Consider the following 72089-nt stretch of genomic DNA (forward strand, 5'->3'; position numbering starts at 1 on the left):
AGAACGTTCTGTATCTATATTCCGCAGTCGAGTGAAGAAACTAATATTTTCCTTTCATTATTCCCGAGAAAAAGGGAAAGGTATTGTTCATTCTACGGGAAGAGAAATATCAAGCTAAAGCATGAAAAATAATTATAACTTTCTCTGTTCTTAAGGCTATGTCGATGGACTCAAATCGTCTGCAAGTGAGTGAGACAATCCTGAAGGCATCAAACCCTTTTAGTCCGTGTTCATTAGAGGCATGTTATTTTTTTGATACTTTACGCCTGAAATGCTCGCTCGGGAGTATTTTATGAAATGCGAAATTTGATAGAAGTTTGAATGAGGGATTAAGTAACTTCTTTTTTAATTGGTTGGTTAAATTAGTATTGCATAGCATGCCAGTAATTATTGATTGACTATAAATCTAATTGCATTCGCTCTCATTCGAATATCTTCATATGACTACCGAAGCATGAAATATTTCAATCCATAGAGGGGATTAATTGTAATATTTTCTCTTCCCCGTACAGATGATATTGTTTAGGAGTACTTCAGACTTCTCAGTGAAATAGTTAGTGATAATAGTGTTTTTATTTAAGCGAACCCTGTTTCATACGTTTGTGACAAGAAAATCAACAAATTTCCACGCTAACCCTAATTTTTTCATTTTGGTTAATTTTAAGAAAAGGTTCGCTCCACTTGAATTTTTTTATTTTCACTGTGCGTAGGATTGCCAATTCTTAGACATTACGTTATATATTATGTCTTTTTAATTGAAACCATAAATTTCTTTCTCATTGGGATAGAATATAAGGGGTCTCTGTAAAATATGCCATATTCATCAAAGACGAAAGGTTTCTAAAATTGTAATAATTCCGAGATTAAAATTAGTATTATTCCATCTATTTTTAAGTTGAATTGTTATTAATGTGCTAGCGTTTTACATGCAGATAAATGTTTTGCATTCCAATCATCTAAAAGTTTGAACAAAATATTTTACTTTGCCTTCTGTATTACTCATGTTTTATTCTGAAAGTGCGTACATTTCTCTGCTACTCAAATTATTTTAAGGTACAGCATTTACCTGATCTGTTAGGAAATGTAACTACTGATCGTAAACGTAAAGTCATGCAGTAAAACTGAAACTCCCACGCAAACAGCACTCCGAAGTATGCAACCTGTCATATCCCTTTTGGTCTCTTCCGTGAATATATGTGGTCCACATATTCTGACCCTTAACTCTAACCCCTTCTAACTTCTACGCACTGCTATACCTTTAATATTACCAACCCCCTTCTCTCCGTTTTCCTCAACCATTTCCCTCTTTTCATCTCTTCCTGCTGAGTGTTGTTCATCTGCATCCCAGCTTCCACCCTTTCCTTCAACTCTGGAGCCCATTCTACTTCCCTCTATTACTAATAACACGTTTAACCGCCTTTCGCAGCCGGTGGAGAATTTAACGGAAGAGGTGAGAAATAGGCACATGATTAAAAATGGTCGGACGGGTACAGAAGAGAGAGTGGGAGAGAAGACGAGGTGTGGGATTAGTAGGCTCGGGAGAATGGCGAGTGGGACAATGGGGTGAAGGGCCCTCAAAATGCTTTCGGCATTGTGAGCATCTTCATCGCTAATTCGTTGCTCCGGCCGAGGCATGACATAGGTTAAGTTTCTCTCATTTGATTCTATGCCCATGGGTTAGGGTGTTCGTGGAGTGTAATTAAATTTATTTCACTCTCGAAATTCCTCTGGTTGAAAAAAATCACAATCTCAATTTAACGCTCTCGCCTTTGGTTGCATTTTTGTCATGATTTTTGATTTTTTGGTTAGCTTTAATTTAACCTTTTAAATGGAAATTCCTGAAAGTCATTAAAAGGCGTTCGCCACCAAATTATTTTAGCTGGGCTTAGTCCAACACATCTACATAAGCGTAAAAATTAATTATATCGTTTTGGGAAGGATTTAATGTTCCGTAAAATAATTTGGCACTTTCGCGGAAACTTGAGACGCAAACACCCCAACTAGATTCAATCCCCTTGGTCAATTCTCTCTCCCTTAAAGCGCTTTATTGTCATAATAAAACCCTCCTCCTCCCTCGCAGAGTGTTTTCCATTTTGCTCGTGGATGAGCACAGTGGACCAGGGGTAATGATGTGAAGGAAATGGCATAGGTTGCGAAAGAATAGTACCGGAAAGCATATTATCAGGCCATAGGCTAGGGATAGTTGTTAGCTTAAATTATTTAGAATCAAAGACGAAGCAAATATGTAACGAGGAAAATTAGAATGTTAAATTGAAAAAAGGGCAAACTATGTTGGGGACAAGTTAAGTATTTTGGAGTGTAATTGCAATAAATTGCTCATATATTTCACAGAGTACCCCGTACGATACATTTGCGCCTTACCTTTGTATTTATTAATGTAATTAATATGTACCCAACAGACGCATTTCATAATGCAAGAAAATACTCAAGGTCATTGATTAGACGTGTAAGCAGTTGCATAGCAGCCGTTCTTGTGATTTCATGTCTACTAAAAACTATTAACAATACCCACTCTTTCCAATACAGAGTGGCCACTGGTTAACAATTATTAATTTACGCAAATTATTTGTAAATCCTGACCCATTTTCATATATAATTAATGCTTTTCATTAAATTCGGTTGATAGGGTTCGGTTAGATAATACGAGTGTGTCCGAGATAATAATACAGAGCAACATGATTAAAAGGGTATTCTGCCATTTAAGTTCATTTCCTCCACGTTTACTGATTAAACTGGAGGAGTGACCTTCACATTAAAAAAGAATGCTTGCAATTTTGAAGCCATTTTGGAACCTACAAACGTTGAAACAGGCGGAGTACCCTTTGTGACACCTAAATAACGGTGAGGGAGCTGAAATATTAGATATGTGACCTAAACGGACTGGAGTTTCAACGTAGTTCAGTTTGTGTATTTTGTATCATCATTGAACAATGGCCCACATAAGGTTCGATAACATGGGACCTGCTGTCGCACCATAGACTGTTAGGAAATTGTCATCATGCACATTATTAGAGAACAAATCATTATATCTTATGCTCTTGCACTGCCGTGATCATTTGTTGCGGCGAATGGAAACGGAAAGATTCCCGCAGAGCACCATTTTACGCGAAGCATTTAAGGGCGCTCATTTCACGAAGGAAACTCATTGGTGGAGGGGAAGGAGGAATAAAATTACGAACCCGAGTGCAGAAAGTGAAATGACCTTTAAGGAATGGGAGCGGATAATTTGAATTTCGTGGAGATGAGGCAGTGCAACCACGGGGAGGGAAGACGACAGAAGAGGAAACGGAATTTTTGTGTGCATGTGAGGCAAGGGAGGAGAGGGGGGTGGAGGTGCGTGGATGGAGCGGCTGGGGTGTCGGGGTTGGGAGTGAGGAGGGGTTTCTTTTTAATACGGCTCCATATCCACCGCCCCACATCACTTATTCCATCACTCTCCATTCCCGTGGCGCCACGCTCCCGCATCCCATCCACTCATTGTCGCTCTCCGCACCCATTACGCGTGTCTCCTTCCTTCCACCCACCCCTAACCGCACACGCCGCACCACCCCTGATGCCTCCACCTCGTGCCCTCTCTCATCCACCGCCCCCTTCCAATGCCCCATCCTCTCTCTCGCAGCCGCACACTCCATCGCTCTCTCTCTCGCATGCACAAAACTGCCCCCCTTCTCCCCTATCCGTACCCATCACTCCATATCCAAATTCTGATCGCACCAACCAGTAACCTTCTCCATACACACGAGATGATATACACAAACATCCACACATACACATATGTGTGTATGTATATGTGTGCATGTAGTATATATGTATGTACATATATATATATATATATATATATATATATATATATATATATATATATATAGTACTATTTGGCACTTCCGTGTTACGTATATATATATATATATATATATATATATATATATATATATATATATATATATATATATATACATATATATATATATATATATATATATATATATATATATATATATAAAGGTACAGGATGGCAAATATAAAAGATAGAACACATAAAAATAGAGACCCCAATGGGATCCATTATTTTCGGAGACACAGTCACCTTCTGCGGAAGGAGGGATAGGACTTATGTTCCCCCTTCTTTGTATGCATGCAAGTAAATATATATGAACACATGAACATGTATTCGTCATTTCATTTTAATCCCCATTCTCCCCTTTCGTTTAAACGAGCAGAGAAATTATTATTATTATAGAAATCTCGTTGCAATTAGGCGATTGTCCTGGTGGCAAAGGTCAAGTCTGGTCAATGGTCACTCTTACAATCCACATACATGCATGCACAAGAAGAAGAGATATGAGAAAAGATGCTCTTTTTCCAATTACACTTAAAGATTACCAACCGCAACTTTACCATCACACAAGGGCCAGGTTCACACCATACCTACAACGCACCGTCCAACGCCACACTCCATATACGAGGGTCATCCGGAAAGTAGTACCCGTTCGTGAAATAAAGACACAAAAGTAAATATTAACAAGCATAAAAAATTTTATTTGAAAGAGGATACTTTAAACTACTTCTCAACATAATCTCCAAGCAAATTAAGGCATTTGTCATAACGTGTGACAAGTTTCTGTATTCCTGCTGCATAGTCCTTCGCCGCCAGCTCATTGAGATACGCGAGGGACCCATCTTGCACAAATTTTTGCATAATGCAGATGGTATTTAACAATTTCATGAACAATTGTTCGAGAAACATTGGGAAAATGCTCACAGATGTCATCAATTGTGACGCGCCGATCGTTCCTCACGAATTCGTCAACTGAGCTCACCAGTTGGTCTGTAATGACAGACGGTCTCCCCGAACGCTCATCGTCGTGTGTGTTCCCCCTCCCCATGTTGAAGTTGCGACACCACCGCCGAACAGACGACTCGTCCATTACATTGTCTCCATACACCTCCTTTAATTGGCGATGAATATCACATGGGCGAACGTTTCTTGCATTGAGGAATTTAATCACTGCCCTCACTTCACAACTGGCGGCGTTCTCAATTTTTTTAAACATTGTAAACAATCACAGAAACAACACAGGCAATGCTAGCGTCACGCAACTTGGCTCAGAGAAGGCAGACAAGCCACTGAAGCTATCTGACCTCGTCCAGCGGCTACTCGCGTCGTCAGCACTTCATGCGGCACGAACGGGTACTACTTTCCGGATGACCCTCGTATAATCACGCACTGTTCAATTTCATATCCCGTTCAAAATCACGCACCGTTAACACTTAATTCATTTTTGCAGTACAACTTCTCACGCCGTCCATATCACATACAGAGCATTATTTCAATAAATGCAATAGTATAATAATCACTGATCAATGAAGTTTATCACCCAGTGACTGCTTTACACTTAGTCTTTAACTCATAAAATCGGATGTAAAGGGCTAAAACAAACCTCCTGGCAGCTGGTTCCATTCAACAAATAGTTCTGTTTAAAAATGAGTATTTTTTCTTATTTTTTGCGTACTTATGTTTATTTTACGTCTTGATTTAAGTTACGTCTTGTACGTATTGCATTAGCAGCTATGTTAACTCCTTCAGCTTAGAGTTGGATGAATGCCATATTCCGATGAGAGAGAGGGTATAAAGCGTCAATCGAAATTTTAAGGGTGAACTAAGAGTAACAACGATTGCATGACTGGGAAGCCAATTCATGCCATTTATGCATGTGTCTATATGCGTGTGATCGTGTGGAAGTATGTGTACTATTTTGCTTACCTCTTTTCATGAAAACCTTATAGCTAAGGTGTCAATTAACAGAATTTAGAATATTTGTTTTGGTGAATTAGATTAAACTGCTTGACTGATATTTTCAATCCGAACGTTTCTATTTGGACTCTATACTTCAGCTTATAGGCACACTTTCATGTTTTCAAAAATTTCAAAATTTTTGTTAACCTTATGAGTTAAACAAATACTTTGATCCAGGTGTGCGTATAAACATTCATTTTAGTGAAAGACCAAGTAACACAATATTTCGACATTTAAATGATGACAAAAGACATTAAAAAAATAAATGTGTGGATTTCATAGATGGTTAAAATTCCTTCCTAAAAATTGTGCCTTCAGCTATGGCTTCCACCCTGGCCAGCTTAATTAATAGGAAAATGAATTTTGGAAGATTTTTTGACAATGTGAACTCAAATCTGAATATCAATCAGACTCTTGGAAGATAAACTGTAAAAAACACTATGCACGTACAGTTATGAATGATGACAATGAAAAACAACGTTATTAAATCGGTCCCAGTTTTGATTACTGAGCAGAAAAGCTATTCTTAATGACGTATATATCCCTGTATTTTCCCCTACAACTTTAAGACGCTCTATTTTCTCTGTTTTTTGTCAATTATTTTTGTAAAATAAAGGTATAGTTTTCCGAGAACCTCATCATCATCATGTATTAGAAATTGAAAAGATCAGAGAATTTTTAATTCAATCGGAAAAGGGTTGAAGCAGAAAATTTCATAAATAGAGAAGAAAGCCATTTTTTATGAATATAACGTCAATACCATGTGAATAACCACCAGTCTTGAAACAGAAGTAGCTGTTATTGTGTTTTATGCGGATTGTCTTTGTTTAAAGTTCGATTTAATGGCCAAAAAGTGCTGTTTTCAGGTTAATGCCTAGTAAAAAAAGATCCGAGAAATCATGAATACCCTTTCGTCTATAGGAAAAGGAAAACGAATTTTTTACGATATATGATGAACAATGTAGATTAATCTGGGGATGTTACTGTGAGCAAGGGTATATAATAATAACTTTTCTATATAAGCACGATATAATATTATTCTTAAATACGCAGTCACAAATTCTGGCCTTTAAAGCTGTCATCGTGTTTCCAAACGAATCTTGAATATTTGTGAAACAATGTACGAGGGTAGATGTACGAATTTACTCGTATATAGAACATAAAAATATTCTCTAAATGATATCAAGGTTATTTGTTCGTAATTATCATCAATAAAGGTACATTTTATCTAATTAAATACTTTTTTATCAGAAAGAGTAGGAATAATATTCCTCAACAATTCAAAAACAAAAATCATAGGAACACGACAGCTAAATATTTTAATGGGATTCAGGGTATTTGTCTTTGATTTTCCCTTTGTTATTTCCTCTTCAACAAAGTCCACACACCAAATGAGCCACCCACTCTTGTGATGGTTTGCAGGGTGATATGTAGGCGTAGGCAGGAGCCCTCTCCATCACCTTCATCTACATCCCCTTAAGTTCCACTCTTCCCTAATGCTCCCCTCAGCTTTCTCCCTCACTTTCCATCCCCCACTCCCATCACATCCCTCCCCCCAACTTTCTCCTTCCGCTCCCTCATCGCCGTCGTCCCTCACTTCCCCTCTCTATCTGCATATCTCACCCGCTCGCTCCCAGGGCGCGGGAATAATTGAAAATCCTTCTGTAAGAGAGCATCGCGTGGGTGACAAGCAGCGGGAAGGCGTTTAATATTACCAAAAGAGGTGCCGTCTGGGAGGGGGCGGGGGATTGAGGGTGGGTAAGCGGGTGTATGTATGCGTTGGAACCAAGGAGCGGGAGACTTTGGGAAGGGACGAACGCAAGGGTATGGGAAGATTGAGGAAAGGAACCACCCAGGGGTATGGGGAGGAGTGGAGGGTGAGGGAGTAGGAGAGAGAGAAGCGAGTGAGGTTTCGGGGGTGGCTTGGAAGGCGGATAGGGGAGCGGGCACGCGTGGATGAGCTGAGTGGGCGGGAGAGGAAAGATCCGCGGCTGAACTGAAAGGGAGGTGGGAGGTTTGGGAGGAAGGAGTGGAAGAGGGGGTTAAAGGAGGGAATCCAAAATGAAGCGGAGTCGGCGGCTTGTGGCGCGGCGGGACGGGGGGTGGGGGGAGGGTCGTTAGGTTCGCGTGGTGTGAGAGCTACGAAGAAAAAAAATTGTGATGGAGGGAAGGATCTGGTGGGATTTTTTCCTTCTCTTTTTTTATATCTCGTGGGACTGAGAATAGGAGCGGGGGGAGAATCGGCGGTTGGAGAGGGTGGGTGTTGTGGACAGGGGCGAGAAGAGGAGGGGGTATTTCCATTACGTGCTTTGTGAGGTGGGGGGGTTGCGTGCCTTGAAAATGCTGGGGGTGTGTGAGGGGTGGCGTGCGGGTGTGGAAGGGAGCGAGAGAGGAGGTGGCAAAGTGGTGGTGGGTGAAGGGAGGAGTATGAGGCGCTTTTGTACCCGGGGTGCACGAGGTGGGGGTCAGTGGTAGGGGGTGGTGTGAAAGTGCGGATTGCATGAAATATGAGAGGGAATCAGGAATGGAAGAGAAGGGATGGACGGGAGGAGGAGTTGGAAGGCCGTGGTCGGGAGAGAGGTGATGGGATGGGAGGGAATGGGCAAATGAGGCCCTGCTACTCGGAGGAGGTGTGAGGAGCCGTACGTTGCTGGGCAACGGGGTGGGCGGGAGGAGGAAGTGGGTGGCAGGATGAGCCACGAGGGGAGCCATCCGGGAGGTTGGGTTGGGCGAGGGGGAAGAGGAGGAGAGGGCTGGGTAGTGGGGTGTGGAGGGCTATGGTCGCTTACATACTCAGTAAGGGGTGTATTTTTGAGTGATAGGTTACGGTAGGGTTGTTTTGGGCTGTACCTGTCGAGGGTGGTGTCAAAAGAAGGTTTTTGGAAACCGACCGAAGTGGCTACAAAGCGGTCGAACGCTGGAAAAGAGGGAAGTGGATAGATAAGTGAATGTATTTTGGAGCTTTGACGCGACGAAAGTCGCCTTATATTCGATAACACGCGGAAAAAGGCACCGAGGGCGTGACACTGGAGCACGTGAGGGAATTATTGATGAAATGGAGCTGTTGTTCAATCGAGAGGAGAAAGGTTGTTGGTAGCTAATTGAATAGTAATACATTTTTACGCGGCGAAACACCGCACCAATGTAATTGCCGCCGGGCTCTAGTCCTGTACGATAGAATTTTATTTTGTAAACTTTTCTCAAGGTAGGTTATAGTCAGTAGTTAAGGATGCAATGGACCTTTTTGTCAAACATTTAGCAAATATATCCCGTAAGCAAAGAAATTTTAGTCTCAAATACTGGATTAGCATAAATAAGTAAGATATCACAGGACTCCAATGTTACATTGGCTACATTATTATTAATGGTTATTTCCCAATTTAAATAAGACAATTTGTTTCTAAAAATGTTTTTATGAAACTTTCAAAATGTTGTCAAACGCTACCTTCAAAGCACTAGTTGTTTTTTCATTTGCTAATTACGAGTAATCTGTTCCAATTCTTAATTGTGATATTACCATTTGTAAAATTTAAATACATATAAATATACTCTTTTTTCATTAATGGCTACTATCTGCTAATAATTGTAGGTTTCAGGCGTAACTGAATGGCATCGATTCGTATTAGAAGACAAAACTATGACTTAATGATTCCACATATTTAAAATTAACCCGGGTTTTGACTTTTTACGTAATCTTCGCCTGGATCATAATTGAATAAAATACTGTGTATTTAAAAGTCATAAACTTTCATTCTAGTATGCAAATAAATAAACTGTGGAAATTATATTAAAGCTTGCTGTATTCCAGGGTTAGAGTGGTAGACTTTTTGACGGAGGTAACGGGTTCGATTCCCGGGAAAACCTCTCTGGGCACCTTCGTGATGTTTCGGGCACCAGATCTTCCTGGGAATCCATCACCGGCACTTGGAGAGGAACTGAGCCCCCTACCCTGATGTGTGAATTTCACACACCGTCGGGCTCAGTGCCACTTGAACTCCACCATCACCCTCCAAACCGACCTGTCTTTGGTCGGTTGTTCTTAAAGTATACATCTTTTCTGTGATTATCTGGATTACATTTTAAATGTACATTGATCTGCTAGTCCTAAATTAATGTACGAACGGATATTACATATGTATAGGTACGCCATTACTAGTTGCACATATGGCGCACCTATAATTCAGTTTTTTGTGTCATGTTTAAAATTCTTTCGAAAAATTCAGAATATACTATTAAAATTTTGTATTTAAAATATTGGGAAAGGAAATTGTCTTGAACACATTACATTTTAGCCTCCATTAATATTGTTTAAATGAGCAGTATTCCATCGAAATGAACAAATGCGTCATTTCTCCCATTTCAAATGCTTCCAGTCTTTAGAAAATAATTTGAAATGATTTTATAATCACGGTCGTCATGTTCCGTGAGAGAAGACCGCAAGAAAATAGTGATATATAGACATTGATATTCCATGCATTATACGGTGCACATGCTGTGTTTTTCATTTGTAATTCACTATATTAGAAAGCTTGCGTTTAATACGTCAGTCATATGAGATAACCTGGCAATCTATTCGTCGTTTGGTATACATCCTTAGTCAATGAAAACCCAGCTGTGAACCCAGATTTACTTTGCCTGTACTCTTTTCGCACAATCCTCATAAGGCTAACTTTCAATGCATGTAAACCTTCTCATCGTATTTAATATAAAACAATTAAAAGAACCGAAGATGCATAGTTTCCAGATGAAGGTTTGAACTGGTTGCGAGAGTAGATGAGAAACAGAAATGCCAAGAAAATTGAAAATATCGTATGACTCAAATGAAGGAGCCCCTCCAACAGGAAGTATGGCAGAAGAATGCGAGTAATCTTCTCGGAGCCAATGGGATAAAGCAGGCAGTAATGGTGGATATAGAAGGGCGCTAACAGCCACGTGGTATAATTCCTGCGTAAAATGCCGGCCTCTTTTTCACTTTTTAAAATGGAACGAGTCCAAAATTCCATGCCATTTAAGACCCGGTGATAAAGTTGATGGCCGAAATTGCACGGTCCATCAACCCTGTATGAAGTTCGGACGGTGCAAGGGGGAGAAAGAGGGTTGAGGAACGCAAAATTCACATCATTGGGGAGGGGGATTAAGAATTTGACGCGAGCGGAAGAGAGACGAATTTTGGAGTTAAAATGTGAGAATGAGGAATACAAAATGAAATACGCTACAGGAAGCAGACAATGATAAACTGAAAAAGATGAGAATGGAATGTTTTCAATGGGGAGACTTAAGAGGATATGAGAATGGGAGACTATGAGTGGAGATGTATAAAGAGGTAGGGGAAGGTTGGATGGAAAAGGGACAGGACGTGGGTTGATTGGGGCGTGGGTGAGAGGAGTGGATTGGTCGCAGGGTTGACTGAATGACGATAGCACTCGTGTAACGACCCATTACCAACTGTACATACACACCGATTGGATCACCTGTCTTCTCGCTAGCATGAACACCAAGTGATTCGCACTAAGGAAACCTCTATCTCTCAGGACAATGCTACGAAAATGTAGTGCCCAAAGCAACCCGTTAACATGCTGAACCGTCAAAATCAGAAAAGGCATCATTGGTAACTGTTCTGTTTCTATACTTGACCAATAAACACTTCCGCAAGTAAAAAATAAATATAATGAGCCAGTCTATGAGGAACATTCCTTTATGGTATTCCCTTAGCGAAATGGGAAAAAGCAAGACCGGCCATAAGTAGAACCTGACGATCGGACTTCACCCTGTGAAAATGAAGGATAAGGGATCATGTTGCTACCGCTGTATTATCCAGATTATGATCTAAACTCAAAAATATAAGTTTCACTAAGGACTGAATACGAGGTGGTAGAGCTAAGGGTGATGCACTTGTCCCTGTGCACCAGACAAGGTAATGGTAGTGGACTAGATAGGATAGCTAAAAGAGTAACCTAGGATAAAGGAAAAGAAGAGGTGATGGGCTAGGACAGAGTGGAGAGTGGGATATTTTGAAGGAGACGGCTAAGGGACTGAGAAGGGGTGCGGAAGTGTACGCGGAAGGGGATTGCGAAGGGTATTATTCATGGATGGAGGGCGGAAAGGGAAAACGGGGGATGAATTCATCATCCCTATCCACTTGCACCCCCTTTTCAAACCCTCCCCCAACCCTTCGTCTTTCCTCCCGCCTCCACATCCCGACCGCGGCCTCAACACCATCACGGCCAACCCCTCGCCTCCACCCTCCATCCCGCCACCAATCTCTCTCTCCCCTTCTCCTGTCCCACGTGCAATCCTTTGAGCATTGCTCCCCTCCCCCACTAAAGCGAGAAAAATCGATCACTCCGAGAAACGCTTTAGTGATTGAAAGAAGAAACGCTTTATGGTTACATGCACCATGCTTCCTTGAGCAAGCTCGTTCCCTCGTTTAAAAAATGGATACCGTGAAAGAGCTGCACGACTTGAATTCATAGCTGATGTTTTACGCGTTAAAAAAAATTATGTGTTCAGCAGAAATTTTTTTCTCGGAGTTTAAATGGAAAATAGAGTAGTCTTCCTTCCACAGTATGTTTTTACTCAATGATTTTGAAAGTTCCTCTAGGTAGCGTTAATATACTCCGCTTGATTTCCCTCAGTTTGTTACCATTCACATTTCACAAATATAAAAACTTGAAATCGTAAAAAAAGTCTTTAGTTTTGAGTGCATGTAGTATTTATAATGGTATTACTTAAATCGGTCAAACAAAATTTTCACGGCTCATTTACGATACATTCCAAAGGAGGAGGTGGTATCAGTTTCCTATATTGGAGTATAATATACCCCGTGTGGCCAAAAATATTTTTGTATGGATTTTATATTCAAAGTATTTTACGATTGCTTATCAATTCCCTGAAATAAAAATGTCGTATTAATTTATAGTAGACGCCTCATTGTACGTATAAAACAAATTAATTCACATTGCTACATTTTAGATTTGATCTCGCTTTAAGCACATCTTTTTTAAAGAGCAAAATTTTTTGGAGTCTCTAAGCCGCAACGCACCTAAATATCTTAGTATCAAAAGCTTCGTTTGTAAATATCTACACTAAAAAATTGTATTATCTTCCAAGGGTTTGCAAAAATCCTTTCAAAGGAAGTCTGTGGAGTGGAGCGACAAAGAGTAAGAACATTGATTACCAAGATAAATAGTCATAATTTGTTTATACTTAATCCTATTTACCAAAGCCTTCAGTAAATCGCTTAAATATCAGGGTTACTAACACCACAGCTATCAACTCGATGATCGATCTGATAGGTGAGGATAGAGCGAGTTCTAATTCCAATGGTATGTGGAATTCATACATCATGGTAGTGGGACCCAGATCCTTTCTCTGTGCCGCCTAGGGTTTCCCAGGAAAATCTGGTACTCAAAATTTCCAACAGTTTGGGTGAAGCTGAAACCCAAATTCGTCATTTGGAATCCAAAAAGGGCCCCTAGACATGAATCTGAGAGTTCCATAAGACTTGCATGTCCCTTCAAGGTAAGGTTAGTCCTGTGGTTAAAACTTGTATAACGGATATTAATACAATTATTAGGGAAAAACTGAACTAAGAGAGTTTAAAATTTTAAATACGAGTGATACTGCTACAAAATAATACCTTTACGCATAAGATTAAGAATACTGTCGCAAGCAATTTGATGGATGCACTTACATTTTCAATTCAATGTGTGTAATCAAAATCGTAATGTACGCGTTTTGAACTTGGTGTCAGATTGATGCATTAAAAAAAGACAATTTAGAAATAAGTTCAAATAATATTGATACTTTTGGATGGCAACCCACTGAGTGTTTCTTTTTTGAGCTTGAAAAAATGACACTGAATATAACAGAATTAATGGATTAGAAGCGAGATAATGAAAAATCGCGAGTCTTGAATTTTCACGGCAAAACCATGCTCTTAGTTTTCACAATTTTTCAATAGTTTTACACCTATGTAATTTAATCTAAATTTATAAGATCTTCGGTTAGCACTTCATGAAAAATAAACTCTGAAGTAGAATGATGCTTCAATCATTCATTTAACAGCAAATAGTTCACTTTTTATTTTGCTAGTGGATTTTATTGAATGTATTGTGATCTAAATTAGTCCTGTAACTTCAATGCCATATGGCAACCAGTAAAACTACTCACTTATATTAGAGTCAGTATTTTTTATTTTTTGGCGTAGATACGACTAACTTTACGCTTGCTTTTAATGCTTACCTTTTCAACCGAAGAGGAATGGTAAATGTAGAACATATCAGTGGTCTCTATCTCTCAGCGAAGATGATTATCAAGCGTATGTTTACGATGGTATTTAACACTCCGCTTCAAAATTAATAATAATAGCCTCTCCACATTATGAAGGAATGATATTGAAACATGTGATTATCTACTGTCATGTAAATAAAAATGAACAGCCGTGCAGAGAAAGTGTTTCAATTTGTAATTGCCAAATTTAGCTTCAAGTCTTCAAATATTTATCAAAGGAAAAATAGAATTCATAAAATTGATCCTTTTTCTAATTATAGACAAACCTAGAGGTACATTTCACAGGTAAATATTCCCAAGCATTCTACCGTGGAATCATTGGCAGATAGCTAAAATGACCGTTGATCACTAGGTCTTCGGAGAGGATAAACATTGCATCTCATACTCGCTAATGGCCTCATTGGCCCTGAGAGGGAAGCGGAACGAGGAACCGATTGTGTGACTACTCCAGTATTTGTGCATGAATTTCCGTAATATGGTGCATGTGTGCCGATGCGACAGCCTGGGGCTCGGCGTGGGGATGGTGCGTAGGAAGACGATCACTAAGGGACGACCTGGTGGGAGGGAATGAGACGACGGCCAGGGAGTCAAAGCGTATCGGATTGGCAGTAGGTGGCAGTGGAAATGAGTTAGGGTGGGGGGGATTCGTTCAACTTTGAGGGAAGGGGAATGGACGATCTGCGCTTTATACCGTTGGGGTAATCAATGCTAATTACTCTTAACAATGTGTCTGGGTGCCACTACCATTCCAATTCCTTACCCAGGCTTGGGTGTCCTTTCGGGAAACATCATCTATTTATTCAAATCATATAAACTGTGAGAACGTAATTGCAGAAACAGGAAACGAAAATTTTGCTGAATTACAAAGGGAAATAAGAAAAATACAAATTAAGAAAGGTTTCGCCTTGAGAGAGCAGACGTCCTCGTCGAAGTAGTTTCTTGGTTTTATATTCAGTAACTATGAATTTAAATAAGGTGATTTGATATATACTACCTTGATCAAAAAGTTCCCGGAATAACCACCGTGTGGCGCTCCCATCGTTCCGATTTGAGTTCTGTTTTTTTTGTTAAATTGGTACATCTGTTGTTGATATTCCCTTTAAATCTTAGTGTCATAACTTGACATTTGCAAAAGTTACGTAGCCAAGAGTACATCTATCTCTGTGTGTGTTGGCGATTTTTTGCAATTTCAGAAATGGATTTAAATTTGCAACAACGAACTTGTATTAAATTTTGCGTAAAAAACGGATTTAGTGGCGCACGGACGTTGGAAATGTTGGAAAAGTGTTTCGGCAACGATTCTCTAAAAAAAACTGTCGTTTACCAGTGGCACGAGCGGTTCAGAAGTGGTCGTGAGTCAATCGAAGATGATGAACGCAGTGGCAGACCATCGACATCGAAAGTCGGTGAAAAAATTGATAAAGTAAAAGAAATGTTGGTCAATAACCGCAAATTAACCATCAGAGAAATAGCGGAGGACTTGAACATTGCCTATGGATCCGCCCAAGACATTGTGGTTAATGATTTGGGTTTCCGTCGTGTAGCAGCAAAAGACCTCAATTTCATGCAAAAAAGAGACCGTGTTGACGTCGCAAAAGACATGATTTGCGAGGCTGAATCCGATCCCACATTCATCAAAAGGATCATTACTGGAGACGAGACGTGGGTTTATGAGTACGACACGCAATCCAGACATCAGGCAAGTGAATGGCGTTCACCAAATGAGCCGAGACCAAAAAAACCACGTCGTTTTCAGTCAAAAAAGAAGGCAATGCTGACGGTTTTCATGGATTACAACGGTGTAGTGCATCATGAATTTTTGCCAGAAGGCCAGACAGTAAACAAAGAGTATTATTTGGGCGTTATGAGACGTTTGCGTGAAGCAATTCGCCGAAAGAGACCAGAAATGTGGGCAGAAAACTCGTGGATTTTGCACCATGATAACGCACCGTCGCACAGTGCTATCATTATTCGTAATTTTTTGACGAAAAATGCAACAAATACCATCCAACAGCCACCGAATTCACCTGATTTGGCTCCCTGTGACTTCTTTCTGTTCAATCGAGTTAAAAAACCATTACGGGGAACGCGTTTTAGCAGCCGAGAGGAAGTAATGGAAAAATCGCAGGAAGCACTGATGGACATACCGAAAACCGAATATAAAAAATGTTTCGAGGATTGGATCAAGCGCTGGCATAAGTGTGTTGCAGTCGATGGGGATTACTTTGAAGGGGACAATATAGATTTAGATGAATAAAATTGTATTTTTACTTTGATATAAAATTTTGTTCGAGTTGACCTTGAGCGTTAGAGAGGTCTGTTCAGAAAGGACATTAGTTTATATTTTCCTACTTTTAATAAACATTTTGCGATGTCTTTTAAAATCTTTTCGAGATTGGCGTTATTGTAAATTTATAGCATTACTTCGCATTACCGGTGGTTGTAATATAAAAAGATCCATTATCTCATGAGAGTATACGAATAATAATAATGAAATTTTCATATTCTACTGAATTCATCGACATGTGTCCCTGTAATATTTTTCTTGGTTATCGAACGCAGAAAAAATTTGTAATGTGTGATTTTTCCTCAAGAAAATTTCTCTCCGCAAATTTCAGGGGTTGTGTATATTTTTATCTCGCGCTGTACATGCATATACCTATATGAATCATAGACTGCGAGATCTTTGATAATTGTAAGTTTCATATGATGTCAGGTTATAATAAATGAAAAAGTAAGATTTTAATAAACGTAAGATAAGGCAGTTGTATCAGTATCCATTGTGGATTGATAATCGATAATGAAATAATAGAAAAGGGGAGAATTGGAAAATGAATGGGCGGGATGATACGCTGTCGGCGATGAATGAATCTGATTAACTAATACTCGTATTTATATTTTATATCTTTTGAGTGGAATAAAGTACTAAATGAAACGTTGTCTTTTTATTCCATAAAGACGGTAATGTTTTTAGCCAAGAAAGCCCTCAATTGGGTGACTTGAAGATATTAGTAATGCATTCCCCTTTACAAAAACTCTCCATAGTCTGATTATAATACCAAAATTTTATCTGAGGCTACCTCATGTATTCAAATACTTCTTTAGACAAATACAGTAGGACCAAATCATCCGCGAAGTATGCATCCACGTAATGAATTGGTACTCCGATGGGAAAGTAAAGGTAGACCACCATACTATGCCTGCGTCAAAATAAAGATTATGAAAAAGAGGGAAAAGGATGACTGTGGAAGGATATGAGTCAAGGTAAGGAATAGGTGGGGGTTCGGATGGAGTTTGGCAGTGAAATGATGGAGCGATGTGGGGAGGAAGGAAGAGAGAGAGGAAGCCCCGAAGCTGGGTAAGGGTGGCGGTAAGGAGGAGAATGGAGGATGAGAGAGGGGGTAGGAGACGGTGGGCGTCGGGAGGGGAAATCCGCAGGTCACCACCGTCCCTCTCAATCTGTCAAGCGGACGTCGGTCTGAAGGGCCGAGCGTCCTCATGCGTGGACCTCCGCATAATCCCTGCTCATCAGTTGATTGGGAATGGAAGGGGAGCAAGAGGACTGATGGATAAGGGGGTAAGGAGTATGCATCGTGGTAGGAACGGATAGGGGACGTAGGAGCTGGAGGGTTGGGTAGGGGATGAAGAGATGATGAGAGCAGGATTAGATTAGAACGCCACAAAAAAGGGGAGAGAAGTGAAATTGGAAGCGAGTAAGTAGACGTCAGGGAGATCATGCTGCAATACCGAGAAAAAAATATAATCATGAATGGAGTAGATAAAATTGGATTATGTATAGAGAGTGATGATTAAAGTAGGTGGATAAGGGCACCAAAATATATTTGGCACAATCAATACATTACATTGTCCGACAGTTCTTCATATTACAATTAGCCCATACGTGCCATCTTTTCTATCGAACAATTCGTTTCTGGTTTCATAGTGTCCATTGAGTTACCCAACCTAATGATGTTTTTATTTATGCTCATATAAATGATTTGTGAGGCGTAATTCACAGGTTTTGTAATAGAACATCTCAATTCATTGTTACATCTAATTCAAAAAGAATAAATGTGGATATGGTTGAATAGAAGTTACCTCAAGGAAAATTTCTGCATCGTGAGGAGTTCAGGGAATAAAAAATAAAGGGGTTTGTAAGGATGAAAGATATTGTTAAACAATTGGGGAATATGATCATGTAATCTTAAAATTATTGATGACATGGGAAAACATTATGGAAATAATTGAATGTGCATTCTAAATAATAGATGAGGCCGACATTAAAACGATTCATAAGTCAATGCTCTATTTCCGTCTATAAAACTGGCATGCGGAATATGATTGCATTATTATGCCTACTTTCACTTAAAGCTAAAGCCTGACAGTAAGCGATCACCAAAAAGACTAAATTTAAAACAAGACTAGTTCAATCCTAGTAAGCCAAATTATTGTAAATAAAAGGAGAAAGCAAGATTTATGTTGACAACCTATTAAAACCCGAAAACTACTTAATGTATGAAACGATTGAATTAGGCTATTCAAATTTCATATTCCTTCAGTCCCTCCCATGGACTACAATCTTGACGTGGTGGAAGGGCTTGTGCATTCCGATGACCCCCTAGAGCTGTACTGGCGGGAGTTATGATAATTGCTCCTGTTAGGGCCACCCATGCCAGATAGTTCGAAGGTTGGGAGCCAGACGAAAGTTAGTCTACACAGCGTCTGTTCCTCAGTGAGGCGGCGGCAAATGCGTCTGGCCCCAGTGGGGCGGCCATTGAGTGATGGTATCACGTTAAAAGCACTATTGAGGAAGGCAAAGGGAAACCACATCAATTATCATTCCTAAGAGTATAATGATGAGTACTATTGAGAATATGAGTCCTGGTAATGACGGGACTAGCCCCAATCAGCAATTTGTCGTGCCCGGCGGCGGGAGATGCAAGGCTTCCGCGATCGTTATCCCAGGAAACTCTTGCAAGAGAAAACCGGCAGCAGCAACAAAGAAGACGCAGGAGAAGAAGACCAATTTAGTTAAAATAGTAACTTGGAATGTTGGGACAATGTTGAGGACAGGAAAATCAGAGAATATTAATCGAGAGATGGAAAGAATAAATACAGATATTTTAGGTTTATGAGAGATGAGATGGAAAGATAGTGGGGTTTACTGAGGTGATAGGTACTGGATAATATACAGGGTTGCACCCAAAAGGGGTAGGACTGATTTTCTCTGGCACGAACGGAGCGGTGGAGGGGGGTCTGCCTGGCAGGATAAGGTGGAGGGGGCTCTTAGCAACAGAACAACACCAACCTCAGTCTCCGGCGGGCTGTCGTTGAGTGAGGACACCGTTTTTAGTGAAGCAAGTTTTTTGCCCGCGTCGAAAAACAAAATGAATCTGAATTTAGAGCAACGTTATTCCGTGAAGTTTTGTACGCAACTCGGGAAGACGGCAACTGAGACCCTCGATATGATCAAGCAGGCTTATGGGGACACTGCCTTAAGCCGTTCCACAGTATTTGAGTGGCACAAGTTCTTTAAAGAGGGTAGGGAGCTCGTTGAAGACGACCATCACTCCGGACGGCCGTCGACGGCAAGAACCGACACGAATGTGGACAGAGTGTGGACAGCAGGACACTGCTGAACACTGGCCGACGCTTAACCAGTGAAGAAATTGCAGACCATATGGGTCTGTCTGCATCCAACGTATTATTTCACAGGATTTGGCCATGCGCAAGGTGTGCGCCAAGATGGTGCCGAAAATTCTGAGTGTCGACCAACGTCGTCAGACAGCTCCTGGCCAAATACGGCGTTGCCACGTTGCCGCATCCGAGAAATGATAAAAGAGAAGAAGTCGATAGGATATACGATCAGTTAGATGGCATAATCGCGTGTGTTCCTGCAGGGAAATATTTGATAGTGATGGGTGATTGGTATTCGACGGTAGGCGAAAGAAGAGGTTGTGATGAGGCTGGGGTTTAAGTACGCGGTTATGACCGCAGGGAGAATACAATTGAGTTCTGTATGAGACAGGGATTAGTCATCATCAACACTTGCTTTAGACACCACAAAGGCCGTAGGTATACATAGCAAATTCCAGGTGACTCAGAAAGGAATCAGTTAGATTATATCATGGTTAGGCACAGATTCTGGAATAGTGTGATCAATTCGCATAGCTTCCCGGGAGCGGATCCGGACTCTTATAAAATTTGGTTTTTATGAAGTGTAGCGTCCGTTTCAAAAAAATAAGGCAGGGGTTACGGGTTAGGAAATAGAATGTAGAAGTATTAAATGGATTGACAAGGAAGGGGTATCAGCAGGCTATAGAGAAAACCATGGATGACGTTAAAGAGCTGAGTACTATCCACGAAAATGAGAATACTTCACAAAAAGGGATAACGAAAGCCGCGAATGAAACAATAGAAATCGTTTTTTTGGAAAAGGACAAGGAAACCATTGATCACGGATTAGATGATTAGAGAGATGGAAGAGAGAAGAAAATGGAAGAATGTAACCATAGAGCAATGATGAAAAAACTACTAAAAGTTAAATAATAAATTGAGACGTGCTATATGGACTGATTCGTAGCATTTATGAGGAAGGAATCTGGCTGGAAGACTTTGTGAGATCAGTGTTAGATCCTATTCCAAAAAAGATTAAGCTACATCATGTGAGGAATATAGAACAATATGTTTTATATCCCACACAGCTAAATTGGTGATTAGGATCATTAACAAAAGGATGGAGAGCAAGGCAAATGATTACTTAGGGGATGATCAGTTTGTGTTTAGGATGGCGAGAGGCACGCACGAGGCCATTGAAGTAATGATATTAATAATCGAGAGGAATAAAGAATACAATCAGGATGTATTTGCCCGTTTCGTAAATTTCGAAAAGGCGTTTAATATAGTGAACTGAGAAAAACTAATGAGTATATTGGAGAAAAAAGGAATAAATTGGAGGGGCAGGAGGCTTATCCACAACATGTGCATGTCTAAGACTGCTAAGGTGCGAGTGTGGAACGGATAGTACGGATGGGCAGTGTTAGGAAGACGTGTAAGGCAGGGATGTCTAATGTCACCGGTACTGTTCAAAGTATATATGTGGAGGAAAGGATTAAAGAGGCATGGGAAGAATTGGAGGTAGGAATGAAAGTGAGTGGGGAGTTCGTAAAATCAGTGAGGTTTGCTGATGACCAAGCTTTAGTTTGTCAGCCAGCCAAGGGGTTACAAGCATTGCTGAGTGAATTGGAAATTCAGTGCGACAGGTTTGGGATGAGAATCAATATTAATGAAACAAACGTTATGCGATTTTCTATAAAGAAAAAGGCTAAGCTAAACATTAAAATAGAAAAGCAAAAACTAGAGTAGGTAGAACAGTTTACGTTTCTCGGTTGTGTTTTGGACCAACACGGTCAAAGTAGTAGGGACGTAAGGAGAAGAATTGCGCTAGGCGAAGAGGCACAAGGAGGGAGGAGTAGATGACAGGGACGTTGAGTAAGGATGTTAAGAAAAGACTTGTCAAAACTTTGGCATGGAGCGTTGTTATGAACGGCGCGGAAACGTGGCCAATGAAGTAGTAGGATAGACATAGATCAAAGGCTTTTGAAATTTGGGTGTAAAGAAGAATGGAGAAGATGTAATGGGCCGAAAGGGCAAACGAGGAAAGGGCAGGAACAGAATAGGGATGTTGGAAGGGATGAAAGGAGGAAGAAAGAAAATTGAGATGAAGAAGGGCTTGATGTATAGTAGGTTCCTGGGTTGTGTTTTTTAGGAGAAACGAAATATTTAGTTATTAGTTGTTTCCATCCAAAACCTACCTTTACTGGTAGATTACTTAACAACAATAATTCCTTTATGTAAACCAGTGAAATCAAACATTGCGGTAAAGATTTGTCTTTTGTGTCGTACAGCAGTGATTATAAGAAGTAATGTGAATCGTAAATTTTACATTTTGATGAGTCTTTAAAGAGAAATAATAATGAAATTGAGGAATGGTAATTAGTAACGAAGAAATAATGAGCATAAACACCCATTAGGTGAATGAGGAGAAAACTTGGTTCAATAGCTGGTAAACGGTGGGAAAAGCGCAGTCTATCAATCTGAGAAACCGCAGGGGTAAAAATTATCCAACGGGAAGTGGCGAGAGGGTGAAATTTGAAGGTGGTTCAGCACTGGGGAGGGTGGTGGCGGTGGCGACAAGTCAGAAGAACAGCCCCCACCACTTCGAGGCCCCCTTCCGAGTCCTCCATATCGTCGCCCTATGAATGTGGAATGCGTTGTCGGAATGACATGTGGGAGGATCTCTGAGCGGACCCCATCGGCACGAGGCTTAAACGGGAGGCTCACGCGACGCCATCCCCCGTTTAATAATGCGTTATTTATGTGCCTCACCAAAGTGTACACGATGAAAGGAAGTCGTCCTTTTTGGCCATTAAAAAAAACGCCGGCGGGGGGGACGGCGCTAATCGTTTCTCCATCATGGAATATTGGAAGCGACTTAATGAAGTATACGGTTGATTACGTTTTTAGTCGTGATGCATGGGGACGTCGACGCACATGACTTCATTTAATTCGAATTAAATTTGGGATGTCGGAGGTGCAAAGTGAGCGGCTATATTAAACCTTTGGACGATAATATGAAATTGTGTGTTGGAGTAATGGCGACGTTACTCGAGTAAATGCCCACATATAAAGAGATGACCTGGTATCATCTCCCCCGCAAAGTTTTTCGAGGTTATTCGAGCGTAATTAACGTCTTGTGATAAGAATTAGTGTATGGAATTTTTTTTAGAATTTAATTGATTTTATCTTTGCCATTTGAAGTGTAATAGATTCTAAACATAAATCATTTATTCAAACAGATTTTTATAACAAAGTAATATCACGCGTAATGGGTCATCACAAGTAATGAGATCGCCTATTGAAAGGAACTTAGAGTACAATCAGGGTATATTTGTTTGTTCCGTAGGTTATGAGAAGGCGTTTGATGGAGAGAACTGGGTAGAGTTAATTAATGTATTATAGAATATAGGAGTAGATTGGAGAGATGGCGACTTATCCGTAACATGTACATGTCTCAGACTACTCTGGGATGATGTAGAATCGGGATGGGAAAGTATTGAGAAAAGAGGTATCCAGTATCACCCTTTTCAATGATTACATGGTGGAAATGGTAAGAGAGGCGTTGAAAAAAGTATAGATAGAAATTGAATTCGGCGGGGAATCGATAAAGTCAGTTAGACTAGCGGATAATCAAGACGATAGTTAGCCAGTTAGCCAAAGCGTAATCATTACTGAGTGGATTGAAAAATCGTTGAGATACAGGGACGCACCCAAAAGTGGTAGGACTGATTTTTTTACAAGAATTTTATTGACGATATACTTACATCGACTTAATAATCTTCAAAGTATGCTCCTTTAGCTGCTACACACTTAGTATAACGCTGCTCCCATTCCCAGTACGCCCGCTGGAAATTTTCTTTTGGGATACCGTTGATGACCCTCGTCGAAGCCTCTTGAACGGCATTTATCGAGTCAAAACGTCGTCCCGTGAGCTGTCTTTTCATCAGGGGGAATAAGAAGAAGTCCGGTGGTGCCAGATCGGGAGAATAGGGCGGGTGCGGCAACCTGGCAACGCCGTATTTGGCCAGGAGCTGTCTGACGACGTTGGTCGACACTCAGAATTTTCGGCACCATCTTGGCGCACACCTTGCGCATGGCCAAATCCTGTGAAATAATACGTTGGATGCAGACAGACCCATATGGTCTGCAATTTCTTCACTGGTTAAGCGTCGGCCAGTGTTCAGCAGTGTCCTGCTGTCCACACTCTGTCCACATTCGTGTCGGTTCTTGCCGTCGACGGCCGTCCGGAGTGATGGTCGTCTTCAACGAGCTCCCTACCCTCTTTAAAGAACTTGTGCCACTCAAATACTGTGGAACGGCTTAAGGCAGTGTCCCCATAAGCCTGCTTGATCATATCGAGGGTCTCAGTTGCCGTCTTCCCGAGTTGCGTACAAAACTTCACGGAATAACGTTGCTCTAAATTCAGATTCATTTTGTTTTTCGACGCGGACAAAAAACTTGCTTCACTAAAAACGGTGTCCTCACTCAACGACAGCCCGCCGGAGACTGAGGTTGGTGTTGTTCTGTTGCTAAGAGCCCCCTCCACCTTATCCTGCCAGGCAGACCCCCCTCCACCGCTCCGTTCGTGCCAGAGAAAATCAGTCCTACCACTTTTGGGTGCGACCCTGTAGATTTTGGATGAGAATCATTGAAGGCCGAATGAAGATTATGGGGTTTTCTAAAAAGGGAAAAACTAAGTTAAACCTTAATATAGTAGGGCCAATAACTAGAGCAGATGTAACAGTTTACGTATCTTGGGTGTATATTGGCTGAGATGGTCACAGTAACGGATGTCATCAATGCCCTCCAACGAAGGAGTTTATGGAAAGACTTGTGAAAGGCATCATTCTTAAAGATTGTGGTTTTTTACGACATGGAAAATTTGGTCAGTCAAGCAAGATGATGGGTGTTGATTCGAGGCTTTTGAGAAGTGGGTGGTAAGAAAAATCGAGAAAATAAGTTGGTTAAAGCAAGATATAGAATTGGCTGATGGGAAATCAAGCGAAAAACAACTGGACATGCTGAGGATTGAGGTAGCGTTTTTGGGATAAATCCAAGGAAGTTAGGAAAGACGGATGCTGAACATTTTGATTGACGATGGCATTCTGAAACCTGTGATAGATAGGGGACGTTAGACATGCGAAGTATGAGTTGGAAAAGTAAAGGTATCATGCACGGAAAGAAGGGAGATATACATATGTGAGGAAGGGGTAGAATGTATGAGGAATTAAAGATGAGATTACTGTAGTGTGGAGTGCCAGGTTTTGTCTTTTGAGGTGACACTAAAAAATGCAGGAGTGCACAGTTTGTGTCCGTCCAAAAGCTGCCATAAACTATAGACTACCAAACTATAATAATATCACACAATTACTATGCTGAGTAATATAAGATATTAGGTGAATTAGTTATTTGAATTAAAATTAAATTTTGAAATATTATTTTCATTTAAGTGTTTATAAAATTAGAATATATTAGAATAGTGTTATTTTCATGATTTTTTATGCAGCTATGAGATCATTGGGCCATATAATCTTTTCATTCGAAAACTATTCTAATTATATTTTATGGAACGAAAATACTGTCATGTCCCATGAAATTCTTCGAATTATTTTAATAAAAATTCTTCGAATTTTTGTTTTTTGGGTCCGGAGTTAGAGCGATGCCTTGGTACTTTACTTCATATTCGGTTTCTGTGTCTACTGCATGATTGAGTAAATTCGTTGTGGGATTTCTTTTTTTTAATAAAGATTGAAATTTCCCGCATTCCTTCCCGTATTTGCAGCTCCAATTATGATGATACTCAAACGTTTATAATTTGTACGAAGACACCTCTTTGTGCGACAAGAAAACGCATGTGAGGCATCATTACTGAGCATAGAAATTCCAATTTTTCGGCAAGTATAGAAAAGAGGAGTAAGGCAAATGGCCATGTTTGAACCACATGCATCCCTCCAAGAAACACTCTTTCACTTTGATTGGCATTTACCTACTCCATGTAACTTGTTAGTGTACCTCTTTTTGCCTTAAGTAGTCACACGGCGCGCCCTTAGTTTGAAATTCTTTTGCCAAACCTATGTAGCTTCCTCATGGTTTTTCTTCATTCCCTTTTTTTCATTATTGTCTTGTTTTTGAATTCTCAATTAAAACCGCTGTCTCTTGTTGAGTACTAACGTGATGCGTTAAGAATCAAAGGGGAAAGCCGCCCATTAATTTTTACCGGAAGTCCGAAAGATGAAAATGCCATCGCGCGAAGAATGTTGGTTGGTACTAATTATCCTCTTAGGTTCTAATTTTGCAATATGTGAGTTCATTTACCAAAGACACGGACACAAATATCGACAATGGAACTCCATAGACTACAGTATTTACAAGGCAATACCATTGAGAAGCTGATATGTTTGAAAGGGTATTCCTAAGAAAATTCGAGGTGCCATTATCGTGGCAATATCAGTAGCAAAATAATTTGATTTAGAAAACACTTCAAATATGGATTTTCTGAAAAGTCTGAAAATAATACGCGATTTTCAGTGGCCTATGACATGATAAAGAATCCCATAGAATGGAATTAATGGGATGCGTTTGAAGCAATAACAATGGAATTTCTCTTTGAATTTTCCACTCATTCATTCACCCATTTGCATATTCCTTGCATCTTCCTGGAGCATCCATCCTGTCGCGTGGCGACAAAGAGGCTGCATGACGATAAGTCGAAGAGGTTCACCTTGATATTTCTCAAAAAACGATCGGCCAATTTCCTGCAAATGCGACATTCGGTCGGTTGTTTTAAATTCTGAGTTCTAAAAACCATCTCTACAAGTATATCTTTCAACTCATGGAAATACGAATTGTATAAATGAATTCGAGAACTTGGAGCTCTCCAGCTTGGAGCTTTGAAGACTCCCCAAATCGGGCCAATCCGATTCTATCTTTCGCCTTAACCATTCCGCCGTAACAAGTATGAATCCGGTGAATAAACAGTGTGTACCTATTCCGAAATCCCCCTCGGGCGATTCTCAGGACGTGGAAAACGTAAATCCCGCACAGATTAGCGCCGGGGGTAAAAGACGCTCGCAGTTCTTTTCCTCTGAAAGAGTCACCTCCGGTGTGGAGAGGGAAGGCGGGCGTGTGGAGTGGCACTTGCGCCGCGCGGAATTGGAGGCATCTCGGGGGAGCCGGAGGGCGAGTGGTGCGGCAGAGAGGTATGAGGGACGGACAAAAGAAGGTAGACCAGAGAAACCCGGTCTCGCGCAAGAGAGAGTACTGGGGAGAGAGGAACGGTCCGAGTGGAATGGGGGAGGATCTGAGTTTACTCTAAAGAGATGCGGAAACTTCGGCATTGCTCTCAGGAAGCAGGCGAATAGGCGACGATAAGAAACGCCGTGGGGTCGAGTGTTGGGAGCGGGGCGGGGAGGGGACTAGAAAGGTCCCAAAGAGGGCTTAAAGGGTGGGAGGCGAGGGCTCTGGGGTGGTGATGAGGAGGGGGAAGGTAGGAAGCAGAAGAACCCTAATCCTCGGCAGATATAATCTCTCTCTCTCGGCAGTATCCCATTCTGGAAACCTTCCCCTCCTTGGAATCACCATTCTCAAATCCTCCTACTCGCTCCCTTCTACCGTCACCACCCCTTCCCCTCCCATTCCACGGCAGCACCTTAAAAACTTCCCATCCTCCACGAAGCCGTTTTCCCATTTGCTCTGGCGAGAACCACCCCCATCCCATTCCCCCCTACTTCCTCCTCTCGCCCACCTCACCTCTTACTATACTCATTGTCTTTTGCATTTAACAGCCATCGCTGCCAGTACCCCCCAACCCCTTTCCAGGATTGAGGCGAGGGGATAGGAGAGAAAAAAAACTTCATCACACTTTACGGCCTCCCTTCCCCAATCCCCATTCATTGCGGCTCTCCCGCCCTAGTGTTAACCCTCTTCCTTGTCCTCTCATCCTCCGTTCTTCATGCCCTCCACCTCCCTCGCTCCATTCGTCCTCACCTTGTGTACCTCCCTCCCCACCGTCACCTTCCTCGTCGATACCCTTCCACGCCCCCTTATTCCATTCTTAAAACCCTCCCAGCCACTGGGACTTAATTCCTCAAGCGATGCCAACTTTGCGGGCGGGTTTGGGGTGGTGGTGGCAGGGAGTTTGCCGCCAATGAAATCTCCCTCCCCGTCCGCCTGCGTCTCCCTCACCCCTACCCGTCTCCCTCTCCCCTACCCGTCTCCCTTCCTCCTCCCTCTTCCCCAGTGTCTTCTCGTTCGCGCCGTACAATCATTCCGATGCAAAATAAAGCGGTCCCACTGAATTGGCGTCTCGGGAAGAGGTAGCCCTGAGGCGTGGATGATGAGTGCCCGAACCTGGTAAGGTTTTTAGGAGATGAGTTGCGTGGGGCTTGGAGTTATTATGCATGTGTGCTCGTGTACGGAAAGCATTGCTTAGCAGGGATTGTGCAGTGAATGAGAGATATAGAGGATGAAATAGAGAAAAGAATTAAGATCGTGAGAGAACTACTGTCACGGAAAAGGGGGTTTTTAAATACACTCGGAGATCAGACGAAAACCGCACTCCATTTCACCTTGGTGATATCCATACTTTTTTCAGGTCACGAAGGACCTTTTAAAGCATTGCCCTTTCGTACGAATCCGCACTGAAACCGACGACGCAGGCAAGTATGCATAATACCCACGACTCGGCGGTATAGGGGCATGAGGGCTTTCATGCTCCGTGGAATGGTTAAGTCCTTCCTTGGAATTCCCTCTCATCAGGAGGCAGGAATTTTCCCTGAGTATGAGCATGCACTCACCTTCTCTTTAGTCATTATAGTCGAGGTTTAAAGAGAGATAATCTCCTCCACCCCTTCCGTCTTTTCATCACTCCCCCTCTGCCCCTGCCTTTTCTCCGTCCCTATCGTTCTGGTGAACGGGATACGGGTTCGATCCCATTTTTAACGATCCCGAGAGACCAATACGGAATGAGGGCATTTTCCAATTCTCACTCCCTTCATGGGCTCTCCTTTCCACGGTGGCTACACTTCCAGGAGTTACTGTTTCTTTCTTTCTTTCTCTCCCACTCTCCCCTCTAAACTCGCCTCTCTCACACACATGGTGCAAGAATATAGTTTAACTTCAGTTCTCATCGGCCACCTACTTTCGGGGATAACATCTCCCTCGCCCTACCTCACCTTCCCCCTTCCACTGGTACTCCCTTGCTCACGCCATGGTACTCACAACTTCTTTCATTTCGGTATAAACTGAAAGAACTGCTACAAAACCTCGTGTCGAAAGTACCTGCTGCTGCCTCTTGAAAGTGCGGCGAAGCTTGAAAGTATCTCGCTCCCGATTAAAAAAGTGCAGCTGGTGCGACTCCGTTAAATTTTATTTCTTGCGCAGTGCATAATGTGCGGTACCATATTATGGGAAACGATATTAAAATGGCGACCAGAATTTTGTCTTGATAACACTTTAAGCTCATTTAATTGTGTTTATACCACCTGATTTAGCTTCCAAACCATCCACATCATATTTTCAATAGCAAGCTCTTAAATCAGTGTGAAACTCCATCATAGGGGAAAGAAAAAAAGCTCATTTTATTGCTCACGTAAATCTTGAACCAAATCACGATATCTCAGCTGTAGTAAATAATCCGTTCTAATAACTTCTTCCTTGAGCGCAAACGCATGCTGCCTACTGTATTGAAGGATGATTCAACTACCTAGAAATACTAATTTTTCATTCATGCCTTTTTGCTGAATTTACTCTTTGGAAATTTCTTACTCCCACCCACGACCAACTCAAATGTGCTCATAAAATATAAATTAGTTCATGGTGCCTAGTGTGGTATTGTCGTGTCCCCTCGAGGGCAGCGCGACAAGGGACGTCTCAGAAAAGGATCTTGACTAACGCTGAGGAATTTCCGGACGACGAAGGTGGTCCAATTGGCGAGTTGGTACGGTGAAATAAAAGAGACGGGGTCTTTCGCTAGGAGTTTGTATTTAAACAAGAGCGACTCCGGCGCGAGTATCTCGTCCTGCGGCGAACCCCGGGTCAATCGACGAGTCTCCGCTTCCACGGCTCTCGGCTCCCCATCCCGACGGGCACGCGGCCCCTCGACGAAAGACCCGGAATGAAGGTTCCGCGGGGTTTTTATTTGATCGCGGCATCCGGTCGCGCCCCGGATTCATCATTTTACTGCGCTTTATTCCCATATTTAGTCATATTCGCGAGCTGCGTTCGCATGCTTGCCCCCTCCTCCCTCGAGGCGACGCAAGCACCCGAGTGACAGGTAAGCAGTGGAAAAATTCCAATATGCGAATTGCGTAGCACACGAATAGACCTCCTCGCGAAAGAGGAATGAGCCACGTCGGGGAAATTAACCCGGGACATAACAGTATAATGGAACAATTGTTTAAATAATTTTATTTGGTAATGTTAACCAAGTTATATAAATGGTCAAGTGGAATAACAAATGTCCATAACAAATATTTTATTAAAATTCTAAAAACGTTCCTTCGGTGAAAATCAATTGCCACGACAGCCAAAACCAGTCAATTTCAGGGATTGAAACCAGGAATGAGGTAAAAATATCTAGTCATAGCCGATTCTCACGCCTCTTCTCAAATTCATCGTGTTCTAACTGTGCAACGGATTGCTCTTGACTTTGGTTCTTCTATTTTCATCCTTTTAGTCCTTTAACTACTTTGCAGGCACTTATTAAATTAAAAGCGGTCTTCTCACTTATTTGCTTTCACCAAAAACCACGCACCTTCCTTGTCTGAGAATTAATCGAATGGGTAAAAGGGTGGGGATGAGGAGTCGGGAGGGATGAAGAAAGTTGGCGAACTTAGGAGAAAGGACGTCGTTTTCTTCTCTTGGGTTGTCAAGGATGAGGGCGCCTTGGGAAGTATTCCATTAAGAGTGGCGAAACATCAATCTCCCCTCAGCACAAAGGACGGTCGAGCTGGTAAGGGGTGTGACATTCCCGCGGTCTACGGAAGAGTGACTTTTTCCTCTCTCTCTATTTCAGACCTCTTTTTTATAGAAAATAACGAACACTGTGCGAGGAGCATAAGACCATCGCGTGTCGACCAACCCAACCCCCCACCCAAGAAGCGGCTTCCTTATCTTGTCTTGAGATCGTCTGTTCAGATGCCTAGGCGGAACTGTCTGCCCTCTGTACATTGACCAGATGGCCCGGAGGGAGTGACATTCTCGAAAAAGTCCCAATTTCCCGCTATCTGTTGGGTAATTTAAAAAATGCGATAATTTATTGAATAAAATGGTACATCTTGTTGAACATTTCGAAAAATCACTCTTTGGTTAAGGGTGTAAGCAAACGAGATCCTTGCGTAAGGTATTCTAAATCCAAGAAACATTTTATGTTCTGAATGTAATCTAATTTAAAGCACTTTCGTTTTATTTCCTTTTGAGAAATAAATTATCGCTATTCGATGTGCGATTCTCTTCTTTCATCACGCAGAATTCTATCTGGGTCCTTGACCACGATTTTTATTAACGCTATAGTTAGCTTCCTTTTCTAATCAATCTAGTTAAAGCTCAGCTTCATCACTGACGCGAAAGACACCACTCAAAGCAACTATAAAAAGAACATTTTTTTGCTTAAAGGTAATTTGTCATCCACAGCTCCGCACGTTTTCCATTACCAAAAACCAAATTACGGGGCCGACTATGAATAAAAAGCGCTGAACAATGTCGTAATGCATTACCGCGGCACACTGGAGGAGAGAGGTGTGTGACAAATAACAAACGAAGATGATAAACGCATTTCAGAAACCATGTTTTTCTACTTCCCGGCCTCGAATTTAATGGAAGAGACGGGACGAAGTGATGAAGCGAGCAGAGCCAAGACCATGAAGATATCAAGTCCTGAAAGATGGCCATGGTTTTTTGCAGCAACTCAGAGAAATTTCGAAGAAAGGGACGACAATCGTCTCTATCAGTTTCCATCTCTTCCTTCATTTTCGTAGGTCTTACCGAGGGTTCACAAGGCGTGGGATAGGATGTGAAGGGCTTGACTTTTCGGCATAAAGACCCTTTTACTTCATCCACTCCTCAAGTTAGTTTTTCTCTTCTCTTTCCTGTTTTAGTTTGTTGCTTTTTTCCCTCTAATTATCTGGCCCCAAGCACTTTTATAAATCATATCAAACTTTTTGTTTTATTTACAACGCCTTTTACAGTAATGCAATAGCCAAGTAGAGCTATGAACATTGTTGTGTATTAGTCATTTTCTTAATTTGCTTTTCGAATTAAATAGTTCCTATCCTTTATACCTAAAATATATAGGTAGCTTGAAATGATAAAGGTAATCTAAGGAAGATATTATTGATGCCAATGACCGACACTATTACCAATTTGGTTTTAGGTCGAATTTCCTAAACCTTATGCTCAGCCAGTGAAATGTTGACTGTCTCTGGTCGCTGTTATTTACCTCATGAAAAGTAACTACAAGCATGAGTTCCACAAAACTGTATCCGAGATTAGTATCGGATTTAGAAGGAGTTCCTTGTTCAGGAATTGCACGAAAGAGTTGGATAAGTAAGCTCACGATACTCTGCGAATTCCATGCATGACCCTATTCAATCTGAGAATGGGTCATAAGAAAACATCACTCCACAAAAAGAAAAATTAAACCCTTTCGAAGACCCTTACTATCCTAATCCTTTTTTATATCGAGGTCTGTCCGAAAACTATCCAGTTATGTAATATTTTGAGAAAGATGGCATACCCAGAACATTGAGGCCTTAGTTCCCTTCGAAGTACTACCATTGGGGCATCACATTATCATCACAGTATCTCTTCCACTTTTCAAAACAATCAGTGAATTCCTTTTTCGGGATGATCATCAGCTACCCTTTCGCATTCTCCTTTATCTCGTCAACCGACTGTTGGGAAGGCAAGGCTTTTGTTTCAGGGTCCTAGCCGTAGACAAATGACTCATCTCCAGTTATGACCTTTTTTAGAACAGCTGGGCCATCGTTTGCGGATCGGAGTAAGTCCCCTGCGACGCGAAATTCTTGACGTTGACGAGATAAAAGAGAATGCGAGGCAGCTGATGAACATGTCAAAAAAGGATTTTGCCGATTGCAAGGAAGAGTTACAATTGGTCATTGAGAGCATGAGCGTGGATTTAGAGACTTTGAAACTATGGATATGGAAAATAGTGTAGGAATTAGTAGGGTATAGGGGGAAGACAACGAAGGAGTTTCAAAAGAAAGTACGAAAAAGAAAATAAAAGTGAGTGGAAGACTGTTGAAATGTAATCAGATGCTAAAGACTATCATCATCGGCATTTCATTCCATGCATAATTCTATGCTTATGGTGAATGAAAAAAAAATTCCTAAGATTGGTTTACTGCCCTCCGTTATTTTCTGTCTACTGTTAATTCCCTCACCCACTGATAGATTTTCTGTTTTATATTTTTCTAAATTTGTCCTATGTACGAGTATGCCCTCGTACTTGTCTCTCGGCATTCCTTGCAGGATCTTCTTTTCAATTATGTTTCTAACTAATCCATTGGGCCTCAATGTGTGTCCAATCCATTTACATAGTTCATCTTTGGCGTAGGGTTCTCCATATTGTCCATTCCTCTTCTGCTCTTCGATACACTTCCTCTCTCTTCTCGAAAAGTGAAGAGTCATTTCATTATTCCTCTCTCTTCTATTTCTCAGTCAATTTGATCATCAGCATTCTAGCTAGCACCATATTTCAAAGGCTTCTATTGTATTGGTCCACTTTTCCAATGCCCCATATCTCGAATCCATTAGAGTGGTATGGTCTATACGACCATTTTGACGAACTTCTTCCTTGTTTCCCAGGTTCTCTGAATATACGAGTAGTCCGAGTTACCTATGCTTCATGGACACCTTCTTAGCTTGAGCTATTCTTTGCTTGACGTCGGTCGAAATTCTTCTATTCTATTCTATCCTGTATAGGTTTTAGTACTTCCCAGGTGGATGATGGATTCCACATGCTCTAGTTTCACTCCTCGAATTGTGGTACCTGTCTTCAGTTTTACTCTTCCATACACGAGCATTTTAATTGTCTATAGGTAGGATACCTTGGATTAATGAACTCTACCTTGTCTACCTTGTCTATGTCTACCTGTAACATAAAGCTGTTACATTTTTAATCAAACCAGCCAGCTAGTGCCATATCTTCAGAGAATTAATTGGCATTATTCTTTTCCGATGGTAAATTTAACTCGTGGCATTATCTCCCCACAATATTTCCTACATTTTGTCCCACCGATAGATGAATGTTTACTCATCGATGATGGTAAATGTAATCTGAGTTGGTGGGTCGGAATTGAAATATACGTCTTCAGAATAACAATGGTACGATTGAATCAGACATGCATAACTGTCAGGCCCAGTTTATTTATTAACTACCGAGGATTGCGCAATTAACCATCAGCTGTTGCATTTCCTTTGAACGTAATTCAGAAGCAAAGGCTGTTAATGACCCAATACAGACTCAATTCATTATCGTTAAATGATGGAGTGGCCACTGTTTCTTTGTCGATGTCAACTAAGCATTTCAACAGCAGATATTACGGCGTAATTTGGAACGAAGAATTTCATTCATGAGAAAGTGAATACGATTATAATTTTTTTCTAACTCCGAAATTTAAATTGTCCAAGAGAAGAGCATAAGTATTTTAATTAAATAGGGAGTATTTTTGATAACACAATTACGGCATCATTTTCATTCAGTCGCGTTCGCTGCCTTCCCACATCTACATCTACTTAACACTCCGCAAGCCACCGCGAGGGCGTGTGGTGGGGGGTGTTAGGGCACCACTCGTAATTAAGAAAAAAACCGCATGCAAAAGCCACAAATTTTTTTAGTTCACAAACAAAACATGGTTTACATTTATGCAAAAACCCTTACACCCCACAAACATGCAAACACACAAACAGTTAAACGTTTCCCACGTTTCAGTTAAACTGACATGAATAAAGTTTCTCAAAGAACTCCAATCAACTATTTTCAATCTAAGTAAAACCACAGACCTATTTCCCTCACATCCATTTAGTTCAGGGTTATGGGACAAATAGATGCTATTTTGACCGTGAGACACCTCGATAATCAGAAGTTATTAATGAAAAATCAGCATAGTTTCCGAAAAGGTAGACCCTGCGAGACACGACTTGCGCTTTTTCTTCATGATATTCTTATTTTGATAGAGAGCAATGTTCCAGTGGACGCAAATTTTCTAGATTTTAAGAAAGCCTTAGGCAAAGTACGTCATGGTAAACTACTCGCAAAGCTAGAAGCAAATGACATAGATAAAAATATCCGGGATTGGTTTAAAGACTTTTTGAATGGTCGAGTGCAAAGAGTAGTGATAGATGGAGTTAGCTCAAATGCAGTAGACGTTACTTCAGGTGTTTCCCAGGGAAGTGTCATCGGACCTCTTTTATTCCTACTTTACATTAAGGACATTGACTCTATAGTCCCTAGTAAGATACGTTTATTTGCCGACATTGCAGTGGTTTACTGTGATATCCGTGATTCTGAGGACACAGCAGCTTTGTCAGATGATCTTAATGCTACACAACGTTGGTGCGACACTTGGCAATTAAAATTAAACTTAAAAACGTACGTAGTAATGAAATTTTGGAAAAAGGGCAATTCCCACCCGAACGCCCACTACATTGGGAACATGGAAATGGAATGTGCAGACTCAATTAGATACCTAGGCATTACCCTTAGACACAATTTCTCCTGGGCGTAATACATACGGGGAATATGTGGACAAGCTAACAAAAAATTAGGATTTATTGGAAGAGTCCTAGGTAAATGTGATGAAAAGGTGAAAGAGAAATGTTATCTGTCGTTGATTAGGCCTCATTTAGAATATAGTGCAAGTACATGGGATTCTCACGAAGTTGGATTAATTGCCGAATTGTATCGCGTGCAGCGCAGAGCAGCTAGCTTCGTAAAACAGTGTTATGATAAACTTAGTAGTGTATCCAAAATAATAGAGGAACTAGGCTGGGGATCATTCGAGGAGCAGAGGTTAAATTACAGATTGAAGCTCCTGCATAAATTGGAAGGTCTTTTTAGCAGTGATGTTGAAAATGTATTATTACCCCCATCGTGCTAGGGTAGCAGAGATCATGTTAATAAAATTAGAGAGATTGAGTGCACACCAGATAAATTTAAGATGTCAGTTTTTCCACGAACAATAAGGTATCTAAATAACATGTTTTACAGAATAACCTATTTGTCCGACCGCGGTAGGGGTTAAAATATTCGGATCAAAATTATTCTGGTGTGTATTCACCCCCTGCCACACACCCTAGCGGTGCCTTGCAGGGTATGTAAATAAATAAATAAATATCTATGGATAGAAGCTAATTTCCCCCTTACTTGTTCTGTGCAAGAAAACTGTTTTCGTGTTTCACACCAATGCAGTATTAAGTTATCTAGGATCTTATTTAGATAATTTAAGCCCTTGAAGCAGCCTATCGCAGTAAATAAAGTTCTCGATATAGTCCTCAAATCTCATTTTCAGCATTTTCCCGTTTCCCTTGTTTGTTACAGAGCTAGCGTAAACATCTTAACAACATATTTTAATTCATTAAAAGAAAGGGAATGAGTAAGAATCATGTAAATTTTATGTAATCTGAAAGAGATTGCTTAGGGTTTTGGTTTTCTTATAACACTCGTTTTTGTTCTTTTAATGCCGTGAAAGGATTTCATGCTTTTACATTAACTTCCCTAATAGCCCTTCCATTCTCCCCTTGTATACATCCGCCCTTTCATCTCAGTGAATCCACCTCCACCTTTTCTCTCTTTTCCTCGATCGTTCCTCCAACCACCCAGCACCACACTCTTGTTCATCACGTATTAATGAAGTAAGGGCGAGAGACAAGAGAGAGATAGGCGGAGTGGGTTCCGGGAGGATTAGTGGATTCTGGCGCTATGGTCGCGTGCACTTAGCGCTGCCAAGCGGCGCAATCGTAAAGCGTTTTCCGAAAGAGGGTCGAATGTGGCGGAAGAAGGGAGACGTGGGACGGCAGCGCAGGAAAGGGACATAATGGGGGTCGGCAAATGGAGGATAAGCAAACTACTCGCCGCGTCATCCGAGTTGTACCTTTTACTAGCTTGGGTCTGAGAGATACTGTGGCCCGAGGCAGTAAACGCACCAGTCGTGACCTCTCACCAAGAGTAGGAGGGGCTTCGATAAAAGAAAAGTGCTGGATCTGCCCGTGGATTCTCTCTGACAGAAGGTACACTCCAGGCTTCCCTCTGTCTCTTCCGGGACTCCGTCTTTTCAAAAGCCATTATATTAAAATCATCCTCTCATCAAAGGTAGCACTAAATTTCCTCAGAGTGCCTCGGTGGGCAGAGTTTGAAGGAGAGGTCAGAGCGCAGTTCAAGGTAATGGGAGAGGAGAATGTAATGGGAGAAGATACTGTCGTCAAGTTTAAGGTGGCAATAGAATGACCGCGAATGCTGCGGATTGAGTGGAATAATTAGTGAAGATTTCGCTGGAACAATAGAGGTTAATGAGTCAAAAGATAATGTTTGAGAGTCGCCATGGGAAACTTACGTATTTAAGCTCTTACAACTTTTGATAAATTGCATCCATCAATATGAATTGCCAACAAAATGTTTTAAATAGCAAGTGAAGTAATGTCCTACGATGCTCCTGCTGTAAATTGGCATAAAGCACATAAGAATATTTCTTTTGTAACGATCTTTCGTAAAAATGATATTTTTATTCGAGTGCCTTGTAGAAAGTTATTTCCAAAAATAAATTAACTTGATTTTCTTTCAATGAAAGTTCGTATTCGTGAAATTTTATTTCAATTCAAAAGAATTAAGTCATAAACATTTTATCTCAAACTATAACGGTCCCACTAAAATGGCTGCCACAAGAGATTTATTAGAACGAAAAGGAATCATCTTCAGCAATAACCCTTTGAATTATTTGTCTTTCATAGTATTGCTTATAAAAATTAAGTAATAACAGCATTAATTTTCAGGTTAGAGTATATTTCCTGATTTAAAGCAAAAAAATGGCGCTATCCAAATATATCTATGCGCTACAAATAACGTTTGAACGGTAAATTTTCAGTATATTTACAGATAGACAAAAGCGGTTATGGTTCATTAATAAATTTCAGCATTACCTAGAACTTAGTAGAACTGGGTTGATAAAACATCCTATTCCCCATTAAGTAAGTGCTTTTTCCTATTCCATGGAGGAAATTTAAAATTAATAATGTGTCAATGCTCCAAAGAAGGAAAGCTTTTTTCATCCCGTGCGGATGATATCCATTCTGCATTTGGATAAATGTATTTATATGAAAACTCATCAGGGAGTTGCAAATGGTATTTGCTTGTTTTTTTAATTGAATTGTCTCCATTTAAATACGCACATTTTTTAAATCACGCCGTCACAAGCATTATGATGACGGCAATTTCGACAGAAAGTAACGTCTTCACGACTCTGTATGCAAAGCACTTAATCCTATTTATAACACGTCAATTCCTTTCGTCTCCATGCCTTCCGGGAACCCAAACAACTTTACAACTCCCTCGCCTCCTCCCTTTAAGATCCCCCTCTAGGCTCCCTGCTTTCTCTCGCTCCATTCTCCTCCGAGACTTCTCCCTTTCTCCGATTAGCCTTCTCCTGAGGTCTAACTGACAAATTAACCAAGAATCCCTTTGATTCCCTGTGCCACCCTCCGCAGCCATGCACTCCCACCCCCCCTCTCCCACTCTCTCCTCTCCTCCAAGCAATCCGTTGTGCCCTCCTCCTAACCCTCTTCGCCACACCGAACCCACCCCAATTTCCACCACCTCTCCTTCCCTCCTCCTCCTCATACCCTACCCCCGGCACTGCCAACCAGCCAGCAGCAGTAATCGTTACTTAACTTTAACGTTTATAAACTCGAACCGGGCATTACAGGGACTTCAACCGCACTCATTTAGAAAACCATCGGCCTGTCGCGAAACACTGAGCGTGTAGGTGGGGGACAGAGGCAGGATGTGGGGGAGGGGAGTGCGCGTGGCAAGTTGAGGCTTGGTAGTGTTGGACGACGACGTCGCCTGGGGGTGGGGCAAGGCGGAAGATGAGCCGAGAGAGAAACTCGGAGGGAGAAGACGGTGACCGAGGAGGGAAGGGAAAGAGAATGAGAGCGGATTTCGGGGCTACGGACGAGGAATAGAAATTTTCCAGAAGCGAAAGTAATTAGACCGGAGAGAGAGGGAGAGAAATAATATGGCTGGAGAATGGAGGAATTGCGTAAATTACTTTTATTCGTATGAGGTAATTACTCTATCGGAGCACTGAGCACGAGTGAAATACTGGTCTTCAGATTCAATCCCAAGTCGTGGTCTATAATTTCCCTCTGTGGCATGTGGCTTAAGTAGTTAACTGAATAACGTTAATGTGGACGACTAACCGAAGTTGAATTCAACCGCAGTTACCTTATGGTGGAGACGCAACATGTTATCACTATTATAACTAGAAGCAAAGATTGTTAATTCTTTTTGGTAATACACGAGGGTCACACCAATTAGCCACATTTCAAAGATTTCGTAACTGAAACATGATTATAAACTAATTTAATTTAATTCTTGTTGCTCCAGTGTGCTGCGGAAATTAAGTGTTTATAATAGATGATGGACGTTTAAAATTCAAAAAATATAATGTAATTGCGAATTATTTTTTCTAAAAAAAATGACTATAAGTCTTCAATTTGAGAATAATATGACAAGTCAAGCATTAATTTTCTTATAGAGTGAGAAATCGGTCCATATATTCTAAATGTTAACCCAGAAAAATTATTGAAAATGTTGAAATTTAGGGAGAAAGCACAGGTTCCTGCAAGCGCAGAGCCATCTTTAGACAGCGAAAACCATAAAAGACACTTTAATTCAAAATGATAAAAGTAAAGGATCTTATCATCCAAGCAAATTCGAGTTTCTATGATTTCATAGGAAAGAACTTGTGCAAATTGTTGTAAGCTTCAAGTGATTACCCCTTTGAATGTAAAATGAACGTGAGTAGCAATTCAATTTTCTTCGTCTTACAAATTTGGTAATCTAGTGGTTGGTTCATTTCCATTTGTCCTGAATTTAGATAACGAAGTTCAAAAGTTCTTATTGCCAGTAAATGTTATAAACATTAGTTTGCCAAATTAAAAGGGGGGTCTTCATTTTACTAGGGTTCACATCGGTAACATAGTATTGTTTTCCTTCGAACTCGCAAGATATTTTTTCCGCGTTGCGAAACCAGTTCACCAAAAAGACGTAAATTCTTGAGATTTTTCAATATCATTCATAGTAATGTAAATTTCTAAATCTTAGGTACAATTCCAATAAGAACGTAATGCCCATATTAACAATATCTCATGATATTTACGGAATGAAAAATAAATGTAGTGACATGCAATCCTCGGTGAAATTACTGTTGTTGATGCGGCGACATCACTAGGTACCGGAAGAAACATTTTCAGAATGCCTTACGTAGAGTGATGGTAATGTTTAAAAACATTGACAATAAGACGGGCACATTTTCTGAAACCGAGCAATGTCTTTACGTATCTAGTGAGAGAACGATGGCCGGAATCGCACGTGGCGAAGATTGTTGCTGCGGGGAACAGATAGATGGTGGAAGATATGAAGGAAGAGATGGGGGCAGTTGAGAACTTTCTTACAAACAAGAAGAGCTGAGAAAGGATGGGGACACGGAAGTGGAGGACGAAGATGGAAGAGGAAGGAGTAGTGATAATTTCGCTGGAAGCGACAAGGGAGAGAGACAAAGAAAGTGGACGCGTTACCGGCGTCTACTCTTAAGCCTTCTTCGTCCGAGGACGAGCGGGTTCTCGAGGCGGGCGGGGTGAAGGGGGGGGGAGAAAGGAAGCTTTCCTCTGAAGGAAAAGTCGGAAATGGGGGTTACAAAGTAAGAGGGAGGTTGTAGGCAGCAGAGAGGGATGCTTGGTGGGACGAGCAGCCCAGTCTTGAGTCGGCATAGGGGTGGTTCCCCATGCAGGGTACAGTGGACGGGTGCAGTGATTGACGTAAGCGAAGAAGTTATTCAGGATCCCCACCGAAAAAAGAACGCCTTTTGCCCATTTTAGGAAATGGGAACGATGACTAGGGCAGAGCAGTTCTCCTTCGTTCCCCCGGATCAAGGCAGGAGACGGGGTGGGGGCAAGAAAAAAATGAAGGGGGAGTGGAGAGAGAGGGAAAGATAAGGACCCCGCAAGGGATGGCGGCGATATAGCGTGTGTATGGATGGGCGAAATGGGAGGGGGGAGGGAGAGATAGCGGATAGCGAGCCCTCCTCTTGATGGGATCCAGCGCCTGACATTCGGCTCTCCCCATCGCCGCCGCCCCCTTCCCGCCCACTCTTAAACGCGCTTCTGCTGTTCCTGCCGCTGTGACTCCGAAGGGTCCTCGCCGGGAACGGGGGTTTTAGGGATGGAAGAGACCCTGTCGGAAAAGTGGTGGCATGGCTCTTTTCGCGCATGCGTAAACTCGCTGTAATGCAGCTTGATCCTAAACCCCGCCGTCTTTCCATTCTTTTCCACCCCCTTCCTCCTTCTCCTTCACCTCTTCCTCTCCCCTCACTTCCGTTTCTGCCGTCGAAATGGGTGGGTAGGCTTTGCGGAATGGGGGGTGTACCCCTCATGAGTATATGTGGCCCCTTTTCTTTCTGCTGCCTTGCGCCTCCCGGAAGGAAATGACGTGGCTGGTGAACTTCGGCGTAATCTCGTCTTCTGAATATAAAAATTCGACCCTTTAAAGTGATCCAACTTCAGCGTAAACAACGCAGATCTTCCCGTTCCCCGAAAATTTCCCGCGCGTTACTATCGCAATATAACCTTTTTATTTCCTCAAATCCTCTTCGCCGGTTCGCAATGGGACACTCATTTCCACTGGAATTCCAGGACATGAAGTCATCCGAATCGCCATTTGAACAAATTTTACGTGTGATTTCAACGTTCCTTAAAGATTTTTCTGAAATGAACTCAGATGAGCAAGGAAATTTGAATCGTATTTAAATAATGTGTAATGATATAATGAAAAGAGAAACTTTGTAATTCCACATAGATTTATTAGACGGACGACCTAGGTTTCGACGTGGCACGTCATCATCAGGTGATGATGATGACGTGCCACGTCGAAACCTAGGTCGTCCGTCTAATAAATCTATGTGGAATTACAAAGCTTCTCTTTTCATTATCTTAAGTCGATTCCATGAAGTCACGCCCGAGACAACGAATTATAATATGTAATGAGTACAAATGACATGATTTGTTCACTTGATATGGTGGAATCGTTCCATAAAAGTGATAAAAGTCTTTGAGATTGTTCACACAACCTCTTTCTATCCTACTCCTGTTTCCAAACATTTATTGCCTTGAATGTCCTGGTTGGTACTCTAACATCTCTTTTCTCTCACCACATCCAAACCCATGTGTAAATATTTCCAGCTTGGTTCCATATTGCTCGTAAAGCAATGGTCATATGTATAAATTTAAGGGTAAAATTACTTATCCTTTTGAAATTTATGTAACTAGTGGTTAAATAAAAATATCGTTACGGAGTTTTAAACGAGTGCTTTTATCATAATGGGTGATGAATGGCAAATCTTATTTTGGAAAATATCACCCTCGTTACACATGAATTTTGATCATGAGACACAAAATGAAGGACCATTTTAATTGAGAACACCACATAATCCTAGAATGAGCTATAGCCGATGGCTTTGCTGATGCCTTTAGCGGAGCTTGCTCATATTTTGCTTTTTATGTAAGGTTTTACTTTATATGGAATACTTTCTTCATTCATTGAAAAAACTAAATCTTATTTCGTTAATTTTATGAAATGAACCTCAAAATATAATTATCGGGTTTTCTAAACTCATTTGGTAGAATGTTATTAATCTATGCAAGTTTTTGAGTTTTTTACTACAAAAATGGCACCGATAATAAAAATTCATTTACTTAATGGGTGGCTAAAAGTTGTTTCTGCATTCTGTCCAACTTCAAGTAGTAGTTTTTAGGGGAGGCGACCGACAGCTAAGGTCATTTGCGCCATAGGGGATGGACAGGAAAGGATGAAGGGTGGAGAGAAACCCGGCGTCGGCATTAGCCTACTCTTTACGAAAGGCGCCAAGGGGTCCGCAGTTTAACGTCCCATCCGACGGACGGAGTACTCATTCAAAGTGCCCTCCACAAAGCACCTCAAGTGGGGATCGAGATACCTCTGAAAAATATTCAACACCGCCGGGATTTGAACCCGCGCCCTCAGGGTGGGAACGTAAGTCCCCGCACCATCTCGATCCCCTCCAACTTCAACCCCGCTAAAAATTCCTATTGAGGGCCTAAGCAATGGATATCGTTCATTCGCATATTTAGAATTATTAGGGGCAGTCAAATGAAAACCTAGCGAACACTAGATCAGTCCGCGTACCGACAATCGCATAACGCAACAACTGCGTGCGCCTGTGAGTTGTCATATTGAGTTCTCTTACCACTGCGACGGCAGTATCGATATGGAACAATAGTGTAGCCACTTTTCCCGCGGACTGTGTCTTATCCAGGGTGGCCGACTTTCATTTGACTGCCCCTAATATCTTGTGACTTAATGTAATCCAATTTAATGGCTTTATGTACTCCAAAATTCTAGTTTAATCCAAAAATGGGTTCGACTTATTGGCATGCATGCATATTATGATATCATGGCTGATGAAATAATTAACCTGAAACAATTTTGTACCCCGTCGCATATTAATGAAGACAAATCAGTTGACGCTGCTTGGAGTTGAGGGAAGAAGTTTGAAGGAATCGTTCATGCAACAAATGGAGAAGCGAAAGTAACTGAATGAAAACTCAGTAACCATGTCTCATGACTACTTTTATGTTTACTTACATGTAGGAAGGTAGCCGCTTTTTTTATAGAACAGCAGCATAGTGACCCTGCTTGTCATATAAAATCCACACCCACAGTACTCAACCAAAAGATTGGTTTTCATAGATGATAGTAGAGCTCTCTCAGAAATAAGCTTTGAAGTGTGTGAAATTCTTACATTCGGGATAGGTGTGCCAGCTACCCTCCGTTTATCACTATTTGGTTTCCCGCAAAATTCTAACCGTAGCAGCCAGAAAAAAAGCTCCACTTTGATTTTAGGTGAGGCTTGTCAGAAATAATATGCATATCGCCACACGAGCAAATATTTCCGTGACTACGTATGCTCTGTGGGTGGCGTAATAACGGTTTACGTCGGAGAGAAACGTAAAGAAACGGACAGCATTAATCCTCAGGGCTGAAATCCATGGCCAATTACCTTTACTGGTAAGCTATGGACCTGCAAAAATGAAATATTTCGGCGAGCAATGTTTTAATACAGCAGTAATGTCTATTTCTTACATTTATTTCCTACATTAAGTCTTCGATATTTCTATATTAAAACAAATAATTCAAGGTGCTAATATTGGACAATATTATCGTACTATAATAAGGAATATTGTTCTTAAACACTTTGATATACTACGTAAAAGATGAATTTTTCAATAAGGAAAGGTAAAATAATTTGTTATTTAACCTATTGTGAAAAGATAATTCTTTTGATACACAGGGTGGGTTCCGAAAGTAATTCAATTACTTTTTTTATTAATTTATTGAACAGATTTGCACAAACACCAAATTCTTTTAAGTACTGAACTTGGTCCTAACACATTTTTCCAGCGACTCTTCTATGACCGGTATGTACCCTGGAAGGCGTCTTCGAGGACCTCTCGCAAGGTCTTCGTCACGGCTGATTGGATCTCTTCTATGGACGAAAAATGGGTTCCTTTTAGAGCTGCCCTAATCCGAGGGAGCAAAAAGAAGTCTGCTGGGGCTATGTCAGGACTATAGGGGGGTGGGACAGCGTAGGAACCTGGTTTTTGGCCAGGAACTCGTGGACTCGTAGCGCGTTGTGGCAAGGCGCGTTGTCGTGATGGAGTTACCAGGTAGTGGAGATGTCTTCTCTCGTCCTGATGACCCTTTATCGGAGTCTTTCCACCACATCCACGTTGCAGGCAGCGTTTACTGTCAGTCCTTGAGGAACAAACTTCTTATGGACTACTCCTTTACTGTTGAAAAAGACAATGAGCATTGTTTCCCCTTTGATTTGCTCATTCTTACCATTTTGATTTTGGGGGACTTATCGGTGTGCTACTCAGAGCTTTGGCGTTTTGCTTCTGGGTCGTATTCAAAAACCCATGCTTCATCACCAGTGATGGTGTTGTCCAAATAATCAGGTTCATTTTCAATACGTTGCAAAATTCACTTGAAATTCCTACTCGGTTGGTATTTTGGTCAGCTGACAACACCTTGGGAACGAGCTTCATCGCTAAATCTTCTGTACAAATGTAAAACACAACAGTAGACGGCAAATTTAGTTCATTGGCAACGATTTTGATATTCAATCGACGGTCAGAGTCCAACAATTGTGGAATACGAGCCTCAAGATTTTGCTGGTTGACGGCTGTCGAGAGCGTTGTTCGTCGTGAACCTCTTCCCGGCCCTCCTTAAAGGCCGTTAGCTACCTCTAAACTTGTGAGTAGGACACAGCCAAATCCCTGTAAGCCTCATAAATCATTTTATAAGTCTCCTGAAGAGTTTTTTTCAGGTTAGCACAAAACTTAATCGCGGAACGTTGCTCGATCGTCGATTCCATTCTTTCCGTGACACGGTCGGTGCCCGAAGGTGTACAATAACTGACGTCCTGACACTTTCTCAGCTTGAAGAGCACTGAGACCGGTTCCGCGGCATAAAGCTTAGCGTTCCCCCAACCTACTTCAAGTGGTTCGATTCCACTTCGAATCATAGGAGCAGCGCGGGAATTTTAATTGCATTACCTTCGGAACGCACCCTGTTGTCCAAAAAGTGTAAAATATATGGCTCGCATGGCATGGAGTTTAAAAACTTCTCCCACGTGTACAATGAAAAACCTGAATATTATCTGTTGCTTTAATACATATATTTCAAAATACATCATTCGGAATTGACCAAAATTTTGAAGTATTATAGGGTGTCAGGTTGTATCTTTTAAAACGAGGCTAAGAAATGCAGTGATTATTAATCTGTGTCCATCAAAAACCTTCCCCAAATGACAATAATAAAATAACCAATAATTATAACAAAATGAATGCGACTAAATGAAACAATCTCCATTGAGTAATTGGAGTCTGTCTCTTAAGTTAAGTATTATTATATTTTTCTTCCAGCAATTTTTTTATCATTAACAAAAATTATACATTTGTAAATATTACGTTTTAATGCTTTCTGTCACAACAGACCAGCTATTTTATGCATTATTCTGTTAGAGTTTTGCATAAATGCCATAAAGCGTAATTTGCGAGTACAATTTTCATAAAAAATGGTAGCTATTAAAAATGTATTTTTTTTCTAGCATTGCCTGGATAAAATCCTCTTCAAAAGTTTAATCTGCCATTTTTTTCTAAGTGAGAGCGCCCACAGCGATAGAACCTATAACTTTTCTCCATACCTTTCCATGAACTTCTATTTGGTCGTTTTTTGTCTTGAAAACTGCTCTCTTTTTGTTTATGAAACTGCTTACAAACGCTTAAGTTTCTGCTTTTCATGATGAATCACATGATCAGCAAAACTTAAACGCAATGACTGAGAGAGAGAGAGAGAGAGAGAGAGAGAATAGATAGAAGTAAGTTTTTGACCCTTAGAAAGAATTTTGTTCCATAGAAACTATGCAACAATGAAGTATATTATCATATTTTCAATTCTGAAACGTGTTATACGGACTACCTTGGACGAGGACTTTCTTTTAATCTCTTAAGACGGTTACGCCCTTGCTATATCCCGCTGCTTTCGATAACCGTGGGTCACACGTCTTCCGGTCTGTCCACCTCGCATCCATCCACCCACCCACCCTCCCCCACTCACTCCCATTCTTCCATCCTACCGGGCGATACCTCTTTCATCTCCCAGGAGGACTTTTGCCCGCCCACCATGCCTCTGCAACCGGGAGGCGACAGGTGCGTGGTAAACGGCCTTCTCAAAGTGCCACGTCGAGGCACACCTACGGCTCTCTTCTCTTAAAGCCGTTTCTCGCCAGAATTTATCCCCTCGATCGCCTTTGCACATCCCTTTGCCTTCGTCCGGTGCACATTTCAACGCGGCGAAAAAAGCATTGGTGAGAGAAGAGTTCCCCGAGGTCTCTGGAAGCTTGACGTGGGATTTCTTTTCAGCGCGCCTGCTGGTTCGGGTGTAACTAGCAGGTGTGCGTGAATCAAGATCAGTGAGGGAAGTGGGATTTCGAGTGAGAATAAAGAATTTACGTCCAACTGTTATTTCGAGCGCGTCAATGCAAAAAATCAATTCGCAAAACTATTGGCAATATTATAAAAACAATGTCAAATTTGAATTATTGTTGCCTTCTTTACAATAATTGCTTGACATATGTGCTATTCTTCTGGTTTGCCAAATCAATTAGTCTATTATCGATTATAGAGGAAATTTGAATTAGAAACTTACTGTCAACGTTGAAAAATTAAACTACGGCACATTAAACAGTGGCAGTAAACGCATTAGTGAACGCAGAGTAAACACATCAGTACAGTATTTATGTAAACTTCCCGGGTTCTTTTTGATACGAAATACGTATGCCAAATGTGCGATGCTTTACGATTCTGCGGGAACCTCAACACCTTCGATTGAGGTAAGATTGTCGTATCTCCTCTACTCGTAAAATATTATACGTACCTCGGAGCCGTAAATAATGCAACACATTTGTTCCATTTCAGGAAATAATTGACCACCTACCACAATAAATACGTATAAAACCGAACGTCTGATTCATTAATATATTCTTTAATAACGTTTTAAAACCAAAAAGTTAATCTAATAGGTTATCGTGTTATATATAATCCGTAACAGGATGAATGTGGGTCGGATAAATTATTCTCTAATAAAATTTCAAGTTGTTATTTAAAATACAGGACCCAGCTAATATTCTTGTAATTCGAAAGTTACGGGAAATATATGCCCTTCGGATAAAAATAATACTCGTAGTATCCAAAAATGGATTTAAATGAAGGTATCATATTTAATTATGCTTAGATTTGATCAATTGGTTCATATATTTATCACTTGCAATGCTTTGTTTTTACTTTATGAAACTTTAATGAAGACAGTGGTCCCGATGCAGAACATTTAATTTATTTCATATATAATGAACTTGATTGACCAAGTGTCAATTAAATCGATGAATTTATATTATGATCATTTTCCTTTTCGCAAAGGTCAGAAACCATATTCGCCTAAATAAAGCCGTTGTACCTGATGCATATGAATGACCTAAATTAATTTAAAATATGAAGTCATAGATAATAGTGATTCCTAATATTTATTAAGAGAACCTATGTATTTCGAGTATCTTTTTCATAAAATGTCTGTTAACATTTGTAAATATGGAAAAGAATATTATAAATTTTACTACATATATTTGAACACGTCAGTTTATATCGACTTGGATGATAAATTCGATATTACTTAATTTAATTTTCATTGGTTTAAATTTAATGAAAAATTAATTGCTAATATTTCTATTATCACTCCAATAATAATTTTTAACTTTAAAAAAATTGGGAATGCCTAAAGAACTTTATAATAACAATTATTCAGCAACAAAACGTGTAAGTTTATTTATATCCCTTGTTATTACTCAACATTGGTTTTTCATATCTAAATAAATGACATTTTAAAATCATAATTATAGTGGAAAAATGAATTATTCTTTCCAAATGTCACCCTTGTTAACTATCTCTCTGTTGAATGGAAGACTACTAGTTATGATAAATTTTTATACATTAATACGTTTGAATTTAAATCATCAATACCAGTAAATTATAACTGAGAGTTAATTAAAATCTCATACTGATTTTTTTTATCTCTATGTATCATTAAAAAAAGAAAAATGTTAATTAAACGACAATAGAATTAAAAACCTTTCATGTTGGCACTCGATGGATCCATATCTCGATAATAATCCCAATACGTACCTAATATTTTTATATCCTTTGCTGCTAATATCTTGTCGTATGTGCAGATCATAAGCTATGATATTAAAACTACTGCAATTTATTAAATAATTATCTTTAATTAATAAATAAATGAGGCAAAAGTGTGAAAATGCCCGATGAAATATTAACGGTTGGAAAAATGTGAGGCAAAGTTTCGAGTAGGATTAGAGTTTGAGGAGGGTTAATCTCAAAATTGTTCTATTTTGCGTATACAGCCTGCTTTTTTAGTTAAAAATTTGTTCTAAAAGTTTTGGATAATTATCCTCTTATTTTTACCCTTTTTGTCAAATAATTAATGCTCCAAACCAGAAAAGGGAACTTTCAATTCGCCTGCCATTCTTCGAGGCATATGGATCCCTTGTGTTTTTTCATGCAATTTAACGATCTATCTCGGTTCATTTTTAGCCAATCTCAAAAGCTTGCAAGGAAAAAATCTTTCCTTCCTATGTCCCGCATAGGAACAGCTCGCCTCGTTATCCGCCCGTCCCCATCCCTTTTTCCCTATTCTCAAACAAAGGAAAATAGGGGACTTGGCCTACGGAAAGTAATTGGGGCCGCCTGCCAATCGTGTCACCGCAGCTGCCGCCGCAACCGTCGCCCCGCAAGTGCAGGCGCCTCGATGGGTTTCCACGTCGATAGCTTCGCCTCCCCACAATCCCCCTTCCATCCCCCCCCCGCCCTGGTCCCGCTGGACCTCACGCTCCCTCCGCGTCCTCCCATGGAAAATCTGCTCGTTTCGCATCACCGCGTCGAGTGGTCAGACGCAGTGCCGGCGGTGCCGCTGGTGGCAAGGAGGATACCAGGAGATGAAGAGGCTTCCTAGAACACAAGCGATAGCGAGAAAATAAATACCCTACACCGACACATCGAAGAATGAACAGTGCCCTGGTTGTAGCCCTTAAGGCGTGATATTAAGATGATGGCCTTCGGCCGTTGTTTTGGCAAATAAAAATTGAATTCTGGTTTTAGCGATTAAGGTTTGAAGGATACGGGAAATAATTGCCCTCCAATCCGTGGTTATAATCCATGATTGCATGCCAATCCGCTGAAAATATCTTCCTCCATCCTGAAAATCCTACATCCTGCATCCTACATCCTGCATCCTACATCCTGTAAATTCATTAGATCTTATACCAACTTTCCCTGTAGCACATGCCATATCAATGGTCACTAAATGTTAACTCGTAATCCCATTCCAAAGTTCTCGGTATATTGAAGTCAGTATTAGGCTATTTGTTCGTTAATTGTACTTAGCTTAATATTAGTTGTATCTCCACTCTCGATAATCATAGAAAGACTATTTTTTGTTCACTCTGTAGTGCACCAAAAGATTTGTAAAGAGTAAAAAGGGTAAAAAAAGCTGCTGTTCTTCCTGCGGAACTGTAACGGTTTCTTCTGTTCACGTTTTAAGAGTTCCAGCAAGTGATGCCCTCTGTCATTGCATATGCATCATATGGAATTGTAAATTTCCCAAATTCGCAATACTGTAGGATTTGGTGTATCAGTTATTTTAGCGTAGGCTGAAGCCGCTGATGTGCATAAAATTGAGAGAATATCAGTGAAAAAACCCTCGTTTGGGTAACTGCCGAACGCAATCGGCCGGGCGTTGAGTGATTCGACTTCAAATCCCAATCAAGGCGAATGATTTTTACACTCTAAATTCCTCGTATCAGATTTTTTCACGTTGAGTAAACATATCCCGAGTAATTAAAAATTATGTTATTTAAAGCTCTTCTTTGTGCTTTCCCATGTTACACTTAATTTTTGAAAAGAGTAATCCATAGATCTTCCTCGTTTTCAATTAGAGCTATTTGATTTTATAATGAAGGTTTTTTTAATACTGACGCTGATAAATATTTATTTTTATTAATCTTCCCTTTTGCAAAAAAATCCTTATTTTAGAAACACACACACCAGGAGTGTTTTTGTAAATCCATGAAGGGAATTGATTCGTTTCCGATTGTTGTCTCCCTTTTCATAAATTTAAACGTTTGCTACACACTTGGAATTCAACCAATGTGAGAATAGTTGAAATTTCTTGAGGCATATATTTTTGGTACCTAAAAATAATTTGCCGTTATAATAGCCCAAAACGCCGGCAGCTTGAATCGTTTCGTGAAATTTCTTTCTTGGATGACTTTCCCTTATTACGATACTTCAGAGATTGGGAAAATCAGAGAAAAATAAGTAAATAAATGAGTTATAATTTGGTAAAAGTCACCTGTCAATCAGTTTTCAGAAAAATGAAATCATTTATTTCATTATTAGCGAACTTGACTGCATGTGAATGAACTTCGCAACGTCTGGAATTTGGATTAAAATTACATTCTTAAGAGACTGCCTCAGGGCCAGACCAGACATTATCGGAGAGAAATTTTGAAAAAAGTCAAAATTAATGCATATTGCTGGTGAAGTGTTAGCCAAAATTAATGAATTTCTTGAAAAGCCACGTGCTCAGTAAGAACATGACACTGTAAAACCCACTATATACTAAGTTTTTTCCAAAGAGACAATGCTGAAATGCATATTACATAGAACGAACTCAATAGATTTGGGGCAGAGAATGTTATCAGAAAATTGAAAACATTTCTTATTTCATTACGTCAATTTTTTATGGTTTATTTTTTACAACATCCCACCCTCCATTTTTTTTACTCCGAGGATAGCTTGTTAGACCCTAAAATGTGGTTGGTAATCCTTGGCGCCAGCTATAGGGCAATTTGAATTTTACTGCAGGCATGTCCTGAACGTTGAAAATTGGAATACAGTCTAAATGATCCGAAATCGATTGTGCTTCGGAGAATGACTTCACTCGTGCTGATGTCAAATTTTAGCACTCTAACAAAGAGGAAGCAAGTGAAAAATCGGTCTAAAACTATTTTGTAATATTTCGTAGGTGTTTTGGCTCCCCCATTGTGTAAGGAGCTACGTACAAACACTGAACTACATATGGTGCTCTGGTCTCATTTATTTTATCAATTTGTATATGATATACTAAATATCTTTATCTATTTGCAGTTTGATTAATATTTTATTTCGCCTCATAAAATAATTTGAATGAGTCGTTACTACTAAAAGTATGTTGTATTCAGTATATTTTCACGTTCTTAAGAAAGTTCGAAAAACTTAACTAAAAGCGTAGCGATACATTAAGTGGAAGCAGTTGTGATAGGAGTCCTCACAGGAAGTCATGCTGTGAACACTACGGTGTAGAACGAGTGTGAGTCCCACCCACAAGCCCTTTCATTGACCTTGAAATGTTTTTCCAATTCTGTGACCTGGCGTATTTATCCTTGTCAGCCTCCTTGGGTACCCAAAAGGAAAAGAGATAAATATTGATAGCACTAGGGCCGTTGCCAAGATGAAATGTTAACGGGAAACATTCCTAATACAAAGTCTTTCACAAACCGATTCTTATAGATATTCTGTGCGTAACAACACACTAATTTTAATCATCAGAAGAGAGATGAGGAAAAGTTTGAAGTCGTGCACGGAGGTTAGAAGTGTAACTCCTGCGTATTGAAAGAGTTATCATAAACTCATTTACTCTGGTGAAAAATTATAAATTCTTCGATTTTTCCATGTTAAGTATGAACGAACCTATAACCTGAAATTATGCTATCATAGCTGTCATTATTCAGATGCAGTCATCTGTAACATTGAACTCATCCAAGTGGAGCTATCAGGCTTTATAATTAATGCTATGGTTTAGCAGGAGGCCATAAAATACCGTTATCAAGTTTTCCATGCTCCATGATTAATTTTCAGAAAAGTTACATTTTCTGGTATCAAATTTTCCAATGGAGTTTGAAAGTATTTAGTTCTATAATACCTACCGCCTTGATGTTAACACTTTTCATCCTGAACCCTAAATTATTGATGTAAAAATAACCGTACTATTTCATCAAATTTAAGATTTTACTTAACGTAAAGTTTCCTAAAACTCAATAACCATAATCATCTGGCAGTACGAATATGAGCGTTAGCTTATGGTTTAATGGTGAATTTTATCCGCCAAATATTTATTTATTCATAATTCTAATTATTTATAAGTATTTTGAAATTTTTATCAGGCACTATTTCCTAAATTATTAATAGAACGGAGATGAGAGTGTTGTGATCGATGGGCGAGTTTACAAGGAGTGGCAAGTAAAATAATGAATTCGGCAGAGAAACAGTCATGGTTGGACCTATTGGCAAAAGGTTCCAAGAAGGATATTTAAGAAATTTTCGACTATTTGGACAGGAGAGTGAATAATATGCTGAAGAAAAAGCGCAGAAGTTAGAATTAGTTTGTAAAGGGGAAAGAGAGCGAGGCATAAGTTAAGATGAAAGGGCAAGGTGGAGGAGGACCTAATGAAAAGAGGATGGAAATGAGAAGAAAACTAGATAGGGAGAGAAGGGTCTAAGCTCAATACCCCGTAGGCATGGGATAAGGCTGGGAAAAATAATATACGAGTATCGCATCAGTGTCGTTTTTATTCCTGAAACTGTCGAAGAAAATGTTTTTTTGAAGTTCTAATTCAGCAGAATATGACAATATTAGTGAACACTCATACAAGGCATAATATTGAATTTTTCCTGATATTCCCAAGAAAAACTATCTACCTCACGGGCAAGCACGGTGATTTTTTAATCTCATCAACTCAAGCCCAAACCATTTTATTACAAATTAAATGATTTGGAATACTTTCATATTTTAAAGGGAGAACCCAAATGTTTCATTTCATGCCCGCAAGGTGTTTTCTTTCCTGTGCAGATTAATGGGCTTTATTAAACGCAGCTACACTCCTCTGCGGTGAGCAAACGCCCACCTGGTTAAATTAATCGGTGTCTTTCATTTCGCCAACACGTCCCAATCAAAGGAGTCCACACTTTGCATTCACCATAAGTACGCGAGCAAACGGAATCGTCGGATTAAGAGCTTTGAGTGCAGGCGGGGAGGAAACCAGCCGAAATCGAGGTGATTGGAGGCGTGCATTGGGGCGCCATTTCGGCTTTGCACCGCGAAGCACATGGCTCAGCTTCTCACCCGCCCAACTCCAAAAATATCCCGGCGCACTTTATAAGCCCACGCGGGATCGGATGGCGGGAACAAATCCACTTCGTCCACGCCGCCTTAGAATAAATTGGCAGTGACGGGGTTTAAAGGAATCAATCCTTGTCCCGAGGGTCGTTATTCGCACGGCAGCTTTTCATTATATCTCTTTATCCCCTTTCGCATCCCTTTGAGAGAAACATCGCGGGCGTTCATTCGTCCCTTCAAGGCTTCCCAGGGCCAGTGGTTGGGAGGGCGGAGGTGCGGAAAAAGGGGTGATGTAACGGGGAGAGGGTGTCGGGCAGAGGGAGGGGGGGGGAGAAAGAGACCGACGACGACCTCTCTCGAGCGGAACCTTCGCGTGTGTTCTTTCTTTCTTTCTTTTCCCTTCCCATTCTCTTTCCTCTTCTCCCTCCCTCCTCTTCCTCTCTCTCCCTATAGCCTCTCTCTTTTTCTTCCTACATAAGAGCCAAGTTCGCTTCTCTTTCGCGGCGTGGTTCGTATTGTGAACACGCCCGGAACTTAAGTTATGGCCGGCGATAATTCACAGGTTTTCGCTTTCTTCTTTTCTGCCTCTCTCCCCTCCCTCTCTCAGAGTCCCACATCCTCCCTCAACCCCCCCCCCTCCCGCCATTCTACCTCCCGCGCGCCAAATCCCCATCCTGCCGCCCTCACTCGCCCGCGGGGCAAGGGCGTCAGGGGATGTGGGACTAGGGGGGTCGTAGGAGGAGGGGAGGATGGGTGGGCCGGTAACTGGTTGTAGTCGGCGGAATTCAAAACCCCAAGGTGACTTACGCTGTAAAATATCGTACGCCGGATCAAAAAACTATCCTCAGCCCTCCCCCTTTTCGTCTCACATACCCTGTTGAATGTCCTGACGACGAGGAGCCATCCGACGGATTTCGCTTTTTTCTGCATTTTGTGTGTTCGGGGTTAAATAATCGCCACGTTCTTGTGTATTGAGAAAGGGTTTTGCTTATTCTGAAAAAATGGGATCACTTCAGAACAGATATAGCCGTTCTTTAGTACTAATCTCCTTTGAAACCGAGACAGGCGAGTAAGACTTTTCCAATGTGATGCCTCAATACAACTACTTCATGAGCTTTTTCTGGCCTACCGTGTTTAAAAAGCGACACTTGATTTTCAGCCATAGTGACCTGTGAGATTTGACTGCTCTTTTAACAAGTATTCGAGTATTATCACGTTGATTGGAAATTTATTGACTTGGCTGTCAGTAATTAATCAAAAGGGGGCAGTAATGAATTCCTCCGGGAGGATTTTAATTTGACGGAAGGTGTCTCTCAATTTTATTTCCCTCAAAAATATACAATGAAATATAATTGAGTTCTACCTTATTACGGGCCAGAGGATAGTTTCATAAAATCACATACCTTTATGTATTCTTTTCAAAAAAATTATCACTTTGAAAAAATATTGAGGGAAAATCGTACCTTTTACATTTTAATTATATGTTTTCAATGGCAGATACGGCCTGATTGTAGAAAACTGGAAAAAGTGGAAGCCGGCATATGCGATTTTTGAAATTGAAATAACTGATGAAGAATTTGGAGGAATGTGTGAAGTATTTCGTTATAAGACATTTTTACTTTAAATTATCATCTTTGTAAACCTTTTTGGCAAAACCTTTTGCCTAAAAAAATAGAATTGGCTCATCGATTAATTATGGATCTGGGTAATAGGGTGGATCTTTCAGTAAACTTGCACTGTATCCTTAGATTTTTGCGGCTCAGAACGAGAATTGTAAAATGCATGGACATATTCTACGTAGTGCTGAAAGGAGGAGCTATTTTACTATACGCAGGCTAATCGTAGCTTTTTCTTGAGCTTTTCTTTAGAAATGAGTAGAATGTATTCCTTTGGTTTGCGATAATTGTGGTATTGTCAGATCTAAATAATGAATAATGAGTCAATTTCAAGAATGAAACTATTGTGATTTACGCATGTTACGATAAAGGCATAGCTAAAGTGAACATTTAAAACATGTGTTTGGTTGCTGATGAAGCCGTCTAGAATTCTGAATTAATGAATCAATTTCCGATTCCTGAACTTTGTATCAATTACTTCTTTATTTTTTACGAGTAATATGAGAACGGCATTCGCCATACTAAGACATGTATGGAAATTATCACTGCGAATTGCAAAATTATCCCGAGGATATGGAAATGCACATTTCCCTCGAAATATAGCTTTCAGAATATCAGCCTAAAATGAGAAATTACACCAATTATAACACAAAAATATTCAAAACCCCATGGCATGCCCATGCAACTCTTTCATTTCTAAATAAACCGAGACTCAAAAATCAAACACATATTTTTGCAGAAAATCAGAAGAATGCACGGTATTCCTGTTTTCATAGTCAATACGTTGAATCCATTTTTCACTTTCATTAAAATATTGGGACCAGAGTTACAAAAAATATTGTTATTTTTAGGTAAGGAATTGTGGAGTGTTTCCTTAGTATTTAATTTCTCTATCAACGTATTAAGTTTTCACTTTTCCATTCCTTCCAAGGACGTTATGTGACGGGTTTTGTATCATTATCCTCAAAATTACCACTTATGGCAGCAGTTGTCAATATCAAATATGCCATTAGGCTGAATTGTCCATGGTTTATAAATGAAGACTATCTCTGCAGAAGTAGGATTATATGTTAATAGTGCTCCATATTTTAGATAAAAAGTGTAATCTCTAGGAAATAGTTTCTATATGAAAACATGAGTTCTAAGGTCCAGACATACCGTCGCATAGTTAATATTTCAGTGATAAAAAACATTCAAGGTAATAATATACATTGTTTTTGATAAACATTCACAATATACGAGGGTCATCCGGAAAGTAGTACCCGTTCGTGCCGCATGAAGTGCTGACGACGCGAGTAGCCGCTGGACGAGGTCAGATAGCTTCAGTGGCTTGTCTGCCTTCTCTGAGCCAAGTTGCGTGACGCTAGCATTGCCTGTGTTGTTTCTGTGATTGTTTACAATGTTTAAAAAAATTGAGAACGCCGCCAGTTGTGAAGTGAGGGCAGTGATTAAATTCCTCAATGCAAGAAACGTTCGCCCATGTGATATTCATCGCCAATTAAAGGAGGTGTATGGAGACAATGTAATGGACGAGTCGTCTGTTCGGCGGTGGTGTCGCAACTTCAACATGGGGAGGGGGAACACACACGACGATGAGCGTTCGGGGAGACCGTCTGTCATTACAGACCAACTGGTGAGCTCAGTTGACGAATTCGTGAGGAACGATCGGCGCGTCACAATTGATGACATCTGTGAGCATTTTCCCAATGTTTCTCGAACAATTGTTCATGAAATTGTTAAACACCATCTGCATTATGCAAAAATTTGTGCAAGATGGGTCCCTCGCGTATCTCAATGAGCTGGCGGCGAAGGACTATGCAGCAGGAATACAGAAACTTGTCACACGTTATGACAAATGCCTTAATTTGCTTGGAGATTATGTTGAGAAGTAGTTTAAAGTATCCTCTTTCAAATAAAATTTTTTATGTTTGTTAATATTTACTTTTGTGTCTTTATTTCACGAACGGGTACTACTTTCCGGATGACCCTCGTATATACAATTAACAGCAAAGCATAGGCTAAAGAAATCATACCGAGGGACTTTAATGATAAATAAAAACATTGTCAGTAATTTGTATTTACCTTTTATATTTTCTGTAAATTTTACTTTGGTAAATACATTTCCTCGAGGCCCTAGCTCTAATTCATTTCTATTTGGCAGTAAAAGAATACTTTTCCTTTTGACGATAACTTTTAACGTGGACACTTCAATTTCATAAATAATATGGCATGTATCAAATTTTATTTTTTCTTATTATTGTATTTTTATTATATTTATTTAAATAATATGCTTTTAAGTCGTGAAATATCGGTAGACTTCAGTCTATAATATTTCTTAACGAAAGAACTTTAGAATGGATAATGCTGAACACACCAAACAACTCCCCCTTTACCTCTATTAAAGGTAACAAATTATATGATTTGAGCACAAGAATAAAAGACCTTCCTTTTTAAGAAAAATTCCTTTTCAATTCTCTTCCACCATGAAGTCATTCATGAGATTTTTTTAAGGATTCGTGTTATAAATATAGATTTTAGTAATTTTCTCTTCATCGCCTAAGACAAGTATAAATCTGATCGTTAAATTGTTCTTTGTGCTTTACGATTACTTCTTTTCATCGGCTTATTTGAAATTAGAATGCGGAGACTTCAGTGGGCCCACTTCCAACTTGGAAACGCCTTACGTCCAAAGTTTTTCTCGCATCTCATTTGAATTAATCAGTAAGAGAGGGCATAAAAACTGTTCTTCACTCGCATTCATTTCTAAACCATATTATATAACGTACAGAAAGGAAATTTGTAATAAGGGCTTTTAGAATCCTTTGATATTCAGATGTAAGTGCCATCATAAGCTGTGACACATTGATAATGCATTATGTTAAGTGCGGAACTTATTTATGGAGATTATTTCATGATAAAGATTAACAATCAAGATTTAAAGTATTGCAAAATAAGTATGATAGATATGAGATGATCCAAGTTAATCATAAGAAAATGAAGGTATTGAATTTCTTAAGAAAAATGAAAGGTAAAGGTGAGCATTGAAGTTAGAAACTTAGAAGAAAGTGGACGCGTTAATAATGAAATTAAGAGAAATATTTCGTCATCCAATCAAAAAAGTTTCACAGAGAGGAGGATATTGATGATATGTGATTTAAGTAAAGATACATTTAGAAAACACTGGTGGAAACTTTACTATGAAGTGTAGATTTTTATGTTTCGGAAACTTGGAAAAGTCAAGGTAAGACATTTAGTGTAAATTAGCGGCGTTTAAGATATGCGTCTATAGAAGAACGAAGGAAATAAAATGGACGGAAATAAACACAAACAATTAAGTTCTAAACATGGCAGGGGAAGATATTAGGTTATTGGGATAAATTTGAATAAGGTTCAAACAAATGGATGCTGAAGACACCGAGAGACAATAGGATACTGAATAATTGCCTTCCCAAAATTCTCTCTTCAAACGCTTCAGAGGTAAAATGAGATAAATAGGAAAAAATAATTAGGCAATTTGACTGTAATTAAGGGGCATAGAAATTTTGCAATGCTCAAAAGTAAGTTTTATGGTATCATCTATGGTTGTAAAAATATTTTTTTCATAATAGTCAGGGCTAACAGTGGTTACAAAGACTACAGTGGTGTGTAGTGCCATGATCTATAAAAAGCTACGCTAAGCCAGAAAACTATTCCTAATTATCTCCTCTTCACTATTTGAATCTGCTTTTGTTGACTCTTTATCTTCTGGATTATGAAATACAAATGACAATGCTACGTTTTAGGAACAATAATACACATTTTTTAGCGTTCTTCAATAAGTCATATATTATGACGGAATGAATAATCACGGTCGCGGGCAAATTTCCTTCGGCTTCCTGAACCTTATTACCCTTCAACACATGTATTATGCCATCACATTCGTCCTGCGAATTTGACTTCCTGATGACATCACAAATATTTTCACTCCACTTATTACTTTTAGTAAAATTTCACGTTTGTATGTTTGCGAGACGGCATTTTCGCCACCATCCTCACTTAATTTTTTCTTATTCTCTTCTTCCTCACGCTTCCTTCATTCCTGATATTTTTGGAAATGAAAAATAAGGAATTTTCTCGAAAAGTTTTGAAAGGAAGTGAAGAAGAGACAAGAGACTTCAAGACTCCTCACCCCTTCCATTCTGCAATGAATTGGATAGCAAGGGAAGGGTGAGATAGTTTGGTCGAAAAGAATGCGTAAGACATCCTCTTTTTCCACCCGAAGAACAAACTTCTAAACCGTCTCTCTTTCCCTTCTTTTCCGATCTGCCAATCCGTATAAGGCTAAGTTTCTCCTCGTTTCATATCTTCGACCTCGATCCCGTCATCATTATCTCATACTGCAAAGACTTCTCTTATCCATACCCCGCACCATTAAGTCGAATCCCATCTGTTCTCCTTTACCTAAGCTTCCGTCCCCCTCCCTGCACCAACGTGCACCATCTTACACAAACTGTTCCCTTTCTCAGTTCTACCTCGTCGTTGTTATTTCCTAAATCTAATTAAGTCTTTATTAATAACTTCGCAAACTTCCTGGAGGATACTCTAATATTATGATATCTTCTTACTCTAAATAATCACCATTTTGGCATTGTTTTTATGTTGGCTATTGCACATCATAGTTTAGATGACAACTTACTGCATCGAGTAGACTCGTAATATTGAAATATAAACACTTGACAGTTTTCATAAAATTCATCGGAAATACCCTACTATTTCTTCTTTTAAGTCATGTCTGTATCCTACAATGTCTCTCTAAAAACATTTTCCAAAAGTTAAAAAGCATACCAGAAATTCCTAAATCATTTAATTAAAGTTGAATTTTTTTCTCTTAAACTTCAGCCAAATGACACTCACAACTTCTTTTCTGAAGTAACTATTGTAATGATATGCATAAAATAGACTTTTTTCAAGTCCAATCACATCAAATAAAAATATTCATATGTATTATTCAAGATATCAGTTCACCATGCCAACCTTTGGAAATAATTATATGCTAATAGAAACTTGATTTGAAAATAGAAACCTCAGTTTCTTTATTCTAAACATTTACAAAGAATAAGACAGTACAAGGTACGAGGTATTCAAAGCGTATTGATGTATTTTATTCATTACCTCTCGTAAAACCTTATAGGATCACCTCACCACGGTGTTAAGACCCTGTGTTAGTTTAGCAATAAAATTAGTTTAGTTTACTTGCATGTAGCCCACGAAGCATATCGGGGGAAGCAAGTACACGAAACATATCGGATAACCGTTTCCCTTTATCAGAGTAAAAAGGGTCATGTACCACTTTCATGCACGAAGTTATAGTTTGGGAAAAGGATTAAGGATTAAAAAATTAAAATAATTTACATTTGTAGTTATATCGGAGTTTACTATAAGAAGAAAATATAAAAAAATAAGATTTTAGCGAGTAGAAAAAATTTTAGTTGCAGTAGTTTTACATACTGACTAATCGTTTCAGACACAGAACTAACTGTAGGAATGTAAAAAAAGCCATCTCAAATTTTCATACAAAATGTATTTTAGTAATAAAAATCTTCCTTTGATATGAAACCATGCTTCGCAATGCAGTTACGATATATAGTTTGGAAATCAATGCTTTAGCGGATTTAAAGCTTTGAATCCTGCAATCCCAACTGGACTTACATACTGGACTTACTAAATACTTACTTAAATACTGGACTTACTAAAAGCCGGAAGAGAATGGATGAATGAAATAGGGGTGGAGACTGTGGGGAGGGAGTTTCAGTTCGCGCTGAAAGAGAGAAATGGCATCTTCGAAATATGACGCAAAATGACTGGCGAAGAGTCAGATGTTTCCAAGCGGAAGAAGACCTTTGTTGGCGAAAATCAGACAATGGATTTTTCTAGTCTGACGTTGACAAATGCCCCAAAGCGCCGATGGGAGATTCGGTTTTCGTGGTTTCGGCGCAAGAGGGTCCTGGTCGGCTTGAGAGGTGACAGGGAAAATTGGATGGAGGAATCCCAGCATTCGGAGGGAAGGAGAGAGTAAACGCGCCAGCTGAGAGCGAATGAAGGAAATGCGTGCAGCGATGCCAGGAGGAAGGCACTCGTGGTAGTTCCTTCACTAGTTATTTGAGAGGGGTAATCAGGTTTCGTATATTGGTCGCCTTTCTAAAAGTGATGCTTCCAATATGTCGAAAAAGAGGAAACGCAAATTAATAATATGGCCAGCTGCGTGAACGTAATTCACATGAATGACCAGAATTTTTTATTTTTCAATGGATAAATTGTTATTCGAGTTAGCTACTCCTTTTATCGTGCAAAGGAGTTTCTTTGGTTTGTGTGACTATGCTATTTACAATTATGATAGATTTGGATTACCATACGACATAGTACCAAGAGTGCACTGAGTAGGAGTGTAAGAGAACCTCCGATATTGTTTTCTTTATTGCAAAACTACCGGTATATCCACAAAGTTGAGAATGAATATTGTTCATTCACTTATCTTTTGAATTGTTCATTGTTTTCTTATAAAAAATTTTCATTTTTAATTATATTTGAAAATTCATTTTTAGTCTCATTTGAAAACGTACATTATAATTCATTTTTCACATTTTTTAATTCTTATGCGATAGGCAGGACTTGAGCATGATACTCTATATTGTTTATTTTACTATTTTAATCACCAAGTTCACATTTCACTTAATGGGAAAACGTCCCTGTAACGTATTTATTTTCACCAAGAAAGCAAAACACCCTTAACAAAGGATACCCTTAACCTTTAGAATATGCAGGTACTCCTTTCAATATCAATTCCTGAAATAAACCGTTTTCAATTTTCTCTTGATTGAAGTGTACCAGAGGTATTAACGATTTTAAATTATAAAACAAGCAATTTGACCGAATGTGTATTAAGACATTGAAAGGAAGGTAAGGTATTTGAAGTTTCTGGTGAGTTATCGTAGGCAACTATCATATTTCGTATAATTTGTATCTCGTATTTTTAAAAAGATTTATCCAAATTCTTTTTAATCGGCATTATGGAAACGGATGTTGCCCTTTCTAATATTCATAAATTACACAGTTTCTGGCGTCACTTGGTGGAAATTCTTCATATTGAAATTACAATTAATAAATCAATGGTAAACGTCTTAATAAGGGTATGCAATAAATAATAGTAAACCCTGATCTATTTAGCCGTATTTGTACGACTGATACTTAATTCTTAGCACTACACATCAACTAAAAATATTCTTACCAATTTTAGAGTATAATTTCATGTTTTTTATTAGATAAAACACTTCTCAATGTTGTCATTGCGTTCCATAATATTGTTTAATAATTATCACCTGGATATTTTATATAATTTTCTTTTCATTTCATAGGATTCCGAATCTTCGTATCTTCGGCGGTTCTATTATCTACCCGTAACTCTCCTTTGCTGGAAATGTAATACTCCATGGTACATGAATCCAATATGCCAAACAAAAGCCATCAAGTTATCGGAAAATAATGCTAGATCATCTGGTTAATACAATGCCCAAATCTGATCCTTAGTTCTATAGTATCGGTAAGTATGAGAAACTAGAGCACTTTTTTTGTTAAATTAATATTATTAGCCATTTTTTCAGTGGGCTCCAATGTTATTCTAAACGGAAACATAAATATAATTTTTAATTTTTGCCAATGCCGATGCCTTATCGATAAACGGATCGTTTGTACCTAACACATAATTTTATGGATAAGATAATTTGATTTTTTCACATTAGACTTGAGCGAACGCTACGCCCGCATAATTTATCAAACAAAACTTCAATCGCTATCGGCTATATTTACAATTGGCGAGCTATAGTTATCTTTCAACTGATAACAGCGACGACGGCAAAGGAAGTAATCCCCGTGCGAACAATCTCATCGAACACGTGTTTGTGAATCCGTAATACACAAAAATACACGATCCGACTTTGACTGAAAATCCGTACACTTATGCATGTGTGTATGTGTGTGCGCATGCATAAATTTATTTGTTCAACGATTATTTATCGCCGACGGTTTGCAGCACTTCCTCCCACAAAATTTGCAAATCAATATCGGGCATCATGGATTACTTCCGCTTGACTCGGCCGTAGATTTTTCCAAACGGGATGTTTTCAATCCTTCGGTCGCCGCGTGAGTTTTTGGACCGCCTAACTAAATGTAATTGGGCATAAAGAAATCATTGCACTTATTAACGGTTAAAACCGCACATCACGACCCAACGGATTCCCTGGTATTAAAGCGATCTGGGACCACATGAATGGAATCGGTAGGCATTCCCTCTCTCGCATTTTTCTGTCATCCGTTCCAATTTGCGTGCCAAGTGGGCGGGACCGTCTGTCGAAAAGTTCGGTGGTGGAGAAAAAAGTTAATCCAATTTTCCGAAGCGTACGTGTTCTCTCCTATTTTCATTATGCTTGCTCAACCGATATTCCAATGATAAAAAAATACATACATACACTTCGACGCGCAAAAATAAGTTTCGTATGCCTTCTGAAACGGTGTGTTGCAAAACATTCATCCAAGGCTATCGGTGGAATGTCACTGTTTTCCCTTAATTGTGAGAAACCAATGAATACAATTCAACAAGGAAATCGTCGGGTTTAATCATTGTTTGTACATGAGAGATATTTGTTTACTTTATCGTAAAATAATATTTACTTGAACATATTCACAAAATATTCTCAGCGAAAACTTTTTCAGAATTATCTGATTTTTGTCTTATTTTTATCCAACACTTAACAAAATGCCTAATTGATGTTTTTGGCATTACTATTTCAGAAAATGAATTGTAACTATTACCCCAATATTATTCAGGCAGTCACCCATGGGTTAAATTAAATCGGAATGATGCAGAATTAAAACTCCTTAGTATTCCACTCCATTTTCATCATCGATTTGTAAATAAGAATGAAAACGTATGATAAGATCACACTTATTCAGCTAAAGCAAGTTTAAATCGGGTAAAATACATTTTCACTAAGTATAATTATTTATGATTCGGGAAAAATTCGCCGGAGAATCAACAAAGAGATTACATATTTGCAGGCGTGATATGGTGAAATTCGAACATAAATAATGACCAAATAATTACACATTTCCACTTTAATTTGATTTATTACACGACCACTTTTAATATGGCACATCTATAGGTAAAAATTAATTTCCGCCATATATACATATTTTACCGGGCTGAAATGGGAGGGAAAGATGTGGTAGGGTGTGTTGGGAACGAAGGGAAGGGAAGAAGGGAAAAGTTTCTTCGGATAACGAAATGCAAAGTTTTAAAGGACAAATATAAGAGGACACTCGACTTCTTTCTGCACCTGGAGATGATGCAGTACATTGACACAAGTCGAGGAATAAATCAATGCATTGTGGAAAGGTATTATCGTTTGGTCTTTATCAACAATTGGATCGATTAGTGAAATATATAATGATCATTATATTTATGAAATATCTCGCACTACTTTTGCTAACTCAAATAGAAAATCACCATCCGATACACTTCTTTCTGAAAAAGGAAATATCCAAAAGGCAATATGGATTTTATCAAAAGGAAATATGACACAAAATGGTTAACAGTGCAATATCCTAATGCAAACATATTTAAATAAATTAATAAAATAAAAAAATTCAAAGGAGAGACTCGAATATCACAAACATTAGCCAGTTTAGTAGTATAAACTAAAACCTAAACCATATTAAACTGATTTTTTTATGATCTTTTACCAATGCGTCAACAATGCATCCTTTTTATGGCTCCATAAGCAGTTTTCCTTTGGCCCAGGTATACTCGACAATGAGATAGAAAGGTCATTAAGGGAGATGAAACTAAATAAGGCCGTGGGGGTGGATAACATTCCTGCGGAACTACTGAAATGCTTAGGAAAATGTGGGAGGAAGAGGTTATATGGGCTGATTCGTAGTATCTACGAGGAAGGACTCTGGCCGGAAGAATTTGTGAGATCAGTTTTAGTTCCTATTCCGAAAAAGATAAAGGCTACATCATGTGAGGACTACAGGACAATAAGTTTGATACCCCACGCAGCTAAAGTTGTTCTAAGGATCATAAACAAAAGGATACAGAGTAGGGCAAATGATTATTTAGGGGATGATAAGTTTGGGCTTAGGAAGGGGAGAGGTACGCGTGATGGCATTGCAGTAATGAGATTATTAATCGAGAGGAATATAGAATACAATCAGGACATATTTTCCTCTTTCGTTGATTTCGAAAAGGCGTTTGATGGAGTGAATAGGGAAAAACTAATGACTATATCGAAGAAAATAGGAATAGATTGGAGGGACAGGAGGCTTATCCGCAACATGTACATGTCTCAGACTGCTCGGGTGCGAGTGGGGAACGGGGAGTCCGGATAGGCAGTGGTAGGAAGAGATATAAGGTATGATTGCCCATTATCACCGTTGCTATATGTGGAGAAAATGATTAAAGAGGCATGGGAAGAGCTGACGGTAGGAATGAAAGTCGGTTGGGAATTCGTAAAATCAGTTAGGTTCGCTGATGGCAAAGCTTCAGTTTGTCAGTCAGCCAAGCAAGATCCAAGTAAGGATATTAAGAAAAGACTCGTAAGAGGCTTTTGAAGTGTGGGTGTTAAGGAGGATGGAGAAGGTAAAATGGACAGAGAAGAAAACAAATGAGGAAGTATTTGGTATAGTGGTTCGAAGAGAGGGATTTGCTGGGAGAAATCCTATGAAGGCAGGGAAAATAGATGAAGGGCGTATTGATCGGTGGTGGGACGTTGAAGACTGTAATAGAGTGGAGAATGTTAAGCAAACGAGGAAAGGGCAGGAACAGGATAGGGATGTTGGATGGGATGAAGGGAGGAAGGAAATACTCAGAGATGAAGGGGGACCTGATGTAGACTAGGTTGCTGGATTTATTTTGTTAGGAGTCACAAAATATTTATTTGATAGTTGTGTCCATCCAAAAACCTATCTTAACCGGTAGATTACCTAACAATAATAATAAAGCAGTTTTCTGAGTTAAGGAGATTATTAACCAGCGTCCCAGGCCGCAAGAACACAGTGCAATTCACATGAAATATATATATATATATATATATATATATATATATATATATATATATATATATATATATATATATATATATATATACACGTACATATATCGTAATTTGGTGTTTCTAATTATATGTCCATTCGTTAATAATTCACTAATATTTGATTTCGAATTAATTGCACCTCAATTTCCCATTAAACTAATTTGTAGCCGTAGAGTTTGTTGGATAATAAAAACGGAAAGTTTCAAGTTTGAGGATTTTTTTCTTTTTCCCCCTTCGAAATAAAATGATCAGATTCCATCTGCAATAAGTAAGAAATAAATATCTAAGGCTGTATGATTTTTTAAACCATCATAATAGAAAATTACTGGATAGAATATCAAATTATTAGTTATGACACATCACTATGCATAACATAAGGTTGTTGATTTTTGTCTCTCGCAAGAGGAACACAGGCTTTCATCCTTTTTGAGCTTAGGCCCAAAATGAGGAGCTTTCATATTGAAGGGGTGTTTATATTGAATAATATTGTGTGATATGTCAAAAGATATTTTAAACACATACAGGCATCATTCTCGGAAGATTACGGAAAAGTAGACTGATTTTTTATCTAATGAGAATTATAAATGACGAATTTGAAAAGTATCTACAGGAGTCTCTTGCTATCGAGCTCCATTGGTGTTTTGGATATACGAGTACTCGTACATATATTACATATGCTCATAAATGCAACTGATTCCGTGAAAATTCTCTTTCTAATAGAATAGCATACGTTTCATCTCAGGAGCATGTTTGAAAATGTCTTAATCGATAATAGGAAATTTGTTGTAATACTTCGATTTGAATTGTATTGAATCAAATGGTTCAATTTAACCTTTGATACTTGACCATATATTTAAAAATACGGGTTTTCGGCAATTTTATTAGCCACACTCATCGCATTCGATAGATGAAAATACCAGAGCAAATGCCACAGAGGTTCTTCATTCGTAAATGAAATAATGAGAATTGAAATTCCAAAGGCTTTCCTGTCAATATAAGCAGTTTCCATTACTTAAGCCCGCCCACATAATTACGATGGGCTGCGTTAGGATCAACTATAGCCCTATTTGTTCATATAATCATGATACACAAAGGGAACAATTCCATCTGGACACGATTCTCTGATCAAATTGGAGGTAAATTACCTGGGAAACATTAGTATATTTTTTATCGTTTTTCATTTCAAATCTGCAAAAGTGTCGTAGTCTCATGGTATACATTTTTTATCATCCCCCAGGAATAATATTTTAGCGCAGTCGTGTATGAGAATAACTGGAAATATTGGAGCTGTAAAATGAATAGGACTTCCGGTGTGTATACGCAAAAGTAGAAAACTAAACTCAAAAGGATATAAACCTGCGAGAGAGCTTTTCCGCTGAACCTGCATCCCCTTGTGGCAATATCCCAAAAGGCAGAAATTTCTTCCTATCGAAATTTTCCCCTGGGTGGATCTTAAGACTCAACGTTCATGGGATTTATCAACCTATTCCTTATCCTCTTGGCTTTGCAACTCTATCTGCTTATAGGACACGAGAGAGAGAGAAGAATAAGCCAGTCCACCTTTCTCTATGCGGTACTAGGTTTCTTCTCTGTCGTGGGGAGGAAGATTAGTAGAAGATAACTCATTCAACCTTTATCGATGCACATATTCTTTCTAATATTATGGTGCTGTAGTAGAAAATCTTTACTATGAAGAAGAAATTTATTCTTATAATCTTTTCAATTCTTCCTAAATAATTAGTAAGTGAAACTGATGACGAAAAATTACGTCGAATTGAAATTATTACGCACAGAAACAGGGTGCTCTGTCGTATTTAGTTAAAAATCAAACTAAAATTTTCTCTGGTAATTAATTTTTTTTACCAGTTCATCTATAGGAGTAGATATGATAGCAAGTATGATCCTCCAGTATGTGTTAAAGTATGTGGCTAACTGTAAATGTATCGAAAATGTTAGAGTAGGTACTGTATAAAGTACTATCGTGACGAAGCGGAAATATAATGTGATATTAATTTTGCTTAAATTGTAATTGGAGAGTAGCCTGTAGAAATGAGCGATAAACGAACATTAGTTCATTGGTTTACAAAAATACGTTTTAAAGGTTTTTGTATCCATATTGATGAGAATCACTGAATATTACTTAAAATGAACTAACTTGATTACTGGAAAATAAATAATGTAATCCTATAAAAAGCAGACATATCAGCTAAGGAACCGGCATCTGATTACTTACAAATGGATATTTGTCATTCATAATTCATTCAAAATTATTCTCTTACAATATAGTAAAATAAAGATGCTTATATTTTTTAAGTTGTAACCAAAATGGAAGTTAGATGATTAATGGCGTTTTATTAATAAGTATACCCCATGTAGTAACTATTTCTCTACTCATCAAGTAAGTTATACGATTACGGTTATGCGTTAGCAAAAATGACTCTTACAAAGGATACTTTATACCCTTACATATATAAAACAAGCAAGCGTTGAACTATAGCGTTGTAATATGTGAAGTCGAATTTAAAGCGATGAGCATGAATACAATGATATATAGTATTATAATAATTCATTTTGCTGTAAGATAAAACAATAGCCGCGCCTCGCCCTTGAACGCCTTAATGGGCACACAGGATGGCAATTGCCTAGGAATTATGAGTTGGTCGAAGTATAGAACAGCAACCACCAAGTAGTCACACTGATTTAGCGGGTAACTTGTGAGTGATGAATCTTTTTTATTAATTCATTGAAAAGAATGAAATTATAAGGCATTATTTCTACGTACGTTACTCGTATAGGAATATTCTTGGCAATATGTGAAACATTTTACAAAAAGTGAATGAATGGGTATATAATAAACATTTCCATGAAGAATTGGAAATTTCATCGGTTTAGCTTAAATGTTGATGATACAATTACTTATCGAGGGCACATCAACAATAGTCCATTAATTATTATTAACATTTGAGACATTGTATTAAAGTAGTGTTCTAAAATGAAATTACACAATATTTTCACTGAATTGGCAACAGGAATAAATGTCGTTAACCTTCGTATGAACAATCCATATATACACTCTAAAATTCTTCAATAATACTGCTCTACCTTGCTAAAGAACTTTGGCTCGAATACAGGTCATCAAAGGATATAAAACATCCCTAATTATGGGAGATTAGAATGTGCTTCCTATAGCTATTTCTATTCTGCAAGTGATATAACTACAGGTATAGAAGAGTGCATAAGGCACCGGCGTAAAGAAAGGCACATGAAATTTGAAATTTATAAAAGTTTGAAATTCAAATTTAACACCATCATGGCAGATTGATTTAGATGTATTGTCTAAGGTCAACCTTCTTTTGGATATCGATCATGATCAAAATTTGGTTCAGTAGTTTTTAATATTAAAGAAGCTGGAAGGCAGTATGGAGAATAGAAATAGAATAATTGAGCGAGCTGAAACTGATATCAATTCTTTAATGAAGATGGAACCTGATATTTACGAACTCATTGCGATGAAGTTGGGAAACTGGAATATCGAAGATTACTATCTATTAAAAATCATGAAGCTCAGAGGAAATACTTAAGCTAATAGGAAATAGAGAAAAGATGCTCTAAGAATTTTGGCTAGACAAATGTATAATGAAGGAAGACAGCTAAAAAGCAAGAAGACCTAGGGAAAAATATTGATGATTTTTTTAATTCAAATGAATATTTTAAAGAGGGAATAAATGGTAGCGTCAAGAATTTAAAAGTCGCATCAATCAAAGCCAAACATCATATAGTCTAATTGGACTGCGAATGGTAATATTGGCAATTAAACAAAGATAAAATGAAAAAGATAAATGTGAAGAGTTTGAAGTAATATGTACTTAATTTTACTAACAAAACGTTAAGAAAGAATGGCCTATTATTGGAATAATACGGAGTAGGAAGTCAACAGTGCAGTCAGAATTTTTATGTTGCCGTCAAGAATTATATGTAATGATACTACAGGAAATACTTTTACAGTTACTTGATAAAAAGTGGTATATTAGTTCATTAAAATGGAACACCAAATGATAAATAACGATAAAATGAATAAATCTAGTGAATATATCGTCAACTACTTCTGGAAAGGTCTAATACTGGTCATTCCTTTGAAAACGTTCAGCTATTTACAATTTGCAACAAGCTGTGTCATTTTTAAAGCACAAACTTAGACTAGACGCCCCCTCCTTCCGTGCCTTGTGAATTAAGTACACACATAAACGAGCTTACCATAAGTTGAACTCTACCAGCATAACTCAGGAAGCCCTCCTTTGAGTGGTTTATTGTAATTGTTTGGTAAATGAAAACTTATTAATTGATGAATATCTAAGAATGTGCCTAATTGTTTATTTAGCCTTGATTAGAAGGACGCAAGCTATGGAAATATTTTGGAGCCATTTTTGTCGCTAAAAAATGGAATGAAAATCACCAGAAATATTGATTGCCTCTTTGTCTGATAAATAAGATTAATTCGATTTGCTGAGGTGGGTGAAAATCGTTGAATACATACGAAACAGCGGTGGTAAAATATTAACGGTAAGGATATAAGTACGGTTAAGATTTTATTTCATCCTAATAATCAATGTGGTGAAAGCTTTCTCTAAAATAAGGAAGAATTATCAGTTAATGTAAGTACTAAATCAGACTTAGACTTTGTAGTTAGTGTAAGCATTAAATCAGACTTTTTTTGTACCGCTAATGTGTGATTTTCATTATGAAAAAAATGCAGCTCTTCGTTTTATGAAAAAAATCCGGGAAAATAAAATAGATGAAATGAACTTCTTAACTCGTGAGGCATGATGTAGGGAATAAGGTACAGGTATTTTGTCAAAATAAAAAAATCCACAACATTCTAGTTCCAATTGAGATGGAAAACCCCTTCACCAAAAAGTATTTATGTAGCACGTTTTTCTGCGTGAAGATATAGCCAATCAAATACGATCGTAATATCGGCAGAGAAGAAGAGATTGAAAATAACACTGGAAGTATTTTGTGTGCTAATCATAATTGAATGCACTAGAAAAATCACAACCTAAGAACTCTTATCATGTAAAGAAAGAAATGATGTACAGTACAACACTATTACTGAAAAGAAACTGCAAAGCCTTTGCGATTCATTCATTGGGATTATTCCGAGGAACAACCTCCAGCCAAAGAACCAAACATGAATAAGAGTAGTTACAAAACGCACAGGGAATGCAGTTTAAAGTTGATGCAGTAATGAGAGTTTTATGCACTAAATAACATCTCCATAACTCTATATTTTAAAAACTACCTTTTGTTTTAGCTATTGAGACAAAGTTCCCATAGAGTAATCAGTTTTCAATCACTTCTGCAAAGAGACACAGAGCTGAAAAAAATATGGTTAATACCTACCAGATGGATAAACTGCAAATTCTAGGCACCCAGTTTCCACGTATTTATTCAGTTTCACATATTTTTGACCGATTTTTCCTGAGTCAGCTTCTGCCACCAACGGCCAC

This window comes from Hetaerina americana, unplaced genomic scaffold, assembly GCF_022747635.1.
Source record: "Hetaerina americana unplaced genomic scaffold, ioHetAmer1.1.p SCAF_1, whole genome shotgun sequence".
Lineage (NCBI taxonomy): Eukaryota > Metazoa > Arthropoda > Insecta > Odonata > Calopterygidae > Hetaerina > Hetaerina americana.